At 38.5% G+C, this 72,089-nt stretch overlaps 1 non-coding gene and 1 pseudogene across 1 annotated transcript; one reads left to right on the top strand and one right to left on the bottom strand.

The window, feature by feature from the left end:
• Positions 1 to 25,195: 25,195 nt before the first annotated feature.
• On the bottom strand, positions 25,196 to 25,302 carry LOC112301968 (U6 spliceosomal RNA). Its single transcript, XR_002974522.2, has one exon. It is a non-coding gene; the product is annotated as a U6 spliceosomal RNA (small nuclear RNA).
• A 40,388-nt stretch (positions 25,303 to 65,690) lies between these two features.
• Positions 65,691 to 66,414, top strand: LOC112301946 (large ribosomal subunit protein uL30-like; annotated as a pseudogene).
• The last annotated feature ends 5,675 nt before the right edge of the window (positions 66,415 to 72,089 follow it).

Here is a 72,089-nt window from a genome sequence, read left to right as displayed (position 1 = left end):
AAGCCAAGTGTTCAAAGCAAACAGGAAGTTGGATCTGCGAGGATAGATGGGCCTGTTTGCCTTGAAAGCTTTCTTGTTAATTTGAGTTTCAGTCCCTGTCTTTGGTGCCAACGAGAAAGAAAGAGCTCTTTCCGTCCTGAGAAAGTCAATACCGTATTTCCCAATAAACTTTGAACCATTGCCCAAACCTCAGATAGTGAGGCTTTACTAAGGTTATGGTCACCAAAGGTGGGTTTTAAAAGTAATGGCCAGAATTTAAAACTGCAATGATCAAGAATAAAAATAAAACCGCAATGATCAAAGGATGCTGGGGAAACCTAGGAGGCTTCACACAGACCAACAGCGCCCTCTGCTGGGCATAGGCCTGCCATAGCACCAAAAGTGGTTAGCGCTCTGTGCTCGCCCACCGCATTCAGCGTTCACACGACTAACACCGGCACATCTCGGGCCTTCTACCCGTCCCTTCCTGGAGCCCAACCAGAATTCTTGTGCTTCTCGGCTACTTCCCTTTTATAGTCCCTCAAATACCAAAATAGCCAAATGGTTACAGATAATGTATTTGAAAATATCCCCATGTTTTTGGTATTGAGTTTACCTAGGTTTTGAGCACATTGTCACTTGGAAATTCTCTGGATTGCCGGGAGGAAAGAAGGGAGGGAGGGGACGAGGGAGGGAGGAAGGAAGGAAGGGGAAGGGAGGAAGAGAAAGGAAAGAAAAACATTATAATAGTCAGTGATGGAATCTCTGGTTTATTCATGAGAAATATTGCTACAGATTTGTCAATTTCTTTTTTTTTTTTGCCTGGGAAACCTGGCCTTAATATTTCTATAAGTAATCTTACAGATTATGAGGGAAAGTTGATGTCAGGTATACAAAAAAAAAAAACCCTTCAAAAGTTGTAGTGCAATTCACCATTAAAACTCACAGCAAAAACTATTTCATGGAAAGACAAAATTACCAGCCACACCTATATTCAGATGTGGCTTAAATGCTAGAAGGACTAGTAGAGAGGTCGTTAGAGAATGTTGAGTTCCCCCACTAAAAAAAGGACTCGACTTAGAGTCAGAAGACTTGAGATGTCTACATACATTTTATACATCTGCGAGAGTTGTTAACACGAACTGGAAACATTTCAGCACCTGCTGGTGGCCAGACAACAAAACACATCGTGGGCACAACAGTGAACAAGACAGGGGAAGCCTGCCCTCTTCACACCTGGGGCTAGAGATGGAGGCAACGTGACCGAATACGGAGGCGCTGGCACCAGGGCTGTGAGAGGGTCCTTCCAGGATGATCTGGCAGAGCATGGCAAGGGAGCATAACCGAGAGGGGGGGGGGGTTGTAATTTTTTTTTGCTTTTTTTTATTTGGGGAAAAATATATGTAACATAAAATTTACCATTTTAACCATTTGTAAGTGTACAATTCTGTGGAATTCACACTTCATGCATTCACAAAGTTATGAAACCATCACCACCATCCATTTCCAGAACTTTCTCAGCATCCCAAACTGAAACTCTGTCCCCATTGAAAGACAACTTCCATTCCTCGCTCCTCCCAGCACCTGGTAACCTCTGTGGTACTTCTGTCTCTGTAAGTTTGACTACTCCAGATGCCTCATAAAAGTAGAGTCATATAACATTTGCCCTTTTGTGTCTGGCTTATTTCACTTAGCATAATGTTCTCAAGGTTCTTCCATATTGTAGCATCTGTCAGCATTTTGTTCTTTTTTTAAGGTTAAATAATATTCCAAAATATTAATATATATCCATTATATGAATGCATCACATTTTGTTTATCCATTCATATATTAAGGGACATTCAGACTGTTTCTACCTTTAGGCTATTGTTTCGAACGCTATGAAAATTGGTTTAGAAGTAGTTGCTTTCCACTCTGTTGGGTGTGTACCTAGAAGTGGGATTCCTGGACCGTGTGGTAATGCTGCTTCATTTTTTTTAGACTCACAGTGGCTGCAACCTGTGACGTGCCCACTAGGAATGCATGCGTTTTCTAATTTCTCCACATTCTCACTGACCCATTATTTTTCATTGTTGTTTTTATGGTTTTTGTTTTGATAATAATCATCCTAATGGGTATAGAGTATTACCTTATTGTGGTTTTGACTCTCATTTCCCTGATGACTTATGATGTTAAGCATCTTTTCATGTACTTACTGGGAATTTGTGTATCTTCTTTAGAGAAATGTCTATTCAAGACACTGGCCCATTTTTTAATTTGGTTGTTTGGTTTTGTTTTCGTCTTTATTGTTGAGCTGTAGGAGTTCTTTTTATATTCTGGATGTTAATTCTTTATCATATGTATAATTTGCAAATATTTTCTCTCATCCTGTGGGTTGCCTTTTCAATCAAGATCTTAATAGAGATTAATGTTCAAAAGTTTTACATTTTTATTAAGTCAAGGTCATCTATTTTTGTCTTCTGTTGCATGTCTTCGGTGTCATATTCAAAAAATCCTCATGAAATCCAATGTCATGAAACTTCCCCTGTGTTTTCTTCTGAGAGTTTTATAGTTTTAGCTCTTACATTTAGGTCTTTAGTCCATTTTGAGCTAATTTATTTGTAGGGTGTATATTTTGCATACATCCTATAATTTTTTCTGTAGTTACCGTGAAGTTTAAATATAACATACAAAGGTTATAACTATCTGTTTTGAATTGGTATCTCCTTCAATCGCATGTGAAAACTCCATTCCTATAAAGCATCATCCCCCTTGGTGTCACTAATGTCACAAATGTCACCTTTGGGCATTGTGTGCCCAATAACAGCGATATGTAATTATTTTTATGTGTTTGTCTTTTAAATCCTGTAAAAGTAAAAAAATGGAGTCCCAAACAAAATCACACTAATACTGTTTCCTATACTTGCCCATGTATTTACCTTTACCCATTTTATTCTTTTTCAGAATTGTTGAAGCTGTTATAGTTCTTTGTCTTTTATATCAATTTTAGAATACTAATATCTACATCTATAAAAATGCTTGCCATAGTATTTACAGAGTTATTAAACCCGTGTGTCAGTTTGAGAAGAACTGTCATCTTTGCTATGTTGAGTCTTCCAATCCATGAACACGGTGAATCTCTCCATTTGTGCAGGGCTTTTCCTCATTTTTGTCAGTGTCGTGTCGTTTTCACATTCAAGTCCCACATTTGTTCATTTTATTTGATTGTTTAATCTTTATTATATTTTCCCATTACCATTTAGTCCCCTTACACCCCCTCCCCCAGAAATCACCACACCACACATTTTTTTAACTTACATGTAAGCACTTCATTTTTTTGAGCAATTATAAATAATACTGTATGATTTAATTAATTCCAGTATACCAAAATAACAAGTGATTTTTGTACTACTGGGAGTTCCTTTTTTTTCAATGTTTCTTAGTATCTTCTATATAGACAATCATATCTGTAAATAGAAACAGTTGTGTTTTTTCTTTTATGATCTGTGTGATTTTCTTTTCTTCTTCTTTTTTCTTTTTTTCTTTTCTTTTTTTGCCTTCTTGCTCTGGCCAGAATGTCTAGCACTATGTTGAATAAGAGCAATGAGAGCAGACATCTTTGGCTTCCTCCTAATCTTCAGGAGAAAGCATCAGGTTTTCATGACTACATGTAATGTTAGTTGTAAGGTGTTATTTGTAGATGCTCTTTATCAAATTAAGTGCCCCTTTATTCTTATTTTTCTGAGAATTTCTATTGTGAATGGATATTGAATTTTTTCAAATGCTTTTCTGTTTTTATTACTATCATTATTGATTTTTCTTAAATTTTCCAAAATGGTAGAGAGATTACACTGATTTCAAATATTGAAGCAGGTCACATTTCCAGAATAAATCCCTCTTGGTCATGTTATGTAATTCTTTTTATATATTGCTGAATTTTATTTGTGAATATTTTGCTGAGAAGTTTTGTGTCAATATTTATGACAGACATTGGTCTGTTGTTTTTTGGACTGCATTTGTCCGGTTTTATATCAGACTAATACTTGATTCATGAAATGAACTGGTAAGTGTTCCCTCCTTTCTTATTTTCTAAGATACTATGTAGATTGAAATTGACTTTTCTTTAAATGTCTTATGGAATTATCCAATAAAATAATCTGGGCCTGGAGATTTCTTTTTGAAGAGTTTTTAAATTATAAACTCAATTTCCCTGTCAATTATAAGACTACTCAAAATATTGATTTCATATTGGAGGAATTATGGTAATTTGTATTTATCTAGGAAATGGTCCATTTCAATAAGTTGTCACATTTATGTGTATAGAGTTTTTTGCATCATTCCCTTATTTCTCTTTGGATATCTGCAGAGTATGTAATAATATCCCTGTTTTATTTCTGATAGCAATCATTTGTCTTTTCTCTTTTTTGCTTTGTCAGTCTTGTTAAAGGTTTGATAATTTTTTTTAATCTTTTAAAAAAACAGTTCTTTATTTCATTGGTTTTCTCTATTGTTTTTCTGTTTGAATTCCCTAGTTATCACCTCTTACCTTTATTATTTCCTTCCTTCCCTTTGCTTTGGGTTTCTTTTACTCTTTTTCTAAGTTCTTGGGGTGAGAGCTTATAGTATGGATTTGATACTTTTATTCTTCTGTAATTGAAGTTAGTGCCCCTCCCTAATAATAAATTTCCCTCTCAGCAATGCTTTAGTTGTATTCCACAAACTTTGGTATGTTTTATTTTCATACTCATCCAGTTCAATGTCTGTTTCGATTTCTCCTGAGGTGTTCTCTTTGACCCATAGATGAGTTTCAAGTACTCCGTTGCATTTCCAAGTGGAGATTTTCTTGTTATCTTTCTGTTTTTAATTTCTAGTTTTATTCCCTTGTAGTCAGAGAACACATCTAGGTGATTTCAATATTTTTAAGACTTTTTATGGCCCAGGATATTGTTTATCTTGGTGCATGTTCTTTGGACACATAAAAAAAACCTGTATCTGCTTTTGTTATGCAGAATGTTTTATAAATGTTCATTAGATCCTGTTTGCTGATAGTGGGCACCAGTTTTTCCATATCTTTACTCATGTTCTGTCTAGTTCCATTAATTGTTGAGAAAAAGGTTAAAGTCTCCAACTACAGCTATTTCTCCTTTGAGTTGAAATCATTTTTATTCCACATATTTTGCAGCTATGTTGTCTGGTACATAAATATTGGGTATTTACCTCCTCTTCTGTCATTATATAATGTCCCTCTTTGTCTCTGATAATTTCCTGTGTGGAATGTCTACCATATATGATATTAATATACCCACTCTTGTTTTTCTGTAATTAATGTTTGCATGATTTGATGTATTCTCATTCTTTTATTGTTACCCTGCATAGAGAATGTCTTTCTTGTAGGCAATAATTGGATCATGTTCTTCTTAATCCACCCTGCCAGTCTCTGTTTTTTTTTAATTTGTGGATTTAGATCTTCTCATGATTTAATATAATTATTGCTATGTTAGTACTAGGTCTAATGTTTTATATTTTTGTTTTGTGTTTGCTTAGTATGAGAAGCTGGTAGATAATTGTTTTCTTTTATCATTTAAAAATATTATGCCACTTTTTCTGTACTACATCGTTGCTGATATGAAATCCACTGTCATTTGAAGCAGTTTTCCCTATAGCTAAAGTGTCATTTTTCTGTAACTGCTTTCAAAGTTTTTCTTCTGGGACTTCAGTTTTCTAATTATGATGTGTCTTGGCATCGATTTCTTGGGGATTCACTCAGCTTCTCAAATTGGTATGTTTATGTTTCTTGCCAAGTTTTCAGCCACTATTTTGTTGAGTTACTTTTTAAATCCTGCTTTCTTATCTTTTCTTTCTGGAAATACAATGACATAAAGCTCAGAATTTTTTCTGTAGTCCTACATATCCCTGGTGTTCTGTTTATTTATTTTTTTAATCTATTTTCTCTCTGTTGTTCAAACTGGGTGATTTTATTATTCTACCTTAAAGTTCACTAATTTTATCTTCTATTACCTCCATTATGCCATTCACTGAGCTTTTTATTTGGGTTATTATAATTCTCAGTTTTAAAGTTTCCATTCGGTTCTTTTCATCTTCTATCTCTTTGCTGTGACTTTCCGTTTTTGTTAAGTTTATACATTTGCCCTTGTTTCGGGCATGTTCACAATTGCTCGCTGAAGCATCTCTAGCAGAACTGCTCTAAAATCTTTGTCAGGCCGTTCTAGCACGTACATTACCTTTGTGTTGCTTTTTTAAAAATTCACTTTGAGCTCTTCCTTGGCCTTAGTATGACAAGGGATTTTTAAAATTAAAACGTGGATATATTTGCATTCTGTTATAAAAATGGATCTTATTGAAACCTCCTACCCTATCTGGTTTTCTCCCATACCACTCAAGTAAGAAAGGGGTGTCCCCTGCCTGTGGCTGCCAGTTGGAGGTAATAGGCTCCCCAGTAGGCCCTCCTAGATACTGGAGGCTGGGGGACCATCCCATTACTGCTGGGTAGGAGTGGAGTTCACATTCTTTATGTGGTGTCCATTGATCCTACAATGTGGCCTCTTTGTCCATGAATGATGAAGAAGCTCTGACTGTTTACAGGGCCTCCACGAGACACCACAGTGAGAAGAGGGAAGGGCACCAGTTACCATCAGGTGGGGGTGAAGTCCAGGCTCCCCACATGGTCTCCGTCGATACCATGACGGGGCTGCCTTATCACCAGCCAGTGCCTGTGGAAGTTTTACCACTCTACTTGATCTTCTGTCACTTGGTCCCATCAGAGCCTTTCAAAGGTAGGAGTTCTGGCCCGCCACTTGGCCTTTTCAAATAGGGGTAGCGGTGGGCCACAGTTTTTTCTGTGGAGTTTGGCTGCAGTGGAATAGTTACTATCTAAAAGTTTCATATCCTGATATGCTTTCCTTTCTGATATATTAGCTAGAAAAAGCAGGTGTTCTTAGGTTTTCTTTTAAATAGAATTTTCTGGGGTTTTAGTTTTACACAATGGAAATAATAAGAAAAAGCAGTAAGTGATTTTAAAACACTTAAAACTTAATATGACAATAATGGAATTGTTATGTAATGTTGCGGGCAGCTCAGGTCGGATACAAAATCAGTTACCCAGGATCTGCTGGGGTGGATGAGATGCCAGCTTTCCGTGCCCCTAAGATCCATGTGAAGTAACAGGCAATGTTTTGTTTTCCTGACCTGGAAGACCAAGAGGATAAGAATGTCATCGCTTCAGCCTGACTCACTGAAACTACTGTCACCCACTCACTCAGGGGTCATATGTTGTTACAAGTCATCAGAAGTGACCCGGAGTGGACAATTCACTTTATACCATGACTTCCTTAGAGAAATCCTCCTGTCTCCTTGCCCCTCCATCCCCCACCCAACTGACTATTCTTTTTCCCTAGGATCAAAAAATGATAGAGCCAGCTCTCCTTTCTCTTTGCTTGCTGAGTGGACAAAACATTCCTAGTGACAGAATAATGTAGGAAAAGAGAGCCGCTTCCATAAAAATTATATCCCATGTGAACGTTGTAATCTTTGTTAGCACTGTGCTTGGAGAAAGAGGTGGGGAAGGGGTGGTCAGTTGGGAGGGGCAGACAGAATTGTATTATTATGCAGGAAATAAGAGTCTGAAAATTGACCTAAGGAGGGGTCCAGAAGAATGTAGTCAAGTCAACTGGGAGCAAAAACAAAATAAAACAAAAATCAGTGTTTCACGTTGACACTAGCAGCCTGCACTCTACCAAAAACTCTCCCTGCTGTCATCGATGAATAGAATGAGGTTTCTCTTCACAAATAACTCTTCAACTCTTCATTGTCACTTAAACAGTTTTTTCTTAGAGACCAAGCCTGGTGTTCATTTTCACTTTATTTCCCCTTTAAACAATGCTAACTAAGACCAAAGAAAAGTGGAATAAAAATACAAAAATATGAGGGAAGGTTCACAACCATACTTAGAAGAAAATATGTAACACTAAATGGTTTACTTATTTAAGAAAATTAAAAATAAAAGGAACATAGGGGTGCTTTTAATTAAAAATACAACAAAAACTATTTCAGAAAATAAGTCAGAGATTTAATTTATGAAAGGCAAAACCCTATAAAATAAAAAGTAAACTTTCTAGCACTATGTTATACGATGCATACAAAACTTGAAAAATGCTAGCTAATGTATATAAACCTTCTACAGAGTAGGCTGAACTGTCACAAAACAAGGATGTAATGCAAGCAATGCAATGAACAGGTTTGATATGATAAGCTGATATAAAACAATGTGAAGAACAGAACTCTCCTAATCTGTCCCTTCATGTGGTGGGGATTCCACTGCCATAACACTTCTGACTTCTCTCCAGTCCTCACACACTCTTCTCCAAGGGGTCAACCTGACTGTTCAATGAAGAAGGGAAAACAGGGCACAGACACCAGACCCTTCCTTTACTCCTTCCCTTAAAACCAAGCTTCTGGCAGGGACCATCCAGTCTGCATTGTTACTCTAGGCCATAATCTGACCACAGCAGCCACTCCTGTTATCAGAGAGGGCCACGTGAGCCCACCACTCCCTGTGACCTTATGGATAACTCTGCCTAAATCCAAGGTTTTGTGTTAAAATACTTACTTTCCCGTGGTTATAAGCCATGTTCTCTAACATCAGCATAATCAGTAATCAAAGTGATAGTTCAGATTCTATATGTCAGTTTGTGGTTTTTTGGGGAGTTCCACCAGAACTCTTGTGAAGAACGCAGGGTCACTATTGTCTGCCGCACTCTAAAATCCAACAATAATTCGGAGAAGCACATTTTATCCAAAGTCACACGGGACACGTGGCAATTTACAACACACTAGGCACTGAAGCAAGTCTCAGAAAACTTCAAGGAAGTGGTAACATACTAAATGTATTTTTCTTTGACTAAAATATCACTTAACAGAAATTATTAAATAAAACTAATTTCTGAAATTATAAACCATTTCTCTTAATAATTTTTAAATTTTTCAATCACAGCTGACATACAATATTACATTTGCATAATATTGTGTATATGACATGACGATTAGACATTTACTGAACTTATAAAGTGATCTCCTTGGTATGTCTAGTACCCATCTGACACCATACATAGTTATTACAATGTTTTTGGACTGCATTCCCCATGCTGTACTGTACATCCCTGTGACGTTTTGTAACTGGAAATTTGCACATCTGAATCTCTTCCCCTTTTGCACCCACCCCCACTACCCCTCCAATCGAGCAACCTTCAAAATGCTCTCCGTATCTATGAATTGATTCTGTTTTGTTTGTCTATTTGGTTTTTTGGCTTCCATATATAAATAAGATCATGTGGAAATTTTGCCATCTTCAACAACTTCAATGGAAATAAGTCAGACAGAGAAAGACAAAACATTTCTAAATGACTGAAAGGTCAGAGGAGATTATACTGCAAATTCACACACAAGAGTGAAGGATAACAAAAGTAGTGCCCATCAGAACTTGTAGGAGAGAACTAAAGTAACACTTAGAGTAAATCCCTGACCTTAAATATTTACATTAGAAAAGAATGAAGGCAGAAAAAAATAAAATAAGCACTAATAAGTTTTTAAAAGGAACATCAAAATAAATACGAAGCAAGTTGAAGTAAGGGCATAATAACTTAAAAGCAACCATTAATGAAAGTTTTAAAAAAGATAATGAAGAATTGGTATAGCCATTATGAAAAACAGTATGTCATTTCCTAAAAAAGGGGAAAAGGAAGGAAGGAAGGAAGGAAGGAAGGAAGGAAGGAAAGCAAAATGAAAGAAAAGAAAAGGAAAAGAAAAGAAAAGGAAAAGAAAAGAAATTAAAAGTTGAACTATCATATGGTCCAGCAATCCAACTCTTGGGTATATATCTGAAAGAATTAAAGTTAGCATCTCAAAGGGATATCTGCATACTCATGTTAATTGCACCATTATTTACATCAGCCAAAATATGGAAACAACCTAGGTATTTGTCAATGCATTAATGTATAAACGAGATTATAATATTATATATGCATACACATACACGTGTATACAAACACAATGGAATGTTATTCAGCTGTCAGAAAAAAAGGAATTCCTACCATTTGTGACAACATGGATGGACCTTATGCTAAATGAGGTAAGTCAGACTGAGAAATACAAATAATTTATAATATCACTTACATGTGGAATTGATAAAAACACTAAACTTAAAAAAACAGAGTAGAAGGGTGGTTACCAGGGTCTGGGGGGTAGGGAAATTCGGGAGGTGCTGTTTAAGTGTATAAAGTTACAACTAGTAAATAAATAATTTCTGAAGATTTAATGAACAATGTAGAGATGATAGTCAAGAACATTGTATTATAAACTTCAAAGTTAGTACAAGACAAAATCTTAACCATTCTCAACACAAAAAAGAAATGATGAATATGTGGTATGATAAAGGTTTTAGCTAATTCTGCTGTGAACATATCGCAATATAAATGCATTAAACCTACATGTTGTACACCTGAAACTTACACAATGTTATACATCAATTATATCTCAATTAATGTTTTTAAAAAGATAATGAAGATCAGCAAAGCCAAAAAAGGTATCTAAGAAAAGATAAATTTATAACAAGAGGAAAACAAGGAGAACACCACAACCACCACTACAAACACCACCAACAAAAAACAAAATATATAAAATGTTAATTATCTCTATTGGGATATAACTGGAGATACTTAAAAAATTACAGGTGAGTGTTATGAAAAACTTTATGCCACTAAGAACGGCATAAAGGGAAGATACCAATTCTAAGAAAAAAATTAGATTACCAACACTGATTGAAGAAGAGGAAATGTTAATTGTCCATAATCCTATAACCAGTTTTTAAAAACTTAACAGTAGTTAATTTTTTTCATAAGAAAAACACCAGGTCCAGATAAATATACAGTCAAATTCTATATAAAAATCAAAAAAAAATAATTATAGACAAATATTTTCAGATTATTTTAAAAGAGGAAAAACCACATGATAGATAGATAGCTGATAGAGATAGGTAAATAGATATCCTTTTATAAATATATAAATAAATATAAATGTGTATATGCACATGTGTGTGGAGAGAGAGAGGGACAGAGAGACATGTACTCCCATTGACGCACCCCTCTGTGGGGCCCGGGAAATCTGAAATCCGTGGGGCATGCTGGAAGACCAGAAACTCTCAGGCAGGAACTAATGCTATCGTCTTGAGATAAAATTTCATCTTCCTCAAGGAAACCTAAGTTTTGTTATTAAGGCTTTTCAACTAATTGAATAAGTTTTACTTATAATATAGAAGATAAACTCTTTTACTTAAACTCAAGTGACTATCAATCTTAACCACATAAACAAAATCCCTACATCATAACCCTTAGGTTAGCGTTTGATGGAAAAACTGACTACTGTACCCAAGCCTAGCTGACACAAAGCTAACCATCTTTTTATGTCATGGCACTAAGGCCACTTGGGACATGGCATCTAAAACTCAAGCAGAAAACCACAGTTTTTTAACTTGAAAAATCAGGAAACACAGTTCAAGCCTTCCATAGTAACAGGAAAATTAAAAAGAAAATTCAGGAATTGATAGAACCAAAGAGGGACAAGCCCCAAAGTCTGGATGTAAACTTGACGGAATCCTTGGCCGAGCCAGGAACTACACATGCAGGGAAAAAGGCTTTTATGAGTCCAGCAGAAAGCAGCACTGAAGGCAAGATGAGGAGACAGTTCAGCCACTGCTGCACTCTGAAGCAGAAACAGGATTTGAGGTTTCAATCACACTAAATTAGAAGTACATAGAAACACCCTAGGCTTCTGTTGAAGTCCCAGAAGTATCACATTTAGGAGTAAAGGCTACATCCAAGCTAAGAGTATCACATAGGACTGAGGACAAATACAAAACAAAACTCCCAAACAAAGTACAAAACCAAGCCTGCAAAATTCTAAGCTAATGGACCGGTTAAATGCCTACTAGAGCAATAATGATCACTCTTCAGGGGAACTTTAAAGGATCCAGAGTCTCTACGTGATATTCACAACAACCAAAGTATAATGAAAAGTTCATTAGCTATGGGAAAAAAGGAGATATTGCCCAATGATATGAGAACAAGTAGTAAAAACTGCTATTGTTCCAGAATTTAAATAAAAAGATGAGCATAATAAATAAAGAGATGGGGAAATGTGTCAGCAAAATGAAAATCATGAAAAAGAACCCAATGGAAACTCTAGAACTGAAACGTACTATATCCAGGAAAACAATAACCACAAAACTCCGGATTGACTTTTTTTTTAATTTTAATTTTTTATTGTTATTCAATTACAGTTGTGTGCCTTTTCTCCCCATCCCTCCACCCCACCCCAGCCAAACCCACCTCCCTCCCCCACCTCCACCCTCCCCCTTGATTTTGTCCACGTGTCCTTTATAGTAGTTCCTGTAATCCCCTCTCCTCACTGTCCCCTCCCCACTCCCCCCTGTAAAAAAAAAAGGAAACAAAATATAACCAGAGACACTGAAGTTGGATTGACTTTTAACACTGCTAGAAAGTGCAGAAGGAAGTATCAATGACCTTGACAGGAATTTAAAAATTTTTTTAAGTGAAAAATGGGGAAAAAATATTTAAGAACAAAATCCCTCAGTTATGTGTTGGAAAACATTTTGTGGTTTAATATATCATAATTACAGACAGACGAAAAGAAGAGGCAGTAAAGAAATAAAAACATATTTGAAGAAATAATCATCAAAAATATCCTATATATAATTTTTAAAAGCATTCATTTAAAAAATCAAGATGACTAAAGAAGCCCAAGAAAGATTAACACAAAGAAAACCAAAACTGGCATATTATTATATTTGTACTTGACAACGTAAGTGTGGAGAAGACTATGCGTGCAAGGCATAGCCCAGGTTGTTATCAGGGAGTGTGAGAAACACCAGGGGAGAGGGAGGATGTAGAGGAGCAAAGAACAGCATTAAAAATGTATCCACAATAAAGACTTTAATATGATCCCATTTATTTAAATTAATATGTAGTATATATGGTGAAAGGAAATGCATGAAAGAATGGTCAGCAAAGTATTAATGGCTAATATTTCAGTATTAGCCAGACCTTTGCTTTTTCTTAATATTTTAGGAACTAGTGGAATTTATTATAATAATCATGTTTTATTCATCTACTCAGGATATAAAAAGAATTTTTTGCACATTAAAAAAATACCTAAGTCAGAGGCCTACACTTTACCTGCCTCAGCAATGATCCTGCAAAATGCTTCCCTCGTCTACTCACTGTGAACCGGCGTCCACAGCCACTGGCCCAGAGCTCACTGGCGTCACACAAAGGAATCCAGGAGCACAGACCATACACAGCTCGGGGTTCTACTAGTGTCGTAGTGTGGGGTTAAAAGTTAACTTAGTACAGGTTTGAAAGAATGCAGTCACCCTACTGCTGAGGCAGTAACAGAGCAAGATTAAATACACCAGCCGAAACTTGCAAGACTCTGCTCATAATTTTTCTACATTAATCATCAAGAAGAGAAAATTATTCTGCGATTCTAGGCAGTCACTGTATCTATATGCAGTACTATTTTTCTAGCAACTGGCCATTCAGCAGTGAATAAAACAGACACATAGTTTTTTCCCCTTGAAGATTACAATCACAGTGAATGAAGACAGAGAATAAGCCAAACAAATCAGACAATTACCTAGCACATCAGAAGGTAGGAAATGCTAAGGAGAAAATTTAAAGAGGGAATGAATGTAGAAAGAGCCAGAGATGGCAGAAATTACAACTTTAAAGAAGCTTCAATAAAAAAGAGATTTTAATTCAAATCTCGGAATGGATTCTGGGCGGGAGCCATGTTTACGTTTACGGAAGAGCATTATAAGCCAAGGAAAAAAGAATACAGAAGCCCCAGTGCAGGGACTTTGCCATCGTGTTTCAGGACCTGTGAGGAGACCGCAAAGACATAGTGAGGGGATGGCAGCCGCAGGTGAGAGTCTTCCGTGCCATTGTGCGGCTTTCAATTTTCCTCTGGGCGATATAAGAAGCCACTGGAGGGTTCTGGGCTGAAATGTGACATGACTGAACTTCACAAGCAGCTTAACACAGCGTTATGTGGATGGGTTGGGGGCCTGTGTAGATCGTGGAGCAGAGGTAGAGGGGCAGAGCCAGGGAGGAAGCAGGAATACAGGTGGCAAGACCATAGTAATCATGGGGTGGGGGAGTGGCTTTGATCCAGTTGGTAGTGGTGGAAGTGGATAAAGACATCCAGATTTCAGATATGGCTTTCAGGTACACTCTTCCCCCCCCCCCTAATAAATAAGAAATGTGAGAAAAGATGAAGTAGAGAAGGCTGTGAGATTTTGAAGGACTAACAAATAGAAAGCTAGTATCCTCAAAACTGAGTAAAGATAACAATAAGAGTAGATGTAGAGAAGAGAATAATTGGGAGTTTATTTTGGAACATGTTAACATTTAAACCCTCTGATAGATTTGCAAATTGAGATGAGTAGCTGCTGGATCAAAGTGTAAAATTAAAATGATAAGCCCAGTTGGATATCTTACTAAGGAATCAATAATACATTGATGTTATTTAAAGACTGGATGGGGTTAATAAGAAAATAATACAGACAAAGAGAAGCTATCTTCATTATAAAGAGAGGCTTTTAGGAGAAGAAATGAAAAAAGATAATTAAATAACACTCAAAACATTTTGCTGTAATGGAAAAAAATGTTTGAGGGAAAGGAGGCTGACAAACTGAGAGTGTAGGACGGTGGTTCCCAATGTGGGGGGCGACTCCTTCCAGGGACAGTTGGCAATAACTAGAAACAACTTTGGCGATCGTAGCTGAGGCTGGGAATGGTGAGAGGCCGGGACATGTAAGGATCCCGCCCCCTCTCTGTGCTCTCCTACCAATGGAGACATGGAGACTGTAGGAGTGGCATTATTATTCCAAGATTGCAGAGCTCCCTCTGAATTTGTCCATGGGACAGAACTGGAAAACACGAGTGAGTCTACAAGAGGCAGAGTTTAGAACTAGTCAAGGAAGAAGTTTCAAATAACCAGCGCTCTCCAAAAAGAAAATAGACTGTGTTTTTGGTAGAGATATCTCTACTAATGGGAGTGTTCACACAAAAATGGGTGATATATTTTAAAGCATTTTTGTACTTGAAGGGGTCTGGGCTAGATGACTTCCCAGAATCGCTTCCCACATTTAGAACCAGCATTGTTCATATATGAGACAAAGACACCATCTAGACTTAGTACTCATGATATACTGTGTCTGCTTAATCCTCCATGGTTCAGGTATCATTCCATCATCCTAGCTGCTGGGCATCATCTCCCCTGGCCCATCTCTGTCAATCTGCTAGTCCATTCATTCCCTAACATCCCCACATTTCTTTGTAAGGGTCCCACTTTGGCCTTTTCAGTATGTTTCCATTTTCAAAACAATTCATAGAGATAGCTATTATACTTTCAATATACCTGGCATTTTACATTTACTTCTAAATAAATGTGCCTTCTCCAAATTCAATATCACCCCTTGATAATATGAGAATTTTTTTGAAATACATAGCATTTTTTAAAATTTATTTATTTATTTTTATTCAGTTACAATTGTCTGCATTTTCTCCCCATCCCTCACCTCACCTTTAACTAAAATACATAGCTTTTAAGTATTCCAAAATCATTATAGTTCCTTCATTTCCTAAGTCATAGGGCATGTGCTACTAAAGATACACAGATATTAAATGTCCACAGCAACTCTATGTGAGCTCTCTGTCGCTATATGCAAGGAATATTTATTAAGAGTTTTTCAACCTTCTGTACATTCTCTAGCTCAGCTCAGAGAACATGAAAAAAATGGACATAAACCAAAAGTCTCTTCACCCCACTTACTAGTAAGGAAATTGAATCAATAATAAAACACATTCCAAAGAAAAGTCCAGGACCAGACGGCTTCACTGGTAAACTCTACCAAACATTTAAACAATTAATACCAATTCTTCTCAAACTCCTGCAAGAAATAAAAAGAGGAGCATATACTAAAACTCATTTTACAAGGTCAGCTTTACCTTGACACCACAGCCAGACAAGGACACTACACACACACACAGAAATTACAGAGCAATATCCCTGGTGAACCCTGATGTAAAAATCCTCAACAAATATTAAACTGAATACAACAGAATATTAAAAGGATCACTCACCATGGTCAAATAGGATTTATTCCTGAAATGCAAGAATGATTCAATATACACAAATTAATAAATCTGATACATCACATTAACAGAGTGAAAAAGATGAAAGCATTATTATCTCAATAGATGCAAAAAAGCATTTGACAAAATTCAGCATTCTCTCGCGATAAAAACTCTCAAAAAATTACTAAGAGAAATGTCAGATATTTTACTGCCTATATTTTCTTCTAAGGGTTTTATTGTTTTGAGACTTACATTTAAGTCTTTGATCCATTTTGAGTTTATTCTTGTACATGGTATAAGAAGGTGGTCTAGTTTCATTTTTTGTATGTATCTGTCCAATTTTTCCAGCAACTTTTATTGAATATACTGTTTTTACCCCATGCTATGTTTTGACTCCTTTGTCAAATATTAATTAACCATACAGACATGGATTTATATCCAGACTCTCTATTTTATTACATTGATCATTATGTCTGTTTTTATGCCAGCATATATCTCCTTGGGCAAGGAAAACAAAAGAAAAAATAAACAAGTGATTCAAACAACAAAGGTAACCATTAACAAAACAAAAAGACAACCTATTGAATGGGAGGAGATATTCACCAATGATACTTCTGATAAGGTTAATATGCAAAATTTATAAAGAACTCAAAGCCAGAAAAACAAACAATCCAATTAAAAAATGCATAGAAGATCTGAATATACTCTTCTCCAAGGAAGACACACAGATGGCCAATAGACATATGAAAAGTTGCTTAATATTGCTAATCATCAGAGAAATGCAAATCAAAATCACAATGAGATATCACTTCACACCTGTCAGAAAAGCTATCATCAATAAATCAACAAACAAGTATTGCCCAGGAGGTAGAGAAAAGAGAACCTTGTGAACTGTTGGTGGGAATACAGATTGGTGCAACCACTATGGAAAATAGTGTGAACATTCCTCAAAAAATTAAAAATGAAATTGTCTTATGACCCAGTGACTCCATTTTTTGGTATATATTTAAAAGAACCTGAAACACTAATTTGAAAGAATACATGCACCCCTATGCTCATTGCAACATTATTTACAATAGTCAAGATATGGGAGCAATCGAAGTGCCCAACAATAGAGGACCAGATAAAAACGCTGTGGTGCATATACACAATAAAATACCACTCAGCCATAAAAAAGACTGAAATCTTACCTTTTGCAAAAGCATGGATGGACCTAGAAGGTATCGTGCTAAGTGAAATAAGTCACACAGAGAAATACAAAAACCATGTGATTGCACTTATATCTGGGATGTAAAAAACAAAGTAAACAAACAAATAAAATAGAAACAGATTCATAGATACAGAGAATAGGTTGACAGTTGTCAGAGAAGAGGGGGATGAGAGGCTAGGTGAAAAAGTGAAGGGATTAAAATATATAAATTGGTAGTTATAGAATAGTCATAGAGTAGATTACAGCATAGGAAATATAGTTAATAATATTATTATAACTATATATGGGGCCAGGTGGGTGCTGGAAACATTAGGGGCACCACTCTGTAAAGTACATGATTTTCTAACCACTATGCTGTACATCTGAAACTAATACAGAATAATATTGAGTGTATACTGCAATTGAAATTTTTTTTAATTTAACTTCAAAAAAATGATGTAGAAGGAACATATTTCAACATAATAAAGGTCATATATGACAAGCCCACAGTTAACATCAACTAAATAATGAATGGTTGAAAGCAATTCCTCTAAGACCAAGAAAAAGAAAAAGATGTCTGTTTTTCCCATTTTTATTAAGCATAATAGTGGAAGTCTTAGCCAGAGCAATTAGGCAAGAAAAAGAAATAAAAGCCACCTAAATCAGAAAAAAAGAATTAAATTGTTTTTGTTTGCAGATGACATGTTATTGTGTTCAGAAAATCTTAAAGACTCTACTACAAAAACTGTTGGAACTAATAAAAATTTGGTAAAATTGCAAGAAACAAAATTAATGTACAAAATCAGTTGCATTTCATACACTATTGAAAAGAAAAAAACATTTTAAACAATCCCATTTACAATAGCATAAAAAATAAAATACTCAGAAATAAATTTAACCAAGGAGATATACTATATACTAACAACTATAAGACATTGATGAAAAAGATTAAATAAGACACAAATAAATGTAAAGATATTCTGTGTTCATGGATTAGAAAAAGAATACTGTTAAAATTTCCATACTACCCAAAGTGATCTACAGATTCAGTGCAATCCCTATCAAAATTCCAATGGCATTTTTTCACAGAAATACAACAAATAATACTAAAATATTTATGGAACCACAGAAGACCCCAAACAGCTAAAGCAACATCAAAAAAGATCAAAATTGGAGGCATCACATTTCCTGACTTTAAACTATAGTACATAACTATAGTAATCAAAACAGTATGCTGCTATCATAAAAACAGACACATAGATCAATAAAACAGAATAGAAAGCCCAGAAATGAACCTGCACACATACAGTCAATTAATTTTTGACAAAGGAGCCAAGAATATACAATGGGGAAAAGAAAATTTCTTCAATAAGTGCCCATCACAAGAGGAGTGGATCAAAAAACTTTGGTATATTTACACAATGGAATACTACACAGCAGAAAGAAAGAAGGAACTCCTACCTTTTGTGACAGCATGGATGAAACTGGCAAATATTATACTAAGTGAAATAAGCCGGCTGGTGAAAGGCAAATACATTATGATCTCACTTATAAGAGGCATCTAATGAACAAAATAAACTCAAAAGCAAAATAGAGCCAGAGGCATGGAAACATGGAACAGACTGACAGTGACCAGAGGGGAGGGGAGATGGTGATAACGGTGGAAAGAAGGGGAAGGGAAAGAACATGTTAAAGAACATGTATGAATGACCCACAGACATGGACAACAGTGTGGGGATTGACTGTGGTAGCAGGGCATGGGCTGGATGGAGGAGGGCAAAGGGGGAAAAATTGGGACAACTGTAATAGAAAAATAAGTAAATAGATAGATAAATAAATAAATAAATACAAACCAAGAAAACTAGGTATCCACTTGCAAAAAAAAAATAAGGAAAATGGACCCCTATCTTACAGCACTCACAAAAATGACTCAAAGTGAATTAAAGACAAATGTAAGATCTGAAACCATAAAACTCCTAGAAAAAAAACACAGGAAAAAAGCTTATTGACACTGGTCTTTGCAATAATTTTGGGGGTTTCATTCCAAAAGCAAAGAAAAATGAGCAGAAGTAAGTCAGTGGGTCTACATCAAACTAAAAAGATTCACCACAGCAAAGGAAACCATTGGCAAAATGGAAAGGCAAGCAATGGAATTGGTGGCAATATTTGCAAACCTCATATCTGATAAGGGGTTAATATGCAAAATATACAAGAAACTCCTATAAATCGATACAAAAAAGTAAACAATTAAAGATAGGCAAATGACCTGAATAGACATTTTTTCAGAGAGGACACACAAATGACCAACAAGAACAGGAAAAGGTGCTAAACATCACTAATCATTAGGGACATGCAAGTCAAGACCTTAATAAGATATCACCTAATACCTGTTAGGATGGCTACTATTGAAATGACGAGGGACAAATGCTGATGAGGATGTGGAGAAAGTGAACCATTATATACTGTTGGTGGGAATGTAAACTGGTAGAGCCACTGTGGAAACAGTATGAAGCTTTCTCAAGCAATTAAAAAGAGAACTACCACATGATCCAGTAATCTCACTTCTGAATACATATCCAGAGGAAACGAAGTCATTATCTCAAAGACATGTCTGTACTCCCAGGTTCATTGCCACATTATTCACAACAGTCAAGATATGAAAACCACTTAAGTGTCTGTTGACAGATGAACGGATAAAGAAAATGTGATGTACACACCACAACAAAACACTGTTCAGCCTTTAAAAAAGAAGGAAATCTTGCCATTTATAACAACACAAATAAACCTGGAGGGCATATACTTAGTGAAATAAGGCAAACAGAGAAAGAAAAACACCATATAGTATCACTTATGTGGAATGTAAAAAAAATGTCGAACTGATAGAAACAGAGAGAGTAGAATCGTGGTTGTCAGGCGCTGAGGGTGGAGGGAATAGGGACAGGTGGGTAAAAGGGAACGAACTTCCAGTTAGAAGGTGAATAGATCTGAGGGGTTGTTGTACCAAAAGGGCTACTATAGTCAGTAATGCCGCGTTGATCATTAAAATTTGCTAAGAGAGTAGAACTCACGTTTTCTCACTCCCCTCAAAAGTAAGTGTGTGAGGTGATAGAAATGTTAATTAACTGGATGGTGGAAATCCTCTCACTATACACATGTATATCAAATCATCACAATCTTATCATTTTTGTCAATTACTCAATAAAGCTGAAAAAGTAGTGGCAATGCATGACAGATCTTAATAATACCTCAAAAATAGAGGCAAAATGTATGACAAAAATAGCACAAATGGCTGGGTGGGAGGTGAAAGCATTTAAGAATCTTAATCTATAAAATGCTATAACATTATTTTAAGGTAGACTGTGGAAAAGAAAATGTGTAATTGGTAAGCCATACAGCAATCACACACACACACACACACACACACACACACACACAAAGAGGCCTTTTTAATCTAATAAATTTAAAAAATTGAAGAAAGATGAAATCCTAAAAATACTCAATCCAAAGAGAGGTGGGAAAAAGGGAAGACAGGAAAGGAATGAATAACATATGAGACAAATAAAAAGACAAATAAAAAACAAACAAGTTGAATGATTTAAGCTTAACCGTGTCAATATTTACATTAAATATAAAAAGTGCAAACCATGGGTCAGCGACCTATGGCCTATGAGCCAAATACAGCTGATTGTGATACTTTGTAAAAAAGGTTTCACTGGAGCAGAGCTGTACCCATTCATTTATGTGTTGCCTATGCGGCTCCAGGCTGTAACAGCTGAGGCAAACATCTTCCACAGAAGCTACATGACCCAAAAGCCTAAAGTATTTACCACCTTGCCCTTTACAGAAATGGCTTATTGCCCCTTAGTCTATGTGCTCTGAACTAAAGTCAGAGATTCTCACATTAAATTAAAGAAAAATAGCTAACTGTGATCTGTAAAAAAAAAAATCATCTTAGTAAGAAGCTCACCTCAAGGATAAAGACATGGGTATGTTAAAAGTAGAAGATAAAAACTGTTAGGCTATATAAGCATTACTTGTAAGCAAGCTGGAATGGCTGAGATAATATCAGATAAGGCAGACTTCACAACAAGCTTTATCACCAGAGATAAGAAGGAACATTTCTTAGGGATAAAGCAGTTAATTCATAAACTTTTTTAAAATGTGAATTTCTCCAATAGCAGATTCAAAATGTATAAAGCAAAACCAGAAGTGAAATGAGAAATGGACAAATCCACATTGTAATAGGAGATTTCAACTCTCCTCTATCAGTAATTGATAGACAAGATAGGTAGAATATCAGTAAGCATGTAGAAGACTTGGACAGCACCACCGACCAACTAGACCCAACTTACAGTAACGAATATTCCACCCCTAATCAGCAGAATACATGTTCAAGTGTCGGCAGAACACTCACCAATATTAGTTCCAGTCAGCATAGCTATCAGTAGCAAACACCTGTAGTTCAAAAGGGTCCTGGGGGGTTACAAGCCCCAAGACTATGATTTCCTTTGCGCTTCCTGAAATCCTGTATTGTTTCTGTTGTACAGCGCTGGAAGGGACTGGAAGCTTGGTTGGCTGTCTGTTGTATCCACTATCAGTCCTCTAAAAATTACTCTTTCTGGTTGGTACAATTGCCCTGGAATTTTATGAGGGGTGACAGTACAATCAATATTAATCGTACCTTTAACAGTGGGAGCATTAAAGTGCTAGACAACAGCAGTCCAAACAGCCCCACCTCGACAGTTATGGTGCCTTCTGTAGTAAGCAGCGAACAAGATACTTCCTCCATCTCTCCCGCTCTCTCTCTGTCTGCCCTGTCCTATTCCCACCAGAAAGTGAGAAGTAGCGTGGCTGCTTGACTAGCCATGGAAAGTGCTCAGTTTAGGCCCAAATAAGACTTGCAGACTGGCACACTCATCAGGAATGTTCAGGGATGCTCAGAGTCCATGGTAACTGCCTGCCCCAAACACACAAGAATGAAGTTAGTAGGTATCAATGTAAGAACAGATAGACAAGTAGGTCAGTGGAACAAAACAATCAACTCAGAGAAAGGCCATGTGTGAGTGAGAATTTAATATATAATAAATATAGCACCACAAATCAAAGGTGAAAAGATAGGTTTTTTTAGTATATGATGTTAAGAAGGAAATAAAATTGGATCCCTTAATAGCATTACATATAAAAGTGGAATCAAAATAGAGTAATGAACGATAAAATAAAAAATCAATAGAAGAAAATGTCAATTTATATTTGTGGTTTAGAGGTAGGGATGATTCTTTATAAAATACCAAAAAGCACAAATCCTCAGGCAAAAATATGTTGACTATAATTACATCAAAATTAAATATTTTTCTTTAATAGAAAAGAGTATGGATAAAGTTACCAGAGTAATGATGAACTATATAAAAATGTTTGCAATATCTAAAATTCACAATGTACAAATATTCAAGAAATTAATTTAAGTCCACAAGACACAGATAACCCAAGAGAAAAAAAATGGGCAAAAGCATGAAAAGCAGTTAAAATAGAACAAACTCCAAGCGCTAATAAGGAAACCAAGAGATGTTCAAAGTCAGTAGTAAACACAGAATCAAATGAAAGCAATAATGTAACATCATCTTATCCCTGTTAATCTGGCTAAAATCTAAAATTAGGCAGTCCCAACTATTGGGGGAATATAAGGATGTAAGAACCTGCATGCACCCCTAGTGGGAGAAGAATGACAGAACAATTGCAAGAGCTGCCTGTCAGCACTTAGCAAATCAGGTTTGCCCACACTCAAATACACTCCCAGGGATGCAGCAGCACAAATTGCCCCACAGACCTACAAGTGAAACACATAAAGACCTCATCACCTTGGTTATTGTGATAGGGATTCAGAACAATCGGCGTGTTTATCACACTGACTGGGAGAGTAAATGGATCGGTTTGGGTGGATACACATGGAGTTTTATTAAACATTTAAAAAATGAACTAGATGTTCACAGAGCACCATGGTTGGCACTTCAGTGCTAAGTAAAAGAAGTACAATCAGATCTACAATTTCCATAAAATGTAAAAAGGCACACAGAACAAAACATATTTTGTAAGACTTAATACAATCTAACATATGAAGTAGGTTAGAATGCTTGCTGGTGATGAATGAGGAGAAGATCTGAGAAGGGATGAGTGGAAAGAAAGAAGACAGAGAGGGAGACAGGGAGGGAGGGAGGGAGGTAAAAAAAAGTTCTTTCTCTTTTCAGTTGAAGGGAAATGTCCTCAAATGGAGACAACAACATAAGAAAAAGTGTACAGCCAGGAAAGCTTATGTCTGTAAAAACCAAGGCAAATAACCCAATTTGAATAGAACAAGAGAGCATTTTAAGAGGAGTAGCAGTAGCTAAGCCTGAAAAGGCACGTTGCTAGGCTTGAATTTGGACTATTTTTATTTGTTTTTGTCTAAAAAAAACATATAAGATTTACTAATAGGTAATACATGGATTTGCCCTAGAACTCTGGCTTACACCCGAAGGCATTTGGGATCACTATGGAAGAAAATGTTTTAAAAGAACTAAAATCTCTGTCATTGCTCCTAAATCTACTCTAAATCTCTTCTGTCGTGAGGCAGCTACCATCTGTGGCACTTCCTATGTCTCTGTGACATCACTTCCTTCTGTAGCTGTTCGGTCCCTGCAGTGTCGGCACTTCACTCAACCAGGCTTTCTGACAACAGATGTGATTTCCAGCTGTGTCTATATACCAACCACAGCGGGCTCATTAATAACAATTATTAAGTACTTTATGTTACAAATTGAGCCAGTAGCAAGAGAGAAAGCATCCAGTCACTTGTTTTATGGCCTCTTGTCAGAGCTAACTGTAAATTCCCATTATCTCAACATTATCAACACTGCAAAATAGAGCTAAGCATAAGTGATAAATAAAACTTGCAAACAGCTCAATCATTCCGGAAAGAACAGAGCATAAATTAACACTCGACAATGTAATGTTATATATGAACTTAAATAGTAGCTTAGGCCCTCCTGTCAGCTAATTATGCAAATTATTATTTTTAAGATGTTCATTTGTAGTCGAACGGCTGGTGCATTCATTTAGACCCGCAATTAGAAGTCGATAAGTATGCAGACCGTGCCCTGCCGTCCCACAGCCCCAGCGTTCCTACTAATGATGTATGAAGAACAGTGAAAATGAAGAGAGAAAACTTTCAGCTGAGAGAATGTCTCTTAGGATTATAGGGAGTAGGGGAAAACACATTTTCTCTGAATACTATATTTTATAGAAGAAATCATTAAATTGGGAAAGATTAATAGAAGAGGAGCCACAAACTGTATGCATTATTGGTTCCTGGGTGGAAGCCCATATGGATTTCCAGTCAACTGTAAAAATATTTACTTAGTTATCGCTCTGTGTTGGGTCCAAGCTGTCTTAAGTGATAAAGACAGAACAGAAAGATAAACTGAACACATAAATTTAATTTGTGATAGCAAAATACCCAACAAACACATGAAAATTGCCAGAACTCACAGAGACACGCAAATTAAAGCCACAACATACTATTTTTCATGTTTTAAAAGTTAATTCTAGTTTTGGGGAGGAAGCAGTGAAAGAGGAAGTCCGATCATCTGCTAAAAGGTACCTAAAAGGATTCAAACCTAGAAAGCCCTTTGGCAGTATCTACCAAGAGTTCTAAAAGTGTCCCTTACTGTTGTTCAGTTGAGGAATAATTGACATACAACATGGTATCAGTTTCAGGCATTCAACATAAGGATTTGATACTTGTATATATGGCAAATGATCACCACCAGAAGGCTAGTTAACAACCAAAAATATAGAACACTCTACGGACTTGCATGCATGCCATCCTTGTGCAGGGGCCTGCTGATCTCTGCATCGTCCCAGTTTTAGTTTTTGTGCTGCCAAAGCGAACACAAGTGTCCATTACTTCTGAGGAGTAGTTCGATTTTTGGAAAATTAATTAATTACAGATCTAGTACATGAAGTTTATGACCTTGAATTTATAATGGCAAAAGGACAGTAAATCATCAGCTCCATCAGGGCAGGAAGGGACTAGCTAAAATAACGTCTACGATGCAATGCTTAAATTACCCATGGCACACCCATGCGATGAACTGCTGTGCCACCATCAAAAATTGTTCCGTGAAGACTATTTAATAGTAAGTGTTCACAGGGCCCTTTACATTAGTTATAAAATGCTATGAATAGTATAATTTCAAATAGTAATCATACTATGTTTTCACACACAAATATACATGCACCCATAAACAAGGCTAAAAGAAATACCCTAAAATAGTAAAAGATATAATGATGAACTAACAATATTTTAATCATCTTGATAATTGTCTATATTTTCCAACATTTCTTTCACTGGGAGAGAGAGTTAATAACAAATCTGGCTAGTAAAGATTTCAGTTCAGTCCTGGCTGATGTGGGTCAGTGGATTGAGTGCTGGCCTTCAAACCAAAGGGTCACTGGTTCGATTCCCAGTCAGGGCACATGCCTGGGTTGAAGACCAGGTCCCCTGTAGGGGGCGCACAAGAGGCAACCACACATTGATGTTTCTCTCCCTCTCTTTCTCCCTCCCTTCCCCTCTCTCTAAAAATAAATAAATAAAATATTTTTTTAAAAATAATTTCATTCAAATTTTTTCCCAGACCTTTCACATAACCCATATTCATTGGACCTGTCTTACCTTGTCTTTCACAAAGTCCAACACAACACAGGTCAAATCTATTTTTTTTCACTGCTCCCAAATCATGTTCTGCTTTCCAAATCAGCCTCTGTTTGCTCAAGTTACGTTTCATGTCTATGTCCAAGGTAAATGTATTAGCTGAGCAATATTCAAGTTGGAATCTTCATGAATTCAATCTCTGCCCAGAATTGCATAGAAAAAATATACCCTAACTGTCAAAAGTAATTCACCCCCAAAAAAGTCTTTTCTTTACCTCTCAAAGGACATCAAAAAGGAGATTCAATTTATCAGCCACAGCCACACTGACCCAAGTCCATCACACCTACTTCACACTTCCCTCACACCCTACAGTGCTAATTACCTTTCTTCCACGATGCCCACACAGCTTTTCGCACCTTCCTCTTACCTCCCTTCTTTAAGATTAATTTGACCTTTTTAGCTCAGTCCTCTTTCTTTTCCATATCACATCTTTGTCTCTGACCAGTTTCCTATGAGAGAGTGAGCCTCAGTTCCCACACCTGTAAAGAAGGCAAAATAATAAACCCTGCCCTACCAAAGTCATACGCTGTAAGGTTTAAGTGTTTTCAAACCGTAGAGATTTGCATATGTTGTGACTAGTGTATCTCCTTTTTCTCTTTCAAGCAACAGGTATTAACTACTAATATGTAATGAGTAACCTGCCAGCACTACTTTATCTACAACTATGGAAGTTACATTTCATTATTCCCTCTCTGTGCCATTCTGAACCGAATTAATCATTAATTCAATTTTACTTCCGAAATACATCTCAAGCCATTCATAGTTCTTTGTGTCTGTTTGCACCAGTCTAACCTGAGTGCTAATCCCTCACTATACTCAAGTGACTCCTGGCTTGTCTTCCCATCCACTCTTGCCCCCTCCACCCTATTACCAACACAAGGAGCCAAATATTTTCATTAAAAAGTCCATCAAAAACAATCAATTCTAAGATTCAAAATGTCCCATGGCTTCTTTAACAGACACGATAGGTCTAGTTATTTGGGTAACACACAGATAATGAGGCTCATATATAAAGGCTTAAGAGTACAAGGGAGCCCTGACCAGCGTGGCTCAGTTGGTCGGGCATCATCACACAAAGAGAAAGGTTCCAGTGTGCCGGTCAGGGCACATACCTGGGTTGCAGGTTCAGTCCCCAGACAGGTCTGGAATGAGAAGCAACCAGTCGATGTTTCTCTCTCGCATCAGTGTTTCTCTACTTCACTTTCACTCTCACTAAAAGAAAAATAAAAATATTTAAATTGAAAAAAGAGTACACGAGAAAAACTAGAACCCACGAAAGGGGTACTTACTTGCCATGGAAGTCTGCATGTCTGTGCAGTGGGAGGAGAGAGAGACATCTACGGAAAGCTTCGCTGATATACAGACCTGCATTTTCCTCCTTAGATGTGTAAGGTACTGGAGGTGGCTCTCAAAGTAATTCACTGAATACATTGACACTGAAGAATTATTATACACTGAAAAATATTGTAACACATTTAAATTGTTTTTCCCATGGATGACGGAACTAGTAAAGTTTGGAAACCAGGCATGTACTGTGTATGAGCTAAGTGTCTCAACAGCTTCTATTACACTTAGAAATCTTCAATCCTTACCATCAACCTACAAGCCTATGGATGTCATGGCCCCTTCCTATCTCCCTAGACAATCTCTCCACAGCCTATTGCACGCATACTGAATTTTTATTTCTTTACTATTTCTACTCTTTCCCACATGTGTGTAGTGCCATTCCCTCTGCCCTACTCTTCACCTGAATGATTTCCGCAGGGGTTCAACTATATTGAAGCATGTATGTCAAACTGAAGATAGGGTTTGACAGGAATGCCTTTGCATGTGTGGCTGAGGAACCTCCTGAGAGAATGGTTCTATTAGAGTAGAAAGCACCCAGCTACTGAAATGAGCTCAACCCATTAGCACTACTCATTGCAACGAAAAAGCGATTCTGAGGATGGCTTGGGTCTATTGCTGGCATGTGTTCCATGCCAGTCCCATGAACTGGGAGAGTCGTGATTTAAAGATTGTTGTGTAAATCAGTAATTGCTTTTTCTCTTCTGGGAAACTCGTCTGCTATATAAAGAAAAATGAGCTGGGTCCCTACTGGGTTAGGTTCTGCTAGCCACTTACTCCATATCCATTTCCCCCTCTTTGCTGATTGAACTTTGATTTTATTTGGGGTGCCAGTGTGTCAGGTTAAATGCTTGCTTCAGCACACTCCCTGAAAGTTTGTGGTGACCATGTGATGGTCACATTTATGGCTAATGACACACAGGCAGGACGATCCTGGGGAAGATTCTGCTTTATTGGAAAAAGGAATGAATGTACCTGACAAGATCTTTTCTCCCTCTCATATCTTGCTCCTTTAAATGTAGACATGATGGCCGGATCTCCAGCAGCCATCTGCTAAACATAAATGGCAAACTAAAGCAAAGGTCAAGAGATTCACAGAGATGCTGACTTGACACCATCGAGCACCTAAAGGACTCCATCAGATATTTATTTCCAATTTTACATGAGCCTCCCCCTTTATGTATAAAAGAATCAAATATATTCATGAAGTCTAGACCTGCTATGCTTTTGTCTTTAAGGAGCTACTGCTGTTAATGTGGCCTCATGCTCCAGCAAAGCCAGAGAGCCCTTGAAGCCCCAGAGCCATGTGGCGGTTAATAATGAGGCATAGGAGAATATTTCTTTCCTTATTATGTCTCATATTAACTGCAAAATTATAATTGAGGCATTTTCCTGAAACCCTCATTTCCAAATAAGCAGCAAGTATAGAAAAGGCAGTGTCCCACTGAGAGCAAAGTTACTGAATTCTGGAGGTGGAGACAGAAATGAAGAAACTTTTTCGTTGTTTTTATTTTGTGTTTTTGTTTTAAATTATATCCTATTGATTATGCTGTTACAGTTGTCCTGATTTTCCCTCTGCCCCCTCTCCACCTAGCACCCCACACTCCCCCAGGCAGTCTCCCCACCATTCTTCATGTCCATGGGTCATGCGTATAAGTTCTTTGGCTACTCCATTTCCTATACTGTACTTTACATCCCCAGATGTACTTTACTACTTATTTGTACTTCTTTTTTTTAAAAGATATATTTATTTATTTATTTATTTATTTATTTATTTATTTATCTTTAGAGAGAGATTGGGGAAGGGAGTGAACATTACTGTGTAGTTGCCTCTCACACACCCATTACTGGAGACCTGGCCTGCAACCTAGGCTTGTGCCCTAATGGGGATTGAACCAGCGACCCTTTGGTTCACAGACTGGCACTCAATCCACTGAGCCACACCAGCCAGGGCTATTTGTACTTCTTAATCCCCTCACTGCTTCACCCATTCCCCCCCAACCCCCTCCCACTTGGCAACCATCAAAACGCTCTCTGTATCCATGATTCTGTCTCTGTTCTTCTTGTTCTTCTTGTTTTTTAGATTCAATTGTTGACAGATTTGTATTTGTTGCCATTTTATTGTTCATAGTTTTGATATTCTTTTTCTTAAATAAATCCTTTAACATTTCATATAATAATGGTTTGGTGATGATGAACTACTCTAGCTTTTTCTGGTTTAGGAAGCTCTGTATCTTCCCTTTGATTCTAAATGATAGCTTTGCTGGGTAAAACAATTTTGGCTGTAGGTCCCTGTTTTTCATGACCTTGAATATTTCTTGGCAATCTCTTCTAGCCTGCAAAGTTTCTTTTGAGAGAAATCAGCTGACAGTCATGCAACCTTCCCTGTAGGTAACTAACTTCTTTTCTCTTGCTGCTTTTAAGATTCTCTCTTTATCTTAACTTTTGTCATTTTAATTATGATGTGTCTCGAAGTGGGCCTTTTTGCATCCATCTTGTTTGGGACTCTCTGTGCTTCCTGGACCTGCATGTCTATTTCCTTCACCAAATTAGGGAATTTTTCTTTCATTATTTTTTCAAATAGATTTCCAAGCTATTGCGCTCTCTCTTCTCCTTCTGTCACCTCTATTATGCAAATGTTGGACCTCTTGAAGTTGTTCCAGAGGGTGCTTATACTATCTTCATTTTTTTGGATTCTTTTTTCATCTTGTTGTTCTGATTGGTTGTTTTTTCTTCCTTAATTTCCAAATCATTGATTTGAGTCTTGGCTTCATCTTATGGGAAGTTGTATCCCATAAGTTGTTTTTATTTCAATTAGTGTATCCTTTGTTTCTGACTGGATCTTTTTTATGCTGCTGAGGTCTTCACTAAGTTCCTTGAGCATCCTTATAACCAGTGTTTTGAACTCAGCATCTGATAGATTGCTTATCTCTATTTCATTTAGCTCTTTTTCTGAAGTTTTGCTCTGTTCTTTCATTTGGGCCATGTTTCTTTGTCTCCTCATTTTGGCAGCCTCCCTGTGTTTGGTTCTATGTATTAGGTATAGCTGCTATGACTTCCTGTCTTGGTAGTGTGGCCTAACATAGCAGATGGACTATAGGGCCAGTGGCACTGCCTCCCCTATCATCCAAGCTGGATACTCAACTGTGCCCTTTGTGTGGGCTGAGTACACCCTCCTCTTGTAGTTGAGCTTTTGCTGCTATTGGCAGGTGAATGGGAGGGATTTACCCAGGCGAGTCGGCTGAAAGGATTGGCTTTAGCCGCTTACCACCAACCTCCACCCTCTCTAAAGGATCAGCTGTGCAGGGGAAGGATGGTGATGCTCCCACATGGTCTGTAGCTGTCCACTAGGTGCACTGGCCCTGTGGATTTCCTGGGGGGTACAGGCCAAAGGTCAGTCCCCACCTGTGTTTTGCCTGGGCCACCCTTCCTGAGCTATAAAGCAATCTGAGATGGCTGCTACCTATGCTGGGCTTGGAGATTTCAGGTGAAGCCAAGCTATGAACCTAGGCTGACTCATGCTAGTGCCCAGCCTGGGGCTCACTGAGGCCAGCTGTTGCTTGTTTGATAGGATTTAGGAAGTTATGAAGCAGGAGCCAAGACCAGTCATTCATGTGGGAAGCAGCTTGGGTGGGCCCATAAGTTGGGCGGAGTCTCTGGGGATCTCCAAAGCGGGCCAAACAGTGTTAGTCTTACTGATGGAAGAGTCTCAGATATGGCACCAGCTTGCCAGCTCTGTGCACGGAGGTTTTAGAAAAGGGACAATGGCCTCTGCTCACCTTGGTGCCAGACACTTCAGTGCCTTTCAAGCTGCTACCCCATTGCTTGAGCTCAAAGGGAGTGAGTCTGAGTTGGGTATGTGTGGATTCTTTAAGAGGAACTGCTTGGGGCTCCAGAAGTTTCTTCCACTGACTCAATCCCAGCTAGTTTTTGCAGCCAGAAGTTGTGGGGACCTATCTTCCTGGCACTGGAGCCCTGGGCTGGGGGCCTGGTGTGGGACTGGGACTCCTCTCTCCTGAGATATGCCTCCCAAGTTTTTATCCACCCCACGTGGGTGAGAGACCAGCCCATTCCCTGTCTGCACCCCTCCTACCAGTCTGGATGGATGTGGTTTCTTTAATACCATACTTGTCCAATTCAACTCAATTTCTGATGGTTCTGTGTGGTGGTTGTTCTATATTTTAGTTGTAATTTGGATGTGGTTGTGCAAAGAAGCAAGCCATGTCCACCGCCATCTTGACTGAAAGTCAAAAAAACCTTTAATTCGCCCCTGTCAATCCATGACACATCAAGTGGTCCAATACAATCAGTAATGATCAGTAAAGATATCAATGTCCTAAATAACATAAACAATAGGGTATCTATAATTGATTTTCTTAAACTCTTCATTCTGAAAAAATAGGACAAGCTTTATTTTTCAAATGTCCGTAGAACAGTTACACAAATTGGTTTCTGAGCCCTAAGTAGGAAGAGGGATTTGAATAAAGATTGATTGTATAGTTTCACTAAAACTCTAGAGCTACTCAGTCCACTATGATGTCCACTAGACAGAGGTGGTTATTTAAGTATAAGTTAAATAAATTTAATTTAATTAAAATCTGTGTTTCTCAGTCATACTAGCCACATGTAGCTATTGGAAAGCACAGACACAGAACATTTCCATTATTGCAAAAAGTTCTATTGAACATTGATGCTGTGTAGGCTGAGACACAGCCTGTGTGGCTTGGACATTCCTCGGTGTGTAACTAGTTTGATTATTACTAGAAAGTAAGCTCCATGAAGTAAGAGAATTTTATCTAAATTGTACAATGCTCTATCTCTAGTATCTAGATAATAGTGTATACACACCTTGTGGTTAATTAATGATTGCTTGATGGATTCAGAATTCTCAGTTCAGTTAGGTATAACATGAAATATGTTTTATTTTCAAAATCCTTGACCTTGAACATTCAATATGCCTAGAGCACATATCTCATGTTCTTTCTGTACTATTTCTATTTAAATTTTAGTCCAGTCTAATGATTTCTGGAAGCTCATTCACTTATTAAAATCTCAGTCTCATTTAAGAAAGTATACCATCAAATTCAAATATTATTTTTATAATTACCATACATAATTTCCAGGTAGGACACTGACTCTTGTCCCCTCTCTCCCTTCCTCCCCCCTGCTCATCGTTGCTTCTCCTGTCCTCACCTTCCCAACAGAGCAAACTCCAGGAAGACTCACTCTAACCTGGGTTAATCAAGAAAAGGGGCAGCAGCAGGGATGGAAAAGATTTTGACTATGTGACTATCAATCCACTTAAAGTGGGCAGAGCCTTCCCAAATTCTGGTCTGCTTCTCCTACTATCTATGGTCTTTGCTGTCAAGGTGATCTTATTGTATAAGGTTGCTCTGTTTTCTTGGGGCTTCCCCTAGGACCCCTCCACACTGTAGGAGATTCTTCAGCCTCCTCTGGATCTCTGCCAGAGAGACAGTCACTGATACCACTCTGGCTTTTTAAAATTTTTAATAGATGCTTAATCTGATTCATATTTCCAGTATCTTTATTTCTTTGAAAGTACTTTCTATACTTACCTTAAATTTTTGTTTGCTCTATTCCATTAATTATTCCTCTAGAATAAGTATCATATTGTGTATCTCCCTTTTTAATCCTGGGTAGCTTGCTTATTTTTTGTGATCTCAAATTCTTTTAATAGTGTCAGTTTCCTTGGATGTTCCTAACAAGATGATGGACTTAGATGTATAACTTGGCATTGTTGACATATATGTGATATTTAAGACTGTGGAAATGGATGAGTCATCTAGGGAGGAAATGTGCACAGTGCAACAAGAAGAGTGTTATGAGGAGCTTAAAGGGATTTTAATATTTAAGGTTAGGGAAAAGCAGAGGAACCAGCACAGAATACTGAGAGCCAGTGGAGTAAGAGGAACAAAGCGAGGCTGTAGTGTTACAGAAGCCAAGGATGTTTTTAGTATGGACCACATGGGTATTATGTCAAATTCATGTCGACTCTGGTTCAAGTGAGATAAAGAGTGAAAAACCTGATTGCAAACAATTTCACTCAATCCTTTGAATCTCACAAAGTCTGCAGAGACATTCTTGTTACTGTCTTCCCCGATAGTTTGCACAAAGATGGACACGAACCGCAGGCAGCTACGCTTTCCACCCTTCCCCACAGAGTAAGTTCCCTAATTCCACAGCCACTGCGGTCACCACCCTACCTCAGGAGGGACTGACAGGCAGTCCACAAAAGGAGCAAGCATCTGTCGTGGCCTGCATACACAAAAGAAAGTATAACATTTTGCCCAAAGGTTACTAAAGATGTGCTTGCCTTCTCGGCAGCCACCTTCTCATAGTCAGGCAGACTGTGAGAGCTGCATGAAACAAGCAGTCCAGGGGGCTCCAAACCGTGACTCTCTGGGACTTGGGGTGCCCAACATATTTGATTCAAATTATGTGTGTGTGCAGCATATTATGTAAGGTTTTAATAGATCAGAAACAAGCAAATCCATTAACTTGTGGAACGATACTGGCTTGAGTTTGAGAAGGCCTCGGTTGACAGTATTCCCACCATCTTGAAACTGCACCATGAGTTGTTCTATAAATAAGTATAAATATAAATATAAATATAAGTATAAATATAAATAAATACACACACACACCAAACTACCTATCTTTGTGTTTCGGGGATTTGTTGGGGAAGAGAGAGGGCACTGGGCAAAAGTGCAGGTGTTGGCTTCTAGTAATTAAAATAGCCTTATTGTTATTGAACCTCATGAGTCTTGTTAAATTTCAATATAGAAAATTGTTTCTAATAACAAAATACCAGTTTTGCTTTTTTCTCATTTCATTACAGTTCTTCCTTTACACTTTCTTTTGTTGTTGTTGTTGGAGTTAACACTTTTACTGAAATGTAAAAATCACACAGAAAAGACTATAAATCTTAAACTTGATGAAATGTCATAAGAAAAAACACATTCATGTAACCATACCAATATCAAAAATAGAACATTAGTAGCACCTCAAAAACCTCCTTATAGCCGCTCCTAATCTCCCATTCCTTCCTCCTCCCCAAAATAAATACTGCTCTGACTTATCATTCTGAAATCATAAAGTCATACTGCTTATTTATAAACTTTATATGAATAAAATAATACAGAATGAATTATTTTGGGACTGCATTCTCTTGATAACATTCTATTTATAAGATTTATATAATTTATGTGTAATAGTAGATCATTTATTCCCATAGATATATGGAATTTTATTATATGAATATACAAAATTTATTTATTTTACTCTGTGGAAATTTTGGGTCTATCTGTTTTTTATTTATTACAAGGGCAATTATGATCATTCTTTGCATGTATTTTGGTACACAAATTTTTTGTGGTTATAGGATACACATATATTTGACTTGAGTAGATCATGACAACAATTTTTCAAAGTGATTGTGTGACTACCCAAAGTCACCTATCAATTCAGTGCAATCCCTATCAAAATTCCAATGGTATTTTTCACAGAAACAGAAAAAATGCTACTAAAATTTGTATATGACCACAAAAGACCTGGGGATAGCTAAAGCAATCTTGAGATAAAGAACAAGCTGGAGGCTTTACACACTTCCTTATTTCCAACTTTATTACAAAGTTATAATTATCAAAACAGCATGGTACTGGCATAAAAACAGACACATAGACCAATACAACAGAATCAAGAGATCAAAAAGAAACCCACACATAAACAGTCAACTAATATTTTAAGCAAGAAGCCAAGAATACTGAGTGGGAAACAGGTAGTCTCTTCAATAAATGGTGCTGGGAAAACAGTATATGCAAAAGAATGAAGTTGGACCTCATCTTTTGCCACTTATAAAAATTAACACTGAGTGGATTAAAGATTTAAATGTAAAACCTGAAACCATGAAACCCTTAAAAAAAATAGGGAGAAAGCTCCTTGACCCTGGATTTCACAACAATTCAGGGGAGGGGAGGGGTATGACACCAAAAGCTCAAGCAACCAAAGCAAAAATAAATGAAACTGTGTCAAACTAAAAAAAAAGAAAGAAAGAATCAATGAAATGAAAAGGCAATCTACAAAATGAGAGAAAATATTTGCAAACCATATATCTGATAAGGGGTTAATATCCAAAACCTGTAAGAAATTTATGCAACTCAACAACCAATAATAATAATAATAATAATCTGATTTTAAAATGGGCAGAGGACTAGAATACACATTTTTCAAAAAAGATACAAATGGCCAACAGGTACATGAAAAGATGCTCAGTATCACTAATCATCAGGGGAATGCACATCCACAATAAGATATCGCCTCACACCTGTTAGAATGGTTATCATCGAGAAATAAGACATAACAAATGGTGGTGAGGATGTGGAGAAAAGGGAGCCCTTGTGCACTGTTGGAGTAATGTAGATTGGTGCATCAACTGTGGAAAACAGTAAGGAGGCTGCTCATAAAATCTGAAGTGGAGTGAGCATGTGATCCAGCAATCCCACTTCTGGGTATATATTTGAAGGAAGTGAAATCACTATCTCAAAAATATAGCTGCACCTCCATGTTCATCATAGCACTATTAACAACAGCCAACGTAAGTGTCGGATAAAGAAAATATTATATAGGCACATATATGTGTTATATGTTATGTATGTGTGTGTGTGCACTCACACATAAAAATAAATACTGCCTTCTGGAACAACATGGATGGACTTTCAGGGAATTAGGCTAAGTGAAAAAAGTCAGACACAAGAAACCAAACATTGTATGATCTCACTTATATGTGAAATCTAAAAAAGCCGAACTAATAGAAAGAGAAAATAGAATGTTGATTGTCGAGGGACGAGGGTGGGGTAAGTGGGAAAAAGTTTGTCAAAGGATACAAACTTCCAGTTATAATTATATCCCAGAGTCTAAGGTGCAGCATGGTGACTGTAGTTAACAATACTGTAAAATAGACTTGAAAGTTGCTAAAATTCTCTGTTTTCTCACCACACACACACAATGACAATTATATGAGATGATGGAGTTGTTAACTAACATGACTGGGATAATCATTCCACAATAATATGTGCATATCAAATCATCACATGCACACCTTAAACTTACACAATGTTATATGCCAAATATAGCTCAATAAAGCTAGGAGGTAAAATTAATTATTTATTTAATTGGGGGGCTGAAGTAGCAAAACAAGTTTACAAGCCCTCCAGCAGTGTGTGAGAGTTCCCATCGCTCCACATACAGTCCTTAGTACATATGTCAGTCTTTTTAATTTTAGCAAGCTTGGTGGGTATAGATTGATATCTCATTCTGATATTAAATTTAATTTCTCTGATGATTAATGAGGTTGAAGTTTCTTTTCATTTGTTTCAGTACCTGGTTGGGACTGTTTCCCATTTCTCTAGTGGGCATCAGATCTTTCTTAGTAATTTGTAGAAGTTTTATTCAGACAAAGATATAGATGGTTTCAGATATGAGCTCTTGGTCATTGCACATTGCATGTATCTTCCATTCTGTGGCTTACCTTTTCAATATCTTAATGGTGTTTTTTAATGACCAGAAAAATTCTTAATTTTACTGCAGTTCAACTTACCAATATTTCCCTCTAAAGTAAATTACTTTTGTGCCCTTTTAAAGAAAGTTTTGCCTATCCCAAGTATAAAAACATTCTCCTATGTTATCCTCTTAAAACCTATTATTTTACTTTTTGCATCTAGATCTAACATTTACCTGGAATCGGTTTGCATGTGTGGTGTGAGGTAGAGGTTCCCTTTAGCCTTGTGGGGGAGGGGATCAAAATGTTTTCACTCTTACAATAGTTTGAAAACTATATGGCTATTCTAATCACCACTTAATGGGTGCAGAAATGAAATCCAAAAAGATGAAGTGATTGCTCTAGAGTCATATATCTATGACTGAATCTTGGTAGCTACTGACCCAACTTCTAATTTTAACTTGCTTCTCTCTTCGTCTCTTCTCTGTCTTCCTCAAGGGCCAGTGTCCTATGCTGTTCCCACAACTTATCCATTTAAAAATATGTTCTGTATTTATATAAACTATCAGTGGTCATAGCTTAGCGGTATCATTCCCATTGATATCTACGTAAAAAAGGATGACATTCTAAAGTAGACTCTTAACAAGCTGCTATTAAGTGTGGAAGAATTAGGCAGATGCAACAAGATGTTAAAATGTCATTCATTGCTGCTAAAGACTCAAGTCTCAGGACAGAGGTAACAGAGGCCCATACATTGTAGGGAGGTGCTGCCCACAAACAGCAAGGCATGTGATAAACCAGTGCCACACCTGCAGTCCCAAACTACTGGTCTTTAGGTGTCTTTCCTGGTCTTAGAACCATCACCCTCAAAAGCCTGTATTACCTAAGGGAGGAGATCCTCTGAGGAGGAGACTCTGAATAGAATGCATAGGAGTAGAGAAAGTTATGTCATTCTCCTTTTCTCCCTACAGCTACAAATTATCGATCTAGTAAGTAGTGAGCAGTCATTGTGTGCAAAAAACTACCCTGAGTTCTGTAAAAGACTTGTCTCATTTGATCGCCACAATATTCCTGGATGCCCAGGAGATGGACATCTGCAAGGTGGATGCCCGCCCCTGAGACTGAGGGCCTCTATCAGTTTAATGTCCCAGGTTCCTCTCTTGCTTCACCCTGGTCCTGGCCTGGCTGGAGAGAAATGGATACTAAAAACAAAAACCAAACCCCACATTCCCCAGTCTCTCAGATTCTGCATTTGATCTAGGTTTCCCCAATTAGATCCCCCTTGAATGATCCTTACAAGAGGAAAGTGAGCAGAGGCCACCTTTCCGTTGCTGTTTATCCTGGCAGGTAGAGACCTGAGCATAAGAGAATCAAGGCATGGCAGCCAGAGGTGACACTTCAGTGTCCAGCTCCCAGCTCCATGGGTCTCAAGAGGCCTGTGTGGCAAAGACTGTGCCTTTCTGATCCCTGGATGGCAGCTCTATGAATATGTCCCTGAGCTCAATAATTTCAGCACTTGACTCTGTCCCTGCAGTAATTCCAATTATTTTGAAGCACCTCATTTTCCATATTAAGTCCCTTTCTGCTTAAGACACCCAGAGCGGTTTCCATTTCGTGACAGCAACAAAGAGGAGAGAATGGCACAGGTGTTTGATTTTCAGCTTTGCCCTAACAGACACATCAAATCCAGTACCTAGACAGAGTCAAGCCTTTCCCATTTGGAACTCACTCTGTTGTCATGAGCCAAGTTAGTTATGGAGCGAGGAGCCAGGTGGTACCCACACATAGGCAGCAAGAGCTGGCATGCGCTTAGCTCTTCATTAAAAGCAGCTCTGGGGAAAGATGCCTTCCAACTGACCTAAGTCAGATCACCCTGGAAACTACCCACTCTATCCTCGTCACTGGCACCACACATGCCTTCCCAGAGTACTAATCTTCAGGTTTCCTTTTTGGCCATATCTCTGATCCTCCCAGGGTCAATTCTCAACTGTTCCTACCGAGCACCATACCCTGTACTTGACCTTGACTGTCCCCCATAACTATACCTTTTAGGTGCGCATAAATCCTTGTTCACTCACTGCTTCTACAATACCCAACCCCGCACATCCTAATCTTTATCCTGCTAACTTTCATGTTGAGGCAGTAATACTTCCTAGTACTATTTTTGACTTAGGAAGAAAAAATCACCAGAAATTTGTAGTAAGTAACGAAGCAGTGATGTTTTCGGCAGGATTTTGGCCTTCTCTTAGCAGAATATTTTTTGCCCTACGAGGCAGCTTAATCATAATCATCATGGTGTCTTCCGCACTGTTTAATGTGGTGCTGCTCTTGTCTCGCAAGCCAGGCTCACTGTGGACACTGGACTCCCCAGGGCTTCCACATGCCTGAGTTGCCAAGCTCAGCTCTCAGAAAGCTCGTCATTTCCGCCACGTTAATTTGACTGCAACTAAGTTAAGCTGCCACCAAGTGAATACTGGAGCCCTAGTTAAACCACTTTAAGCTCAGTAGCCAGACTCCCTATAAAATGAAGAGAGAATGTAGTTTAATTTCCGCTTAATCATGATTAAAAAAATAAACAAAAAAGAAAAAATAGTCATTTAGCATAGAATTTAACCAGAATTAAAATGAAGTATTACAAAGACATCTTATTTGTGTGTTTAACCAAAATTTATTGAGTGACTACTATGTGAAAAAGATTGCTCTAGAATCAGGGAGAGGGCAAAAAATGTGTCAAACCAAGTACCTGACTTCATAGAGCTACATTCTGAAGAGTAAAACAAGCAACAACAACAAAAAATACATATTTATACTACATAATATTATATATGCACATGATGTATATTATAATGATTATGTATTATTATATAATGATATAATATATAGTATATTCCCAAGTGCATCAGCCTATAAAAACAGATAAAATCATGATAACAATACCCTAGATTTTACTGACTCTCCTTGCTCCACCAATTTAACCATGAAGTACCTCATTCCTCTGTGGAGGAATGTCCCCAACCTTGTCTCCAACCTCGAAGTATTTCTGGACTTTTTAAACATATCTCAGATGAGCTTATAGGTAAGTCTAGCCAATAATTTCGGTCAGCCCTGTCTGGTGTGGCTCAGTGGATTGAGTGCTGGTCTGCAAGCCAAAGGGTCACCAGTTCAATTCCCAATCTAGGGCACAGGCCTGGGTTTTGGGCCAGGTCCCCAGTAGGGGGCGTGAGAGAGGCAAGCACACATTGATATGTCTGTCCCTCTCTCCCTCCCTTCCCCTCTCTAAAAATAAATAAATAAAATCTTTAAGAACTATAATAATTTCGGCCAGTTACCATGTGATTCTCATCAGCAACAGTTACTGTTTATCCTGAATACCCATCACTCACCAGGTACCACTGCCCCTGCCATATATGCTCTTTTTATCATCTGTTTAGTGGTAAAACATTCATTAAACCTGCTTTGCTCCAGCAAGGAATAAGACCATTATGTCTCTGTCCTCATAGAGCTTGCAGTGAAGAAAGACAAGGAAAAGACGTAGCTGTGAATGAGTGAGCCAAAAGAAGGGCAGAACACCAGAACATCGTCTAAAAGGGGAAGCTAAGGAAGAACACGCACCCATAGGACAGTGTGGACTGAGACTGTGTGGACTGAGACTGAGAGGACTGATAGCAGATGATCGGGTGAGCAGTGTGTGGAACAGTGTTTTCCACAGAGGGAACAGCATGCTCTGTGGTCCTGAGATGGCACATTTCAGGCAGTCTCCCACCCTGCACTTCTGTCAATGTCCCAGAACAATGTGAACATAAATGTTGGTCCAAGGAGAAGTAACACGAACTGGATATAACCTCCCACTTAAAACAGCTAAAAGCCAAGACAGACATTATGAGATAATAGTCCTGAAGACATTAGACATTAGGTATCATGGGACAGTGACTAGTGATGAGAAATAAAGCTAGTCCTATTATTGCCCCAGTCTACTCAGGAGGGGGGGACTCCTGCAGACCCCTGCACACTCCTTGAATTAAGGAGATGGAGATGGGAGCCAAAGAGGTAAAGGCAGTTAGAATTTAGTAAGAACAGGTACCAATCAGGAGAGAGCTTCAAGGAACGAGGACCCCAGAGATCTGCAAAGAATTCCTCTAAAGGATTCAATTGAGTATTGTTGACACATGCATGTGGGGAAGCTGTGTAAGATCAGAAAAGAAGCCAACAAAAGGATTACAAAGAAGAGACACGATGCTCCCACAGGGTTGGAAACAGTGCCTGTTCCCACCAGCAATCGGGGAAAGCTTCCTAATTAGCAGTGCATTGAGAAGAGTATTCAGAAAGGTTTTGCCAGCGTAGTGGTGGGGGAAAAAATCAGTCTCAAATTAAATGCTTTTCTAGTCCTGCCTAACATAAATTAAAAGTAAGACCTGAGGAGATCAAATTGCTTGCCAGTAACTTAAATACATCCTAGAACAAAGCTCAAGAATATTGACAAGAGTACAAAAGATCAAGCACCAAGAAAAGTCACAATGTCTTAAATTTAGCAAAAAATTACTGGGCATGCAAAGAAGCAGAAAAATATACCCCATAATAATGAAAAAGATTAATCAATCAAAACTGACCCAGAAATGAAAAGGATAATTGAATTAGTAGACAAGGACATTAAAACAGGTTTTTAAACTCTGTTCTACATGATTAAGAAACCAGATAAAAAAAATTTTAACATGTTAAGTAGAGACATGAAAAGATATTTTTTAAAGATTCAAGTTGAACGTCTAGAGACAAAAGCCACAGTGTCTGAGATAGAAAAAAGTCACAGGATGGAACTGATGGCAAGTCAGACACAGCATAAAATATTACCAAAGGTGAATATATTGCAATACATCATCCCAAGTGAAAACAGAGGGGGGAAAAAAAGAACTGGTAAAAAGAAACATCAGAGGGCGGTGGGAAATTTTCAAGTGGTCCAATGTGTGCGTTTGGAGTCACTGAGGAGAATAAGAGATGGAAGGAGCAAAAAAAATATACTTGAAGAAATAATGACTAGAAAATTTTCCAAATTTTATGGAAACTGTAAACCCATTGATCTAAGAATCTTAAAACCCAAGCACAAGGAACGTGAAGGAAACTACATCGCACCACATTGCTTAAAACTAATATAAGTAGAAACTCTGGCAGTGATAGAAAAAGCACATTACATGCAGAAGAACGTATGCTGTAAAGGTGACAGCACATCCGCCATTAAAAACAGTGCAAGCCAGAAGTGCTTCGAAGTACTAAATGGGAAAAACTGCGATTCTACATTTTCTTTACCCAGTGAAAGTATCTTTCAAAAATGAATGTAAAATAAAAACCATTTCAGACCTAAAGCAGCTGAAAGAATTAATTATCAGAAGCACATTGATCAAGGAAGGAAATAGTAGCAAAATTAGAATGTATTCTGATCTCAATATGTACGTACGACAGTCCTGGTCAATATGTACATGTTACAATCCTGTGGTTATGTATATGTAACAGGTTATATATATATATATATATTTCACAGCTGTACAGACACGCACACTATTTATGCATAAAATTTCCTCCAGCTGAAATGGACAGCTTATTATATGTCAATTATACCTCAATGAAACTGTTAAAAATGCTGCAAAATGATCTAAGGCTCTTCGGCAGGAGAGCCTCCACTCTCACGGTGGAGTAGACTTTGGTCACAGTGGTGCCAAAGCCGCACCTCCAGTGCTTCAAAGTTGAAAGACTTGTAGATGGTTCTTCCTGTTTTTCCTGTTGCACACTCACTCCTCTTCCATGGACATGGAGCTGGAATCCAGAGGCAGGGAGGCTGTGCTCTGTGCTCCTACAAACCTGGGTGGCAATCACCTTATTGCACTCAGAATCACTCCCCTTCCAGACCCTGAGTCTCTCTTGTAACAGCTCAAGCTTGTAGGCCAGGCTCCTTTGCCCTAAGGATGAGGACCCTCTTGGGAATCAATACAGTTTCTCACTCCCAACTTCTATCTGGTAGATTCGTTCTATTTGCCAAACATCGAATGACTTGTCTGAACTCAGAGTAAGACTTTTACCTTACATATTTAAAAGGAAATGCAATTAAAGCAAAAAAATTTTTAAATAGAAATAATTACCCACTTAATTTATCAATCATTGCTTAATCTATCCCTGGTTTTCCCTACAGTGTGGAGTTGAATAATTTCTTCAGTTCAGCTACATCTGTATACCTCAGTTAAAAACCCCTGTGTGGATAGATGCACAATTCTGAGTTTTCAGCATTTTAATCAGTTTTCTCTCTGCAATCTTTCTTCCATAGAGTCTTGAGTTCTCCTGACAGGAGTGTACAACTTTAAAAGGCTTTTGTTAAGGATCCTTTCCCGAGCACTCTGAGATCCGGGTTGTAGAAGGTGGATGGAATGCTTACAGACAATGAGGATGGCCCTTTTGGTGAAAATGGGAAGAGCTCAAGGGGCAGGCCACAAGTGGGTATTGTCTTCAAATACTCTTCTCTTCTCCCAACATCCTAATAAAATGAATAAAGAGACACTCACTCCCCTGGGAAACCTCACCTTGCTCCCAGAACTCCAGGGTAAACACAACAGGTAGGCAGCAGGATTCATTGCCCAAGTTGCCCCCTCGCTAAGTCTCCACCTCAACCTTGGCATTAGTCTGTCGATTATAAAATTCTGATTGCATTCATGTATCAATAGTATCCATCACAAATCAACAAATAACCTTAACCTTTTATAGAATTAAATGTGCCATTCTTTCCAGAAAACACCTTGGATCCACTAAAAAAAAATACTTTTAATCTGTTTTACCGTTTTATTCTTTTCCATAATTTTTCACCAAGCAATCCCTTGCGCTTTAATTTCTCATGCAAATCTATTGTCTGGGGAATCGTCTAAAGTGTGTAAAGTACTTCCTTAGTTAATTCTACCACCCCCAGCAATTTGATACATCTGTTTTCCTCACGTTGCATCTCCTCATTCCTCTTTTCCTCCCCTTTTCACCCTAGTAACTCTTCTAGGAGCTTGGCTGACCCACCAGTCATAGGTCACCCCTCTGTCCAGTGTCATAGCCCAAATTCCAATAGCTAGAAGGCAAATACATCACACCGCAACACTACTGCAATGTGTTCTCATGCATGTTTCTGTGGACAGGGGAGACCAGACTCTCGTTCTGCCCAATAACCCACTCCCACACCCCACAGCTCCTGTCAGATATGGAAAATTTCTGTTGCTTAAGTGTTCCTTTTAAACATTAAAACTGAGCTCCCAGGCAGTGTTTGTTGGCTGGTTTCTTTTGAAAAGTTATGTCCCCTTTCTAATCATAAATTCAAGTTTCTATGACTTCTAAAACAGATTTAAGTTGAACATGAATATATTTTGAAGCAACGAACCTCAGGAAAGTGAGAGAACCTCAGAACCTTTACGAAACCTCAGAATTAACCCACTATTAGTGGCTAAGCAGCACACGGAACTGCAAGCTTGCCCACACCTGGCTGCCATGGGCATCATTAATAAGCAGGCATGGCACCCCCCAGTCCCATGAGGACTCTGGTCGCAATATTCCAAACTTCAATCATGGCATTTAAGAAAATCCCTTGACAGAAAGGTAATTTTTTCTAAAAAAAAGAATATTCCTTGACAATATGGATATGGAAAATCTGATAGAATGTTCCTATCAGACTCCTAGAGCCAAGTGCGAATAATTTACCACCGTAACATACAGAGGGTCGCAGTGAGATTGTCTCTATGTCCAGCAACACATTTGGAATCGGAACCACTGGAGATTTGCTGTCATAAGTGACTTATTTGATCTCTATGCACAGAAAGAGAAAATAAATGTTGAGTGCATTTTTTAAGTATTTGCTTTTTTATTTTTATTTTTTAATTTATTTATTTATTCACATTTTCTATTGTTGTTCAAGTACAGTTGTCTTCATTTTTCCCCCACCACTCCCTTCCCCCCAGCCATCCCCACTTCCCATGAAAGTCTCCCCTCCAGCGTTAAAAGCAGATATTCTTTCCAAGGTCCTGGTAGTCTTTTCCCATTGGTTGTGGGCTTGCCTTGCGGTGAGCATAGTTACCAGGTATGGGTAGCACACCACAGTGCCCATTGTTATAACTGAAGAACAAGATTGCATTTCGCTTGTTCAGGGAAAGTTGGGAGATAATTCCCACATGGGAATTGGAAACTGCTTCGTACCCTCTGAAAACTGGAAACATCTTAATGGAATTTTCTGATAAAGCTTACCTCACTAGTGCCTTAGTGCTTGACATAATGCATTCAGCACTGCAGCTCCGCAGGCTGCACATACTTCCTTGGGTCTCTGAGGTGTGTGGGCCCCCAAAATATGTGTCACCTAATCTCGGGTGATCCTGAGGTAGCCTGCATTGAAGAGCTCTACTCAGAAGCAGTGACAGCAATTAGGAAAACTGATCAAACTATCTTTCTCTAAAGTTTGCCCTGGAGCGTAACTTGATAAGTAGTGTGGGGTCAGGAGAAAAACAGATACTTTGAGACACTTTAGAGGCTGTGAAACCAAGATGGAGAGAGTAGCCAGTCCCTAAAGCTCCACCCTCTCCTGATGCCTTCCTAATGCTAATACTTTTTAAAAGATTTTATTTATTATGTGTTTTTTTTTTTTCAGAGAGAGGAGAGGGGATAGAGAAAGAGAGGTAGAGAAACATGGTTGTGAGACAGAAACATCTCTCAGCCCCCAACTGGGCACCTGGCCCACAACCCAGGCCTGTGCCCTGACTGGGTGGAAATCAAACCGGTGACCTTTTGGTTCACAGGCGAGCACTCAGTCCACAGAGCCACACCAGCCAGGGCCAATGCTAACCCTTTTGTATCCAAATTATTAATTCTCTTTTTCTTACAGTAACCTGAATGAACTTCTTATCATTGCAGCAAAAACATAAAAGGACACTGACAATGTAATAATAATGAACAATGTTAATTGAGAGTTTACTATATGCTAAGCAAACTTCTACATGCTTTCTTTTTTTATTTCTCAGTTTTTTTTTAAGATTTTATTTATTTATTGTTTTAGACAGAGGGGAAGGGAGGGAAAAAGAGAGGGAGAGAAACATCCATATGTGGTTGCCTCCCATGTGCCCCCTACTGGGGACCTGGCCTGCAACCCAGGCACGTGCCCTGATTGGGAATTGAACTGGCAACACTTTGGTTTGCAGGCCAGTGCTCAACCCACTGAGCCACACTAGCCAGAGCTACATGCTTTCTTTTTAATAACTTAGTTAATGTTAACATTACTCCGTGAGATAAGGACTTCTAATGTGGATCCTATGTACAGATAAGGAAATTGAGGCACAGAGTAGTTAAGGAGCTTTCTTATGGTCATATAGATAGGAAATGCCAGAGCTGGAATTGAAACCCAAACAATCTTGCTACAAAGCCCACCTGCTTTCACATTTAACCTCTATAATGAAAAATATGACGACCAAATTTTTAATAGTACAGACAAAAATCAAACAGAAAGAAGGAAGGAAAAAAAGAAAGGAAGAAGTCTGTGTTGGGGTTGAAAGACTTCACAAATTAAGGAGAATTTGTAAGGCTAAGAGTGGAAATCCAGAAGTTAGAGATGAGGGACCAAGACCATCCAGGGATAGAGGAACAATGCACAAAGACATAGAACACAAGAATAGGTATGGCATGTTCCAGAGACAGAGCAGAACCACCAAAATATATGGACTCACTTACTTGGGGTGAACCTTGACCTTATGAACCAGCCTGAAGAACTTGTGCTTCATTTTATCTTGCCCCCTCTAATCCCTCCACCATGCCCTGGAGACATACACACCTAATTTCTCACGGAAGCCACCCCACCACATTCACAGTTCGCTGGTAAAGAGAAGCATGCTAACAACCAACTAAGACTGCTGTGCAAGTCCAGTGCAGCAGGAACCAGCAGAGAACGGATTCTAACTCACAACTCTCTCCTTCTACTTTAGCAGAAAAGCTGGATTGTGTCTACCATATTATTGGCAAACTGATAGAGCTTAAATCTCTCTTCTCCCTTTTAAACGTCCTGAGGCCTAGATCCTTACTGACTTTAACTTGGAAATGACAGCCAACAGCTCTGGATGTCATGTCACCATGGGCCTAGAGCAAACATAACCGAAGTTCTGAGAGAGTGGGATTAATCTGGTGCACTCAGTGTAACTTAAATGTGCAGAAAACTTAAACCAGATGCAGGGCTCAAAAACTGTGACTATCATTCACAGCAGCAGCTGGGAAAGTAAACTCATGAAATCATCCCCATACAATCAGCATTTTAACATCTGGCCCACAGAACACTGAAGTTCTTAAAGAATGATAACATTCAGACCACTCTTGGGAGAAGGTGTAATTGCTCCTACATTGGACGCTCAATTCCCGTCCTTCAAGATCCGGTCTGATGCGTGCACCTCGCATGGTCCCCTGGCAGCTCTGCAGCCCCCTGCACTTACGCCTTGGAGCTCTGGCTCACACCACAGGATGACCTAGCATGGATGAATGATCACGAAAAATTTATTTGGTCCCAAACTCGGAAATTTCTCTCTTTCTTACCTGACTTTTCTTTACACATATAGGATTCAATTCCTGAGTCTCTTCTAATAAAAGATAGTATGGGAAAAGTGTGACGTTTCAAGTAAGACGGCCATAGATAAAGGAATGACACTGAGGATCATCAGGATGAGCACGGCAGGACTCAGTGTGGGCACAGGAACTGCTGTTGCTTAGGTTGATCTGCAGCGCTGTCACAGACTACATGCTGCCATTACATTCTCTGGCAGGGCTGGCCCACCTTTCGGTGTCTCTGGGCCACACAGGAAGAAGGAGAGCTGTCTTGGGCCACACATTAAATACATTTCAACATGTATCACAGGAAAAATCTCATGCTTTAAGTGCATTTACGATTTTGTGTTGGGCCGCATTCACACCCAGGGGTTGGACACACCGTAAGAGTGTCGGTAAGAAACCAGTACTGGTTCTATTGAGGGACTGCAGTTAGCTCATCTAAGAGGGACCTTTTCTTAAGTAAGCTGCACACACACACAACCCTCTGATCAGTGGTTTTGGGCCCCTAAGACTTCAGAAGCCTTATCTGAAGCCCTAGGGAAGGGAGGCCCCAGAAATCCTGGGCTACGTTGTGCTTGTATGATCAGGGCCAAATTCCAACTTTACGTAGATTTTGGCTCCCTGGGTCTGACCCTGCTCCCCAGCCTTCATACCTCAAATGTGAAATTGGCCAGAAATACCGAGGATGTCACACATCACACTGATTACCTGGTGTATGACTGCATCAGGCACAGATGACACACTGCACTGGGGATTCCTGCCGGAAGAGGGCGGATGAGGGGCACACCATGCTCAGGAGACAGGAAGAAGAAACCTGTGATTTCCTTGTGAACGATGCCAGGGTTCAGGAGGCCTCTGTAAGTTAACCATCAGCCATATACCATCAGGGTTAGTGGGTGGCTGTTCTCCGGTGTGGAACTGGGTGAGTTATAATCCATGAAGTCTGTTAGATGGACAGGCTCCTGACAAGTCCAAGAAAGAAATGGGAGGAGAAGCAGTGGTGAAGGGCTTGAAGACACTAAGGGATAGCATTGAGAGGGTGAGCAGCTGTGTTTCATTGCCTCTGATGACACTGTCAGAAGAACCAGGGTGATCTGCAACCTGAGTGCCCAGGTGAGTGGAGTCCAGCCACCCGGCAAGCCTGCAGCTTCCATCTGCCTCACCATGCTTGTGGCTTCACTGGGTGCCACACTGTTTGCACTTCTCCTTGCAGTGATTTCTGCTGGCAGAGAAGAAAGAGGCATCCAATGCTGCGGAAATGTCCAGGAGAAATCCTTAATTTTCACATGAACAGTTTGCTGGGTTCTGGCAAAACTGTCCTCCAGGTCCCATAAGACCATCCCAGTATCAGTCATTTCTCTTTGGAGATGCCCAGCACCTGGTGGGCTGGTTCAGACTGGAAGGCACTCCTGCTGAACCCATCAGAATGCTCAGTTCTCACAACACTCCACCACCTACCAGCTCCATTCCTCCTGAGAATGCCATGCTCATGGGGTCATAACCAGCTCTCAGACTCGGTTTTATACTGGTTATAAATGAATGTTTTAATTGGTTGTATTTCCAGTAAAATGTGCAGAGTGGGGCAAGGGAGGGATCCCAATGGGATTTCAGAAAGGCATTTTATTTTACTCTCTCAGCATCTTAGAAGAGTTACAGCAAAAATAAAATTCAGATGCTCCCCTCTCCCCAGAACCAGCCTGCGTCTCAGTCTAATAAACTTTCCATTTCAGTGGGGGAATGAAGCTATTTGTCAGTTCCAATGTCAAGAATGAATGCAATTCGAATTCTCTAGCCATTTATTTCAACAATTCTCTATTCTACAGCTGAAATAACTTAACATAAGAAATCGCTGTTCACTCCATGTAAAACTTGCAAATCTGGTTCTACAAGGCATATTTCTTTTTTAAAAAAGAACCTGGAAGGGCTGTTGCATAAGACATTCCATCCATCCATCTCCGTGTAACGGTACTGCCCAAGTCCACTGGAGCACGGAGCGCGTTCCTTCACCATCCTAGGCTCTGGAGAAACCCCCACTGGGCCAATCTCCACACTTCCCTCTTCATTACCATCATTATAATTGCTGCCATTTCCCCATAAACATTCACAATTCATCATCTTTCCTCTTTAAACTTGATGTGTTGATGACACCCAAGTGGCCCTGAATGGAAACCTTCAATGACTGAGACAGGCAGAAAAATGAGAAATAATGGCAAAATTTTCCATTTCACCCCTGACGAGTCCCTATTGCAGGCAGCTACAGAACATGGACCTGAGCTGCAGCTTGCTGCAGGAACGTGGCTTTGTGTGGGTGACGAGTTGGGAGGAGGCTCCTGGGCATCCTGCCGATAGCCTTGTTTGTTCCTTGTCTGTCATGTTTGGACGGGTTTTTGCTTCTTTGCCAAAGCGCCTCCCCACCTCTTCCCCCGGGACTCACCAACCTAACAAGGGAGAGAGTCTGACAACGCAGAGTGCCGAGAGCATGAAAACTGTCCAGTGAAGAAACAAAATTTTAGCTTCTCATTAAAAGCAATAGCAAATATTGGTATATTACATAGTACTTACTAAGCACCAAATTCTAAAGTATTTTACATATGTTAGCTTGCTTAGCTTTCAATAAAATCCAAGGTAAATGTTATCAACATCCCCAAAGGTACAGAGTGTTCAGATGGTGGCACTGAAATTGGATCTCACGGAACCTGCCCCAGAGCCTGAGCTCTTAACCAGCACCCTAAGAGCCCACTCTCAGAACTGCACACTACTGACATTTCCAGAGGACATGGTCCTGGCAACAGTTTCAGTGAGGTCCTATCTAAAGGTAGAAGACAAAATAGTCACAATTCCTCTTCCAGCTTCATTGTATCAATACATGTTTAAAGTTCTTTTCCAAATAACACAGAAGAGCAAAAAGTCCAGTACTTCTTTTTCCAGTATATTTGTGTTCTTTATTCCCTTGTGGGTCAAATTAAGGGAGGAACGAAAGGGGTGAATTTTTCTGCAAACCTAAAACTACTCTATAACAGCAAGCCTCTTCTCCACAGAGCTCGCTGTTCAGGCTCTGCAGAGTACAGATGGGGCTTCTGAAGTCCCAGCTCCTGAATGATTAGATCATGGCCAGGAATGAAGCGGCAAAGGGTCACAATAAACTGCAGAAAATTTTTCAAAAATCACTTATCTACTACTTTACTAAACAGTTAGTGAGGCACTGGACTAAACTCAGAGGGACTAAACAGAACATAACCCTGACCCCGGCCTTGAGCAGCTCACAGAGCAGTGGTGGGAGAGACAGACCTGCAAACAAACAATTGTGCTGAGAAGCAGTCCTGCCTCGATGCAGTCGATGTAAATTGCTGTGGGAGCCCAGAGGACAGATGAAAATTAGCCTGGAGGAGACTGCTGGCTCATACGCAGTGAACCAGAGCTCAGTGAACCATCGTTCATTGGTACCTTTATACGTGCATGTGTGTGACAACTCTGCTGGGCATCGTCCCAGGTAACAGAGAAACAATAGCGAGCCAGATGACAAACCTCCAGCTGGTCAGGAAGATTACAGTTTAAAAGCCCCTGTTTTAATTACAGAAGAACATGGCACTTAAGCTGAACCAGGGAACCCTTTCCAATAAGTCCAGTTAATAAGAAATAATATATTTATGTTCAGACCACAGACTACTAACATTAAGAAGAACTGTCGAGGTGCTCGGTTACAGTGGTTCTCAAGCCTCGTTACACCCGCAGCACCACACCGCAGCCTTTTAGGAAACACCAATACCCACATTTCAACCAGACCGAAGAAATCAGAATGTCTGGCAATTGGAAAGAGATACAGGTGTGTTTTTAATCTCCCCCCAAGCGAGTCCAGTAAATAGTGAGAATTGAAAATGCCTACTAAATTAATCTTGTTCTTTTACTGATTATGAATCAGTGTCACAAGTTTGAGGTCAAGATTACAGAGTTGGTCTTCCCTGACTGGTGTGGCTCAGTGGATTGAGTGCCATCCTGTGAATCAAAGAGTCACTGGTTCGATTCCCAGTCAGGACACATGCCTGGGTTGCAGGACAGGTCCTTGGTGGTGGGGCACACAAGAGGCAACCACACACTAATGTTTCACTCCCTCTCTTTCTCCCTCCCTTCCCCTCTAAAAATAAATGAATAAAATTTTTTCAAAAGATTACAGAGCTAGTCAATATAACAAATCCATGATGCACCATATAACTTAAGAACTATAATATTACCAATACTTTACATCAATCTAATGCAGTCTTGTTCCCTCAAATAATAACCACTATCCTGAATTTTATGATTGCCTTTTGTGTTACTTTACACCATATGTATATGCTATCTACCCAAATAACACACGGGTGTAGCTTGGTTCTGAACTCCACAAAGAAGGTATTTACCATATGTAGTGTTAGGGCCTTGCTAATCAAAAGGTAATCTTTGGACCAGCAGTGGTAGCATCGCCCAAAAGCTTGTTAGAAATGCACAACCTGGGCACTAGCCCAGATTCACTAAATGAGAGCCTTCATTTTAACGAGTTGCCCACGTTAGTTTCATAAGCACTGTTCTAAGGACTCGGTGTGTCAGTGCGATGTATGCAAGGTGTTACCTGTAGGTGTAGTTCTGTGAGTCAGTGCTCGGGAGGTTTCTAGTTGTTTTATATTAGAAAAATACTTCAGTGGAAATCTTATGTGTCCTAGTGCATAGGTGAAGAATTTTTGTAGGATACATACCTAAGGGTGGGACTGATGGGGGAAAATACATAAAAGTTCAGCTTCACAATGCAAATTACTTTCTAGAGTACTTTGAGCTTCACGTACCCTCCAGAGTGTGCAAGAGTAATTCTCTTGATTTAGATTTTTTTGATTTACTAATGAATTTTCTTTCTCACCATATTTACTAATCTTATTTTCTTTCTCAACATATTTTCTCTTCTGTGGAATGCCTATTTATTTATTTTACCAGTTTGTTTAGTGGATTATTTGGGTGTTTTCTCTTTGGTTTGTAGTTTTTTCAAAAATATTTATAGACATGAATGTGTTTCCAATTACATGTCTTGCAAAAAAAATGTGTTGGTATATAGTTTTCTAATTTCTACCCTCTTCACATGACTTCTTATGTACAGAATTCTAAATTCTACTGTAATAAATCCATCAATCCTTCTATCTTGACTAATGGTTTTTGCTCATTTTAAGAGATATTTCTCTACCCTGATGTCTGAAATATATTTGCCCACATTTCCTTCTAACAGTTTTAAAGTTTTCCTGTTATATTTAAGTCCTTAATCCATCTGGAATTGATTTTTGTGCTCTTTGTACAGGAGAGACCTTGTGTTATTTTCTCGGTGTGGAAAATCGATTGCCCCAGAACCATTATCGAATAGTGCCAGCTTTCCTGCAGTCGATCTGAAAGCATCTTGGGTCGTATGTTTTCATCAGTCTGTTTCAGGACTCTGTTCTGTTTCAATGGACAATTTGTCTATCCCAGCACCAACAGCAGAGTCTTAATCACCCCAATTTTACTACAAAACTTGGTATCTGAGGTCAAGTCCTTTCACCTTATTCTTCTTTAGTATTTTGGCCATCCTTGACCTTTTTATTTTCCATATAAATTATAAAATCCATCTGTCATGTTTTCCTCAAAATGCTGTTGGGGTTTTTATTGGCATTTCAGTAGAAATCAATTTAAGGAGAATTGATACCTTTGTAGTATTGAAGATTTCTTTCCATGAATGTTGAACATTAATGTTTTTCAATGACGTTTTGTAAGCTTCTCCAAGAGTTCTTACACATTCGGTTAGATTTATACCTAAGTATTTTTTTTTGCTATTGTAAATTTTATTTTTTCCTATTTTTCATCAATAAGTTGATTGAGATTTCTATATAGACAACTCACTGGATCTAAAAATGAAAGGGTTTTTTTTTCATATTCTAATCCATACATGTGGCAGAGACTGCTAACTATTATTAGTAACAGGTATTTTTAGTAACAGAACACTGAACTTTAGCTGGGATCATGCCTGAAGCTAGGTGTGACCTAATGAACAATTTCAGGGCATTCTTTTGTGAGCAGAAATGATATGTGAGACTTCCACATTATAACCTAAAAGACTGGGAGCAACAATCCAATTGGCTGAGACTAGGATTTCAGGTGTGGCTGTATTGAAGAGTAAACTGATTCTGCATTCTCAAACAACAGGCAATGAGATCAATATTCAGAGTCTTTATCAAGAATCTACCATCACATTTTCTTACCAACTGGAGAATGAGAGATAATACAGTGGCAATGATCAAATTAAGACTGACACCTTCCCACACCAGATTATCTCTGCCAACGGCTTCAACAGAGCTCTTGTTAAGTTGATTGAGAGAGTTTCGCACTGAGCACAAATCCTGGTAACTCAGAGAGCTGACAGATGGGAAAGCTACAGTCTGAAGAGGTCATTTGTTGCGTCTACCCATACATGGAACTGGTCAGAAACTCAAAGATGGAAAGCTATTTGGTTTGTTAAGCATTATTTTAATGCAAAGACCAAAACCCCTGCCCTTAGAGGTACAAAACTGTTCAATCCTTAAAGCCACACTTGGGCCCAAACCTGCACTCACAGGAAATGGGCTGTGAAGATTGTGCAGTTCCAAAAAGAGGCATGGTTTTCAGTACATATTCTAGAAACACCCGTGGAGAGCAGTAGAAAAGACCCCATAGGGCAAGGAACAACAGACAATGGACTTACTTCCAGAGAGCAGAGCCAAGGGCAGCACAGCTGCACTAAGAACAGGGAGGGACTCCTCAGCAAGGTTGGATGACATTTGGTGTTTTGCTTTCCAAGTGAGAGTTTTCATTCTAATTATTTTTTTCTTATTTGTATTACTAAAGATATGGGCTAAACTGGTACAGAAAAAAAAGGTACCAAAATCGAAGTTGATTTTGTTCTGAGCTAATATTCCAAGTAACAGGACTCTAAAAGGCAACCCAAGGTCTCAGATTGGCAGGGTAGAGCTGTTATCCTTAATACATGATTGCAGTCTCTTTTTCTGGGGCTAAGTTTTTGTCAACTTCTTGCTGGCTAGAAGTCCAGAAGGAGCATTCTGTCTTTAAGGAGGTAACACAGAAGGTACATACATCATTTTTATATACATTGCACTGACCCAAATTTGGCCACACATCCATACCTAGCTGCAGAGGAGTTTTTAAAATGTGGTCTGTAGCTGAGCAGTCCTGTGTCCATCTCACACTCCACTTCTAAAAAGAGTTAACAGAGAGTGAGCTCCTAGAGACACATTAACCCGTTATTTTATATTTTATTTTATATTGGGGTGAAAGTACCTTGACTTTTATTTTTTTCATCAGTAAACCACGGGAAGCTAAACTACGACCTGGTGAAGAGGAACAAACATCATCCACACAACCTGAATTTTCAATCACATGCATTAAGTGAGTGGGACTTGGGTTATTAAAGAAGAGTGTTCCCCTATGTGTGATAAGAAGAGAACACACGCACACTTAGATGCCATAGGGGGGAAACTGGCAGTTTTCTCAGTCAAGCCCATCCAGGAAAATGTACAAGGAGGGTCATCATAGCATTGTTCAGTGATAGGATGTGGAAGGAAATCTCAGCGTTCATCTCTAGGGGAGGAAAATACATAAATGTAGTGGATGAGTACAATGGTTTATTGTGTAGCAGAGAGCAGCCGTAAATTAGTGTACATCTAGTGATCAGGGCACACCTTAAAGACATAGTGCTAAGTGAAAACAAGTGATTTATGCCTTAACACCATTCACATCTGTATATAACATATTTAATAATCCAACCACACATATTTGCACATACTCCAAATGTATATACAAATTAACTCACTTAGAAATTTGTGGTGATGGGGTAAAGAAATGAGAGTAGGTAGGGGTCAAAAGAAAAATGTAATAAATTAAAATAAGAGAAGATCCTGTGTATATCAATGTTACCTACCATGATTGAAAAGAATGATTATCTACCCTTTGCATTTCAAGTCAGAAAGCGAAAAAAAAAAAAAAAGATTTGTGAAAGAAGCATGGGAAGCAAATAGTACTTCCACTACTGACAATTATAAAGTGCAAAGGAGTATTTACTCTCCCTCCTAAAACAACTATAAAACCAGAAAAAAATATATAAAACTATGCTTTCCAAGGCACTGGACATTAGACAACAAAACAAAGCGATCCCTGAGAAACAAGAACAAACAAGGTGAATTCTACAACTGCCTTTTGTTGCCTGAAGAAAGTTTCAAAGCCAAGCTTCAGGCAAATACAGTTGGTCTCCCTGAGTTGAGAAGGTATAACTGCAAGTCTGACGGTCAAGTTGGCTAGAGCTGACAGGAGAGAGTACTGGAGAGAGAAAAGATGAACAGAGAGAACTCTGGTATCTGCAGAAAACTCCTCTAAAATATTCAACTGACTACTGATCAGTACATGCAAGGCAAAACACAACACAAGGCCAAGGGGAAAATCTCCCTTGAAAGGATTGGAGGAAATAGTATCTCTCACTGACACGGGATGAGGGCAGTACCTGTGGCCACTAGCCAGACTAGAAAACCTAATCAATCAAAGGACCTCAGGTAGAATACCCAGAAGGATCTTGCCTAAGTAGTAGGGCAAAGTTAGCCCTAAACCAAACAATACTGAAGCATTAATACCCAAAAGAATCAATTGTTTTCAAGTAACTAAACTGTGTCCTAGAACAAAGCTCAAAAATATTTATAAAGAAAAAAACTATCATACAACAGAAACTAGCATATAATGCAGTAAAATTTACAATTGATGCCATCCAATAAAAAGTTACCAGACATGCCAAGAAGCAGGGAAATAGAACAAATATAATTGAGAAAAATAAATCTCAATAAAAACCACTCCATAAATAATATGGATGATGAAATTAGTAAACAGGGGCATTATAAGTAGATTCAATATATTCAAGAAACTAGAGAAAATATTTAACATTAGAGATGGGAAAACATTTTTTAATTCTTAAATTGATCTTCAAGAGATGATAACTATAATATCATTGATGATATTTAATGAGACTCATCAAGAAAAAGAGAGGACCCAAATAAAATAATCAAAAATGAAAGAAAGTAACAACCGATACCATAGAAATACAAAGGATTGCAGGAAACCATTACGAACAACTGGATGCCAACAAACTGGACAATCTGAAAGAAATGGATAAATTTCTAGAAACATGCAATCTTCCAAAACTGAATCAAGAAGAAACAAAAAATCTGAACAGATCAATCACAACTAATGAAATTTAAACAATAATGAAATAAATTCCAACAAACAAATGCCCTGGACCAGATGGCTTCACAGGTGAATTTTACCAAATATTCAAAGAAGAACTAACACCTATCCTTCTCAAACTATTCCAAAAATGTCAAGAGAAATGAAAATTCCCAGGCTCTTTTTATGAAGCCAGCAATATCCTAATTGCAAGACCAGAAACAGACACTACAAAAAAAAATTATAGGCCAATATCCCTGATAAACATACATTTTACCAAGTGCAAAAATTTTCAACAAAATATTAGCTACAAAATTCAGTAATGCATTAAAAAGATTATACACCATGACCAAGTGGGGTTTATTTCTGGGATGCACTGTTGGTACAATATTTACAAATAAAATGAAGAATAAAACCATATGATCATATCAATAGATTCAGAAAAAAGCATTTGACAAAATCCAGCATATACAGATGTGAGCAAAAGCAAGCTTACAGTTGTTTATATGGAAAAAGATAGTCAGGTTATGGTTATTACAATAGCTTTATTAACTCAAAAGAATGTCTTTTTCCATATGAACAACTATATATCTGCTTTGCCCATCCCTGTATTTGTGATTTTAAAAAACTGTTAGCAACGTAGGAATAGAGTAAGCATACTTCAACATAACAAAGATCATATATAAAAAAACCCACAGCTAACATCAAACTCAATGGAAAAAGCATAAAAGCATTTCCCTTAAAATCAAGAACAAGACAGGGATTGTCCATCCACTTTCACCACTCTTTTTTTAAAATCCTCACCCAAGGATATATTTATTGATTTTAGATAGAGGGGAAGGGGGAGAGAGAGAGAGAGAGAGAGAAACATTGATCAGTTGTCTCCTGTATGTGCTCCAACCAGCAAACAAACCCACAACCCAGGGATGTGCCCTACCTGGAAATCAAAACAGAAACTTTTTGGTGTATGGGACGACACTCCAACCGACTGAGCCACTTGGCCTGGGCCACTTTCACCACTCTTCCTCAACATAGTACTAGAAGTCCTAGTCTCAGCAATTGAACAAGAAAAAGAAATAAAAAATGTCCAAATTTAAAAAGAAGTTAAACTGTCAATATTTGCAGGTGACATGATACTGTAAAGAATCCTAAATATTCCACAAAAAACTACTAGAATTGATAAATTAATTCAGTAAAGTGGTAAAATACAAAAAAAAAATCAGTTCCATTTTTTATATATACCACCAACAAACTCAGAAACATAAAGTAAGAAACAATCCTATTTACAATTACATAAAAAAAATTAAATACCTGGAAATAAATTTAACTAAGGAGGTCAAAGACATGTACTCAGAAAATTATAAGACACTGAAGAAAGAAATTGAAGAAGATACAAATAAGTGGAAGTATATACCATGTTCAAGGATAAAAATAATTAACATCATTAAAATGTCTATACTACACAAAGTAATCTATAGATTCAATGCAATTCTTATAAAAATATCAATGGTGTATTTCACAGAACTAGAACAAATAATCCAAAAATTCATATGGAACCACCAAAGACCCCAAATAGCCACAGCAATCTTGAGAAAGAAAGAGAAAGTTCGGAGTATCATACTACCTGATATCAGACTATACCACAATGCAATAGTAATCAAAACAGCATGTTACTAGCATAAAAACAGACATACAGATCAATAAAACAGATTAGAGAGTCCATAAATAAACCCATGCCTATATGGTCAATTAATATTTGACCAAAAAAGCAAGAACATAAAATGGGGTAAAGACAGTTTATTCAATAAATGGTGTTGGAAAAATTGGAGATACATGCAAAAATGTAACTAACCACCATTTTGCACCATATACAATAATAAATTCAAATCATTAAATTTAAAATGTAAGGCTCAAAACCATAAAACTCCTAGAAGAAAACACAAGCAGGAAATCTCAGACATCTCTCTTAGCAATATTTTTTCTGATATGTCTGCTTGGAAAAGGGAAACAAAAGAAGAAATAAACAAATGGAGTACATTAAACTAAAACGTTTTTTCAAAGCAAAGGAAACCATCAATAAAATAAAAACACAACATACTGAATGGATGAAGGTATTCACCAATGATACATCTGATAAGGGGTTAATGTCCAAAATTTATAAAGAACATGTACACCTCAACCCCAAGAAAACAAACAGTCCAATTAAAGAACAGACAGTGGATCTGAATAGACACTTCTCCAAAGAGCAAATACCGATGACCAACAGACATATGAAAAGATGCTCAATGTCACTAATTATCAGAGAAATGCAGATTAAAACCACAATGAAGTATTACCTCACACCCATCAGAATAGCTATCATCAACATATCAACAAACAACAGTATTGGAGAGGATGTGAAGAAGGGGACCCCTGCGCACTGCCAGTGGGAATGAAGACTGGTGCAGTCACCGTGGACAGCAATAAGGAGGTTCCTCAAAAAATTAAAAATGGAACTGCCTTATGATCTAGCAATTCCACTTCTGGGTATACAACTGAAGAAACTCAAAATATTAATTCAAAGCAATGCATGCAGCCCTATGTTCATTGCAGCATTGTTTGCAGTGGTCAAGATATGAAAACCACCCACGTGCCCAGCCACAGAGCAATGGATAAAGAAATGTATGTATACACAATGAAATACTACTCAGGCGTTAAACAAAGAATAAAATCTCACGAATTGTGACAGCACAGATGGAGCTAAAGGGCATTATGCCAAGTGAAATAGGTCAGTCAGAGGTGGACAAATATTATTATTAGAGAGATGCAAATTAAAACCACAATGAAATATCACCTCAAACTTGTCAGAATGTCTATCATCAATATATCAACAAACAACAAGTGTTGGCAAGGATGTGGAAAAAGGGGATTTCACTTATACGAGGAATCTAAAGAACAAAATTAAAAAACAAACAAAATTGGCACATTCTCCCTGGAGCACGCCTGCACCTTTCTCCCCCTTTCTTCTTCAGGCGAGTAGCTTTGCTCTCTTCCTTCTAAGCTCTAGGGGTCCGAACAAGACTCACAAGCAGGGAGCAGTGGGCAGCAGCAGCTCATCGGCGGCTAAGCCTCTGAATCTGTCTCCAAGGACCCTCCTTTTGCCTAACTTTTCAGTGAGCCAAAGGGAAGCTCTGCCTTGCCTCAATCCTGTTGCTGTGATTTTGCCTCTTCTACATTAATCTCTTCCTTTGTTTCATTGTCTCTAGCTTTAATAAACATACTCTCAAAATTAAAAAAAAATTGAAACAAACTCATAGACATACAACGAAGACCGATGGTTGCCTGACAAGAGGGGAGTACAGAACTGGGTGAAAAACATGAACAGATTAAGAAGTACAGGTTGGAAGTGTGAACCTTGAGAAAAAAAGACACCTACTGAGAAAGGTTCCCAGTGGCTAACTGGGCTCAGATTTAAAAAGCTGAGTCTAGCAGCCATTTCTGGTACAAAGGCCTGTCGGGCAAACCGCATTTTGTGCTAAAGGCCTGCCTCTGAGCTAAATCGCCTTTCTGCACTGTTTCTGCCAACTGAGCCAGCCCTTATAAAGGAGCTGCTGGAGTCTAATACCAACCAATAGGACTGAGGGTTTCCCCATTTAATCAGAGCTGTGCAGCTCTGACCAATCAGCTCTGTTCTGACCAGTCAGGGGCCAGGGGAAGTGAGCCAGACCCTCTCTAGCTCAGGGAGCACACTTTCCAGAAGACTGAAGATTGCATTTCCACAACTGCAGCTGAAACAGAGAGGACATCTTGCAGGAGAGAGTGGAGCCGACTAGCACAAAGTGGAGTAGCATGGAGCTGCCCGTCTGGAGAGGGGCCTGGCCCCAGGGCAGCCTCCCTGCCGCGCTATTTGCACAAGTTAAATTATGTGTATATCCAGCTGTGGCACTATGGAGCCGTTCCATGGCTGGGCTGTTTTCACAGCCAAGATATATTACTGTTGAGCTGTTTGCACGAAACAAAATCTTCTTCTTCACCACACCCGAAATCAGGGATTCCTGTTGGCATTTGAATTGGCACCAATGACCAAGTGCTGATAGTAGTTACAGAATAGCCACAGGGATGTAAAGTGTGTCATGGGGAATACAATCAATAATATTGTAATAACTATGTATGATGCCCAGTGGGTACTGAAAATATCAAGGGAACACTTTGTAAAGTATATGATTGTCTAACCACTATTCTGTACACCTGAAACTAATATAAAATAATATTGAACATAAATATATATGTATATGCTTTAAGTAAAAAATAAAAAAATACAAAAAAGAAAATATCATTGATGGGATTAACATTATATAAAATATTGTAAAATATTTCTGAATTTGAAAATATAGCAATTGAAACTACCCAACACAAAACATGAATAGGAAAAAGACAGAAAAATGAGCACAGCATCAGTGAGCTATCCAGATGAGGGGCAGAAATGTAGTTGAAAATAATAGCCAAAAATTGTCCAAAACAAGTGAAAATGATAAATCCACAGATCCAAGATCCTCAATAAACCCCAAGCAGTAGAAACATGAAGAAATTACAAGAAGGACCATCATACTCAAATTACTTACAACCAGATCTTAAGAGAAATTTTCAAAATAACAAAAAATAAAAGGCATACTTCGTACAGAGGAACAAAGATAAAAGAGATAGCAGATTTCTCCTCAGTGGTAATGGAAGCTGAAAGAAATGAAGCGTTAACTTTAAAGTAGTGAGGGTGGGGGGTGGGGGACCGTCAGCAACCTTGAATTCCACACTCAGAGAAAATATCTTCCAACGGCTAAATAAAGACTATTGCAAGCATTAAAAAATGTGGAAGATTTTAACACCAGCAGAATGACACCACACAAAAATGTTAAGAAAGTCCTTCTGGCAGACATAAAATGATATCAGAAGGAGATACAAATCAACACAAAGAAGTAAAGAGCTCCAGATATGGTAATTACATGGGTAGATATACAAGAGTGGACCCAAATAAGAAAAATGGAATTATTTATCTTCTGGAGGGCAGGCCCCTTGTAGTACAGGCATCCCTGACTAAGTGAGTGTTCCAGGAACCCATCTGCATCAGTGTGCCAGCTGGTGTTGATGAGAGAAGCTGCATTCAACTTTGGTAAAAATTTTTTGAAGACTCTTTCAACACCTTTGCCCATTTCATGATGGGTGATTTACAAGCGCACCTGCCCACACTGCGCTGAGTGTTTAGTATTTTTTTTACCAAAAGTGCATGACCCCCATGCCCCATGCTCCCTAGACACCCAATTTTGCCCCAGAAAACATTTTGTCAATGTAGAAGAGGTGAAACAAAAAATGGCAGAAGCACTAAAAGGCATCAAAATCGACAAGTTCGAAAGCTATTCTGAGCAGTGGAAAAAAGTCTCAATAGTTATATTGCATCAAATGGAGAGTACTTTGGAGGTGACTGAAGTTTAAACATGTAAGAATAAATACACAATTTTTATAAATAAATGTTGGTTTTTGGGGGTCCCCTCTTGTATTATATAAACTCTTTAAAAGGCAGTTCACTCTCTAAAACAAAGATAATAAAAATGTATTTTTTGACTTTACAAAACATGTTGAAGTGAAATGTCTGACAATACCACAACGGTCGGAAGTAGAAAAATGGAAACACACTTTTGTCTTGTTCTTAAACTACATGTGAAGTGATAGGGTATTACCTGAAGTAGATTGCTTTACATGAAAATGTATACTATAAACCTTAAGTGAAACAACAAAATTATAGCAAATGAGGCAACAAGGAAGAAAATATGGTGTCATGATAATGTTCAATTAATGCAAAAGAAAAAAAAACAGAAAAAAGAAAAAATATAGGGCAAATGAAAAACAAGTAGCAAAATTAAAGCCCAACCATGTAAGTAGTCATATTATATACAGAAATTTAATCATCCACATGGATAAAAAAGCAGGAACTAACTATAAGCTACCTACAAGAAACCCACTTTCAACCTAACACAAATGTGTTAAAAGTACTAAATGCATGAAAACTATATATGATTTTTAAAAGATTTTATTTATTTACTTTTAGATAGAGAGGAAGGGAGGGAGAAAGAGAGGGAGAGAAACAACAATGCGTGGTTGCCTCTTGTGCGCTCCCTACTGGGGACCTGGCTTGCAACCCAAGCATATGCCCTAGACTGGGAATCCAACCAGCTACCCTTTGACTTGCAGGCTGGCACTCAAACACTGAGCCACACCAGCCAGGGCTACAGATGATTCTAACGCAATTTAAAGAAAGCTGGAACATAGCTTGGAAGGAATCTTGTTGCCCAAATTTGTGGTAGAGCATTAAAAATAGAATAATGGCACAAATTGGAAAATAAAGGATTTCTCAATTCATGCTTTAAGGCCATCATTTCTCAGATACCTGAACCTAAAACACTACAAGAAAAGAGAACTATGACTATATATATATATATATATATATATATATATATATATATATATATTCCTCATAAATATAGATGCAAAAATTCGTAACATAATTTTAGTCAGTCAACTCTAATATGATAAAAAAGAATAATATATTGCTATTAAAGGGGGCTTGTCCCAAGAATTCAAGGTTGGATCAGATTAGTCGATGAAATTTACCATATGATTATCTCAAAAGATGGAAAAAAGCATTTCATCATGTGAAGATCAGTTTTATGCATCAACTTACCTAGGCTATAGTAACACCCAGTTATTTAATCAAACACCAACCTAGGTGTTACTGTGAAGGTATTTGATAGCTATGGTTAATATCTACAGTCAATGGACTTTATTTTAAATAAAGAGATTGTCCTTGAAAACGTGGGTGGACCTCATCCAATCAATTGAAAGTCCTGCAGGGCAAAATCTGAGATTTTCCAGATTAGAAATTCTGCCTCAAAACTGCAGCATCGATTCCTGCCTGAGACTTGCCCCCCGTATTTTGGACATGCCAGCCCCTACAATTGCATAGGAAAATTCCTTAAAGTAAATCTCTTGACAGATGACATAGGTAGATAGGTATCATTTAGTTAACATATATTTGTAAACATATATTATTTATAACAACGTAATATATTTACTGTTTAAATTGTATATATGTATGATATACAAATACCAGTATACATAGAGAGAGAGGGACAGAATTTTAAGGATATATTTTCTGAATCAGCCTGGGGGTTTCTGAAACTGGTTCTCTAATCAGACTATATTTAAGGGCATTAGTGACTCTACTTCCACCAGTAAAGAAAGCACGGATAGCCTGTGGCATCCTGTGGCAACAGAGATAGACAAAATATTATTAGTGGATATTCCTAACCAAATACAGGGTCAGGCACAAATAACGCTCCTGTTTTATTACAAAATCTCTTATTACAAAGTCATAAGCATGTAATTCTGTAACATAACAATATCACACTCAAGCACACCATATGACATTTCAGGTGAAATGTTCAAATTAAAACAATTAACCATTACACCCATATTGTTACCCTACCAACCACATTCAAGCAGGTTTTATTTCTGCAGGACCCTGTACTTATAAAAGGCAAGGTCCTGGGTGACCATGTATTTGATAACTATTTTTGTTAAACTAACAAATTTGGTGAGATTGACTGATCGCTCCTAAGAGCATTGGAGAGAGTAGGGAGAAGAAAAAAGGGTAAGTTCAAAGCAAAAGCGAACAGCTGAAGCCCAGCATGAAATAACTGAAAGTGTCTTTGTCATTTTAGGAAAAAAGTCGTATCTCTGAAAACCAAACTCTGAGCCTCATGCTACAAGTAGCTGAGTGACAAAGCGAATAGAATTGTCAGCCTCAAATGGTAATTTCTGTTAAACTTGGGACATTGTCTGGAAAGGAACAGGGTCCTGAAAACTGGGATGGGGACGGACGAACAGGCAGATCCTGGTGAAGCTGGGAATATTGAACCCTTGAATTCTATTGAGTCTTCTTTGCCCATAGAAACATCCCTTCCACAGTGTCTGAAGAGATTAAAGGGCTTTGCCTCAGGCAACTGCAATGGCCTTTCCGAGGTAGCTGTCTTGCAAGACGGCTGATTCCCCTCAGGGTCTATCTCCATGTGACTTGTCTTTCCTTTCAGACACACAGCAAGTTGCAAGGACCAGCAGGCCCTAAAGGGTGAGATACAAATTAGAACACATTAAGAAGCATATTATACTCTAGAAGAACTACATGATTTTCCTAACTTTATACAGAAAGAAATCTGGGGAGAACGTGTGGGAACAGATATTGAGAGTGTGAAAAAATGGTGAAAGGAACATAAAATTGGATCTGTTCATATTTATGGATATGGGCCCATTGAGGAGAGATTCTGAATTCAATGTATAGCATCAACAGTTAGAAAGGGTTCTAAAATTTTTTGGTTGGTTGGCTGAAACACAGCTCAAAGTTTGGCTAACATTAAATGAAAATGAAATGCCAGTATTGCCTTGATCTAGTGTAGAGGAAAGTCTGCAAAGGCTGAAGAAGATTAGAATGTTACAGTTAATGTATCACGTAAGACCTGATTGGCCTCTATGGGAGGGCCCAAGTGGCAGGCCTCTCACCACAACTAGGGGAAATAAATTGTGAGGGGAGCCCCAGCACCCTCTTCAGTGGTCACTCTGCTCTCTAAGCCAGAGCAGGGGGATCTGCTGCCTCTGAGCCAGAAGACTTAAATGCAGTGGAGATAATTGGACCCCAAGGTAGCAGGGATCAAAGATAAGGTGAGTGGGGTCACCATAACAGACAGCAGGGTCAAAGCAGTAATCAAAATAATCTGATTACTCAGAGAGACCTATTCATTGGCTAGTTGATTATTGTCCCTAGAAAGAGAAATAGATGGCTCTTTTCTGGCTGGAACCATGGAGGGTGCAGAGAAGAAGGAGGTTCCTGCTGCACCAGAAACCCTTAAGAAAACGAGAAGGAATTTCAAAGCCGAAGATCAAGTGCCTGATTAAGAAGTTTGCCCAAAATATGCTTTGAGAGGCCAGGAGAAAACACATCTATGAAAAGCCAAACACTATCACTAGGAATATAGTCAGATGTACAGAACTGAGAGTCAAATGGCTACAGTTGCAAGAAAAGCTGGCTACTTTTACATACCTGCGGAACCCAAATCCGCATTCGTCTATCATGTATCAATGATATGAGCCCAGAGGTCCAAAAGGTGCTGCAGCTCCTTCACTAGAGCTTCAGTGGCTCCTTTGTTAAGCTCAACAAGACTCCAATTAACTGCTGAGGATTGTGAAACCATGTGTTGTGTAGGGATACCCAACCCTGAAGCCAGCAAATGAATTGATCCACAGATGTAGTTAAGGCAAAATCAACAAAAAGCAAATTGCCCAGACTGGTAACACATTCATTGCTTGATCTCTCGGTAACCACGGCATCATCGACAGGCAGGATCTGGTTCATGAGATCTGCACAGTTGGAAAACACATCGAAGAAGCAGACAACTGCCTGTGGCCCTTCAACTTATCTTCTCCCCAAGGTGGAAAGAAGACAAAGGTCATCCATTTTCTGGTAGGAGGAGAGGCTGGTAACAGGAAAGATCAGATCAACAGGCTGATTAAAAGGAAGAACTAAGGTATCTACCATGGTTACTTTTGTCATCTGCTCAGTCAATATGCACTGACTTCTTTAAAACTGAAAATAAAAAAAAGAAACAGATGGACAATATACTAAGTGAAAGAGTTCTAAGTTGAATGATCATACGCTGAATCACCAAAACAGAAAGTCATGCCCCTTCAGTCAATTCTCAGACTTTGAACAAGTTTTACCAGGGTGACTGTATGCTAGGAAAAAGGAAAATAATCTGACTTTGGGGAATTACTTAGCCTTGGCTGGTCACTAACTCCAGGAGACTCAACATGTCACTGTGGCCCACCAGTCACCCTAGGGGCTTACGAAGGTCAAAGGATCAATGAAGTTCTAGTTCAAGTCCATCTCACAATGGGTACAGTGCATCACCAAGCCCATTCTGTGGTAACCTCCACAGTTCCAGACGAATAATTGGAATAGACACACAGTGGAACCTCAGTTGTCGAATTTAATTTGTTCTGGAAGGCTGTTCAACAAGTGATTTGTTCAAAAACCAAATCACATGTGTGCATGATCATATAGGTATGAGCGTGAAAGGGTTATTGGGTTGAAAACCAAAAGTTCATTCGACAACCAAGACAATTTTTCCCTGAACAACCTGATTGAGAACAGAATTGTTTAAGATGGGAGATGCTCAGGACCGGAGGTTTGACTGTGCCGAGTAAGTGGTGGAATCCCCACTGCTGTCCTAAACTGCAGAGAGAGGGCTGCTGCGGCGGGAAAGACCAAGTGGAAGGCACTAAAACTGCCTCTAACTAGAAAAGTAAACCAAAAGCATGCCCGATGGCTTTCAGAGGTTGGCACCCTCATCAAGATGTTAAAGGATACAGGGGTAGTGGTTCCCACCACACCCCCACTCAACCCCCTTTTTTGGCCTGTGCAGATAACAGATGAATCTCAGAGACTGAGAGCGGGTTTCTGGAAACTTAATCAGTGGTGACTCCAATTACACCTGGTGTTCCAGATGTGATTTCATTGCTTCAACAATTTAACACCTGTCTCATGCCTAGTATGCAGCTATTGATCTGGAAAATGCCTTTTTCCTTGATATGTTAACGAAGACACCGGAAGCCACTCACTTCTAGCTGTCAATATGCCCAGCCTGTCCTAATTTGGAAGTGCATCAATGCTGCAGCTTTGTGTCACAGTTTAGCCCTTAGGAACTTGATTGCCTTTTCCTTCCACAAGACTTCACTCTGTTCCATTACGTTAATGACATCGATGCGTTAGTAAATGAGAGCTGGCAACTATTCTAAACTTTTTGGTAAGATATCTGCATATCAAATGGTAGGAAAAAAATACAATAAAAATTCAGATGCCTTTCACCTCAGTGAAGTTTCTAGAAGTTCAGTAGTCTGATATATATCAAAATACCCCTATATGTCCTAGGCATGATAATGTCTACTGGACCTCTTTGGATTGTGAAGGTAACATGTTTCTTATTTGAGTGTATTACTCTGGCCTGCTTACAAAGTAGCCCCTACAGCTGTTACTTTTGAGTGGGTGCAGAACAAGAGAAGCCTCCCAGACAGGTTCAGGCTGGGGCTGCTCTGCTGCATGGACCGCATGATCCACCAGGTCAGTGGTGCTTGATATATCAGAGGCGAATGGGGATCATGTTGGGAGACTTTGGCAGGCCCCTGTCGATATTTTCCCAAGAGGAATGACAGGATATCTACATACGAAGACTTATGCACAATAGTCTACATCAGCCCTATTGGTAATAGTCAGAAACATAAAACAATCCAATGTCCTTCAACAGGTGAATGAGTAAACCCATTATCATATAGCCATATAATGGAATCCTAGTCAGCTATAAAAAAAGAATAAACAATTTATCCACACAACCATAGAGATGAACCTCAAAATAATTATTCTCAGTAAGAGAAGCCAGATACATGTGTATGATTTCATTTGTACAAAATTCTGGAAAATGCAAGCTCACCTAAAGTGAGGGAAAGCAAATCATTGGTTTCAAGGAAGGAGGGGCAGACAGGCAGGGCAGTGCTGAGAGGGCAGAAGAAAACTTTTGAAGATGATGGATATGTTAGTTATCATTATCGTAGTGGTGGTTTTCAGAGGTGTATGCATATGTAAAAACTTGTCAACTTGTGCACGTTAAGTATGTGCCATTTATTTTACAACAATTGTATCTCAACTGAGCTTTTAAAATATTTAAATATTGGGGTGGGGTGGAGGGATGGGGAGAAAAGGCATACAACTGTAATTGAATAACTAAAAACAATTTTTTAATGAAAAAAATACAAAATAAATAAAAATAAATAAAATATTTAAATATAAGAAAATAATTGCATGGGCAAATGCTTCTATGTTTTCCATTCATAATGACATTGTAAGTTGTCCTCTTCCACTGTAAGAAGTCCTCTTCTCATAGTTTGTTATGAGGTTTGTTTGCTTTATTTTTATTTTGAAATCATGAATGGATATTGAATACTATTAAATGCTTTTTTCTGCATCTACTAAGATAAGATATAGATTTTCCTCCTTTAACTGTTAATGTCATAGCTGATTACCATAAATTTTTAATGTTAACCACCTCATTATAATATTTTTATTTTTTATTGGATTTAATTTGCTAATACTTTATTTTTGCATCTAAGTCAATGAGAGGCTTGCCAGTATGTTTTATTTCTTTTTCTGTATTCTGTAATTTTGATTCAAAGCCTATACCATACTCATGAGCAAAGTATGCACTTTTTATCCTCTTAGGGGGTTTATATAAGATTATATAAATTTGGAATGGCCATATTTCATTTGGAATACATTTAGGAGAATGGGCTGTTAAAATTCTCCTTGTGGTAAAATTTTAAACCCATACTTACTTACTTAATATATATAAAGGTATATTTAGATATTCTATTTCTTCTTGAGACTATTTTTAATTTCATTTTTTCTAATTTGTTCCATTTTATCTTTGTTTAAATTCTCTGTCGTAAAATTATTTTACTTAAATCTCTCCTATGTCTTCTTTTCTCTTCTTAGTAAGAAGAGAAAGAGAAGACATTTTATCATTTCTCTTTTTATTCTCAATCAATTTCACTTGATTTTTTCTTTCTTATTACTCTTTTCAAACAATCCACTTTTGACTTTGTTAATCTACTTTATATTATTAATGGTTCCTGAATCTATATAATTATGGTTTTGTTCCTGGTTTTAAGACTTGTTAGAAAATACCCTGCAAAAACTCTTTAAATGTTTCCTCTTCTCCATTCTATCTGTTACCTTCCTTGGGACTCTAACTATATAAATATTAATTTTTTTATTTTATCCACCATTTCTCTTAGTATCTTTTTCATATATTCTATCCCTTTGCTTTCTATGCTGCAGTTTAAGTAATTTCTTCAAACATATATTCCAGGTAATTAATTTTTTCCTTAGCTACACATAATCAACAATTAAGATTTTACTTCAGGCTTCTGTCAAGACAGCAGTGCAGGTAAACACAGTACTGGCCTCCTCCCACAACCACATCAAAATTACAACTAAACCACATAACAACCATCACCCACAACCACCTGGAATCTAGCTGAATGAAAGTCCTGCAACTAAGGATATAAAGCAGAAGCCACATGAGATTTGTAAGAGAGGCAGAGATGCCTAACAAGCTGGTCCCAACCCACATGTGGTGGGTGGATAAAAATTGGGAGGAATTATTTGGCTATGGAGGTACCCCCAGAGGAGTGAGTCGTCCCAGTTCCACACCAGGCCTCCTAGACAATGGTTCCAGTGCAAGGAAGAGAAGTCCCCATAACCTCTGGCTATAAAAATCAGTGGGGACTGTGACTGAGTCAGGTGGAAGGCTTCTGGAGTCCCAGAAATTCCTCCTAAGGGCCCAAACACAGTCTTACTCAGTGATGGGGCAGCAGATCAAAAGGTACCAGGGACATATACAAAGGAACTGAATTGTCTGGCATCAGGGCTAGAGCTGGAAGGGCAGTTTTGTCCCAGACAGAAGCACTGGCAGAGGCCATGGTTCCTTCTCTGAGCCCTTCCCTGAGCCCTTCCCCAACAGAGCTGGCAGGTGAGTACCATATCTGAGTCTCCGTCAACCTGGCTATCACTGTTTGCCCTGCCCTGGGGATTCCCTGAGACCCCTGTCCCACCCAACATGCAGGCCCACCCAAGCTGTTTCTAGTGGCTTTTTCATACAAATAACCTGTCTTGGTTCATGCTTCAGACTTTCCTAAAGTCTCTCAAACACGCAGAATCTGGCCTTAAAGTGCCCCTTACCTCTTGCTAAATGGCCCCAGGCCCGGCACTAGTGACAGCGAGCCTTGGTTCGCAGCTTGGCCTCTTCTGGGCACCTCCAAGTCCAGCACAAGTAGCAGCCATCTGCAGATCACTTGTAGCTCATGCTGGGTGGCCCCAGGCAGAACACAAGTGATGGCTGACCTTGGCCTTCACCTCCCAGAAGGCTCCAGAGCCAACACACCAAGTGGACAGCTTCATACCACGTTGAAGCACCACCCAAGAACATCCACAAGCAACACACTCAAGGGGGAGACCCAGCGGACACCAGAGACCTGCTGAAGTAAGCCCCGATCTGTGGGGTGGGCCCCTGCACAGCTGATACTCCATGATGGTGGTCGCTGCCAGTCCATGCAGCCAATCGACCTGGGGGTAAATGCCTCCCATTGATGTGCCAAGAGCAATCAAATCTCAGTTACAATAGAATGGTGTACACGGCTCACACTGGGGGAGGGGCACACCTGGAGTGCCCAGCAGAGGTGAACTGGGAGGCTGTGCCACTGAACCTAGAGGACACTCCTATATAAGGCTACTCCACCAAGACCAGGAAACATGGCAACTCTACCTAATGCATAAAAACAAACACCGGGAGGCAGCCAAAATGAGCAGATAAACACGTCCCAAATGAAAAAACAGAACAAAACTCAAGAAAAATAACTAAAAAAATGGAGACAAGCAATCTATAGATGCAGAGTTCAAAACACTGGTTATAAAGATGATCAATTAACTTAGGGGAAGAGTAGATGAACTTACTTAGAACTTCAACAAAAAGATGGGAAACATAAAAAACAGAACTAGAAAACATTAAAAAAAAAACAGTCAGAAATGAAGACTACATTGTAGGGAAACAACAGTGCAGTAGATGAAACAGGATCAAATCAAAGATTTGGAAGAAGAGGAAGAAGAAAACACCCAACCAAAACAGCAAATAGAAAAAAAAAAAAGAATCCAAAAAAAGTGAGGATAGTATATGGAGCCTCTGGGACAACTTCAAGCGTACCAACATTCACATCATGGGGGTGCCAGAATGAGGAGAGAGAGCAAAGAACTGAAAACCTATGTAAACAAAAATGATGGAAAACTTCCTGAACCTGGACATACAAGTCCAGGAAGCACAGAGAGTCCCAAACAAGATGAACCCAAAGAGGCCCACATCAAGACACATCATAATTAAAATGCCAAAGGTTAAACACAGAGAGAATCTCTAAAGCAGCAAGACAAAAGCAGTTAGTTACCTACAAGGGAGCTCCCATGAGACTGTCACCTGATTTCTCAACAGAAACATTGCACAAGGGATTGGCAAGAAATATTAAAAATGATGAAAATAAAGGACCTACAACCAAGATGACTTTACCCAGCAAAGCTATCCTTTAGAATCAAAGTACATATAG

The sequence above is a fragment of the Desmodus rotundus genome, chromosome 7, assembly GCF_022682495.2.
Source record: "Desmodus rotundus isolate HL8 chromosome 7, HLdesRot8A.1, whole genome shotgun sequence".
In the NCBI taxonomy this organism is placed as follows: Eukaryota; Metazoa; Chordata; class Mammalia; order Chiroptera; family Phyllostomidae; genus Desmodus; species Desmodus rotundus.
The sequence above is the reverse complement of the archived record's forward strand: the minus strand, read 5'-3'. Positions and strand labels throughout refer to the sequence as shown.